Below are 65,710 nucleotides of genomic sequence, written 5' to 3'. Positions count from 1 at the left end.
GCATTCGGATCCAGCTGAAAAGCCCATGAGAGTATTTCAGGCATGGAAAGCAAAGAAACTCTGGCAAAAAAAAAAAAAGGACCTAAATGAGAGATCTCTGTGAGTGAGATCCCAGTGGAAAGAACAGATCTTCAGAGAAGGAGGTACCTTTCTCTGAAGGGAGGAGAAAACTTCCACTTTGACCATGGCCTTGTCTAAATATCATCAGAGTTGGTGAACTCAGGGGGCTTCCATAGCTTTGGAAACTCATGACTGGAGCATAGGGAGATTACTGATGCCATAAACAGGAGTGTCAATTTGTAAAGTCAACAACAGGAATCACTGTGCACTTACTCCTCATGTAGGATCTCTCTCTTTAATGTGCTGTACATTGTGATTTAATGCTATAACGAGTACTCAAACAGTATATTTCACTTTGTGTTTCTATGTGGGTGCAAACTGTAGAAATCTTACTGAATTTATACTAAACTGATCTTCTGTATATAAAGAAAGTTGAAAATGAATCTTGATAAGAATGGAAGGGGAGAGAGAGTGGGAAAGGGGAGGGTTGCGGGTGGGAGGGAAGTCATCGGGGGGAGGGAAGCCAATGTAATCCATAAGCTGTACTTTGGAAATCTATATTCATCAAATAAGTTTTAAAAAAAACCAGCTATAATGAAACTCAACCTATATCTCACAAGTTTCAGAAAATTTAACTATTAAGCTGATTTATAAACTTGAATGATAATAGGCAAAATTAAATTTTCTGGGAAGAAACAAAAAATATTCATCGATTTGGGCAAGGCAACCCCTTTCCAGACATAACTGCAAAAACATGATACATAGGAAAAAAAGTAAGTACACTTTTCTTTCCTGTTATTTTGGGGGCTTATAAAAATGTTGCATACAGCAGTCATGTTGGAAGGCCGGAGAAGAAATATCTGAGAAGATAATTTTGAAGTTTTATTGGAAAAATGCCTGGAGTCAGTGTAGAGAAGATGGGCAGTGGAAAGCTTTCTAAAAGAAGCTCTTTTTTTTATTTTAAGTAGTTTCAGATAATAGAAAGAGAACACTACACATTAACACTTCTGTAACAAAATTGCAGTGACACTAGATAATCCAAAAAAGGAAAAATATAATATTTTTACAAGTTTGGTTCAAATTAAAATGTCAAACAAATGTTGATTACATTAGGTCAACATCAGAATTTTGGTATTATACACTATAGTTACAGATTAAAAGAAAAGAAGTTGATTATGTTAAAGCATGCATAAAATATTTCTAGAAAGTCAACAATAATTTAAAGTATTGTAAGACTGTGAGTGGAGTGAAAGTATTTTGACTTGAAAACTCTTTGCTAATATTTCAGAAAGAGTATAAATTCTGGAAAAATAAAGTATTTTCCTTTCAGCATTATACTGATGATTACATCTAAAGCAATAAGAGAATAATTAAGGGAACAAGGGAATTGGTTTGAAAGGGATCATGAATTGAAAGAGAACAAAGGACACCTTGTCAATTCTCTGTAGAACAATTGGGGTATTCAAGTCATGAAAGAAACGATATGTAGTTTTAAACAATTTGCCACATATACAATAAACATACAAAAACCTGTAAGGTTTTCTACACGAGGATTAATCTACTAAAATGTAGTGCAAAAGAGGTTTCTCATTATAATAGTAACACAATTTGATACCTGCTATTAAATTAGATTTAAAAAGGAAACAATCCTATTGAGAAATCAGCACAAATAAGAACAGGAATTTTACCAAAGTAGAAAGAGATTGGTTAATATAATTTGAATTATTGCAAATCTATTATGAACTAAGGCAATGCTGTATCAAAAGATGAAAATTTTTATATCCAAATAGCAAAAAAAATTCTCATACAATCCTGTATTGCCAAGATCAAGCAGAAGTATGTTGTGTAATAGATAATAGTGATTATCTTTGCCAAGAGAAAAATAGTTGTGTGTAGAAAATTGCTTAGGTTTTTTATTATTTCTATTAGTCCACTTGTATAGTAAAAGATAATGTGAAATAAATGCAGCAAACTGTGGGGAAATTCATAAAGTTATGTGTTTGTCACTATCTACATTTAACCCTGTAATTGAGGTCATTCATAAGAATAAGAGAGAGAGAGAGAGAGAGATCTTCTGTCTGCTGGTTCATGCCCAAATGGCTTCAACAGCAAGAGCTGGACCAGGCATAAGGCCCTGAAGTATAAATTTAGTCTAAAATATGCTATACATCTATGGAAAGGAATACATCTTCAAGGGACCTTTCAGGTTCAGGGACCTTTCAACTCTAGTTATAGCATACATATTTCTTGGAGAGCAGTAAAGGAAACATTTTGAACAGAAAAGTTTAATCCTTCAAAAAAACTACACATGTCATTGAAATACAATGATGGAACACAATGTTTTATAATTTTAATGTACAACATGATTATTTTTAAAAATCAACAAATCAGACAAATTAATGCCACTTATTCTGACATGTTACATTTGTGGGTTTTGCATAAAACCCTTCATCTTCACTGTTGTCAAAAGATCTGCCTGGAACTGATGTGTCGGTTCCTCAGTCGGCTCATGGCTGCTTTCATTTCCTGATTCCTCAGAGTGTAAATAATGGGATTCAATAAAGGTGTGACAACTGAATAAAACACAGAAAGAAACTTATCAACTGACAAGCTACTAAAAGGCCAAGCATAAATGAAGATGCATGGCCCAAAGAATAAAGTGACCACCGTGATATGAGCAGACAGTGTGGACAGAGCCTTGGAGAGTCCCCCAGAGGATCGACGTCTCACAGTGACCAGAATGATAGTGTAGGATATGAGCAAGAGGATGAAGCAGATAAAAGCCAACAGTCCACTGTCAGCAATCACCAGCAACTCCAGCACGTAGGTCTCAGTGCAGGCAAGCTTCAGTACGAGAGGAAGGTCACAAAATACATCATCTATCACATTGGGGCCACAGAAGGGCAAGGTGACAGTGAAGACCATCTGGCTCATGGTGTGCACAAAGCCAACAGCCCATGACAACAGGACAGATCCCAGGAGCACTCGGCGGTTAATGATGGTTGTGTAGTGAAGAGGTTTGCATATTGCAGTGTACCGGTCAACAGCCATAGCTACGAGAAGAGTCATCTCAGTGCCACCTAATAAGTGCAGGAAGAACACTTGAGCCATACATCCCCACCAGGAGATCGTTTTATGCTCCCTGAGAAAGTCTGTGATCATTTTAGGGGTTGTGATTGTGGACACACACATATCAAGAAAGGAGAGGTTTCCAAGAAGGAAGTACATGGGTATTGAATGAAGGTGAGAGTCAAACGTAATACAGACCACAATGAGAAGGTTTCCTGCCATGATTGCTGCATAGGCCAACAAAAATATGAAAAAAAAGAAAATTGCAAGTTCCTTTGTGTTGGTGAGTCCTAACAAAACAAACTCAGATATCATTGAGGTATTGCTCATACCTATCTAATAGGAGTTCACAGCAAGCTTTAAAAGTGAAGATAGTCTGGACAAAGTGATTACTTAACCTGTGATATTTTGAGGACACGGACATACAGAAAGTGAGTATTTGATTCCTATAGAAGAAGAGAACATGTTTTAGCTGGTTTATAAAGCAACAATGACATTCCTACAATTTTTCAGCCAGAAAAGCACAAAATATGGAAATTTATTATAAAATTCTTCACATAAAATGTTCAGGCCTAGTTTGTGACTTCACAGGCATTGTTTTTTCCTATTGTGAGTTCATTCTTTCATGACCCATGGATTCAACCTGATCAGAGTAAAATGAGTCAAATGACCATCATGAAGTGATTTCATTCAAGTGGATAAAAGCATACTCATTTCAATTGTATTACCTTATATTTATTATTTTCCATTTCCCTCATTTAAAGCATTGCGATATATGTGTATGAATTAAACTATACACTCAACTAAGAAAATTACAGTAAGGAGCTTTCTATCAGTTATCTTATACTCTTAACACCATTTTCATTCCCTAAGGACAATCCACTAATTTCACTTATTCCTGATATTTTAAACTGATGACAGTTTGTCATATATTCTTACTGTCTTTGTCCAAAATGATTTCGAAATAAACTTACTAGGAAGTTTATGGATGATAACACAAGTGTTTATCAGTGTCCGGTTTTCTGTTTGTTTCTGTTTATTGGGGGAGGTGCAGTGCTCTGTATCGTACTTTGGGTACAGAACTCCTGACTTCTGTTGTCTAGTCATGTTATGACTTTCCTGAATCTCCTCCTGGAATTCTGGCTAGAGTTCTTGGGTTCATGTCTCTTTGTACATTGCATGCAGGAAGTCTCTGAACAAGCAGTTGTGTATTTCCTTGACTCCTAAATGCTGGTCTTCTCTGTACCCAGTGCTTTCCTCACATTTCCTAAGTGTGGAGACGGACCCTGAACCAGTACCCTGGGTCTTCCTTCCTTGACAGTTGTACTCTAGGTGTGTTGCCATGTTGAATCGATACTGTTGGTTCACTCTAGTGTCAGTTCCTACTTTAGATTTGGACCTTTTGTTCTGAACCTTCTGTTCCTTTTCTTCTCTTAACCTTAGAATTATTACTGATAACACACACAAACACCATATTCTAGGGTTGAAGCACCACTGCAGAGAGTGGAAAATCTACTCTGACCTAACATTTTGGCTTAATATTTTAGCAAGTAATCAGATGACATTGCTTAGCCCAATAACAATCTGAAGAGCAAGGTTAAAATTTTAATTCTGGCCTGCACATTGATGAAGAACATATGCTTTCAACTCTGTTGAACATATATTTGTGGGTTTTTTTTTTTAGGAAATTAAATGTCAACTTCTTAACCTCACAGATTATTAAGAAGCTTACTAATATATATTGAATATATTAATACATTTCATTTACTATACACAGGAGTTATATATGTGGATTAACAAGATTCTACTATTTAGAATTCTGTTCTTTAGAATTAATCTCATTTCCTAGTGATTCTAAAGACACCAGAATATACATTTTACTATGGAAGATTTGTAAAGATTATATTGATTAAAATTTTTGCTTTATTTATTATAATACATCACACTGCCTCATTATCTACTTTATAAATCATTATTGTCATTATCATGGTAACCTCAATCATATACAATAACTGAGTCTATATACTGGTTAGGAAAGTGGTTTTCAAGACTGCTGTACTCAATCTTAAAATACTAATAAAAGAAAATCTGTAACAGACTCACAAAAGTAATTTTTATGCTTTAACAGGTAAAATAAATTGGGGCAGCATACCTTTTTTATGTTTTAAAGATAGTATATGAGCATACTTATTTTTAAATAAATTCATCAAATTTTGTGGGTATATTTAAAAACCATATTGTAAGAGCTTATTTAAAAACCACCTTGTAAGAGCTTATAAGCATGTATACCTAAGTCTACTCATAGATGGATACAAATCTGTTATAATAATAGTCATTCATTATGACAACTTGTATGTATGATCAAAACAAATAAGATTTTTAAATATGCAGTTTCTTACTCAGGCAGAGCTAAAAATAGGTTAAGAAAATGAGTTCTTTATAACTCAGGCTGTGGTTAAACTTCAAATGGATTTTGAGAAGTAAATACTAAATAATTAACACTAAACTAAGAAGAAGTAAATATCATTTACTCAACATGGATCAGATAGTTTGTGGCTTATCTCTAACAAGCAATGCATCTAAAAATGGGACAAATGGTTTATGATGGTGGATGCACAGTTTTTCAAGGCCTTTTGTATGGTTAAAGATAAAAATTACTCCAGTACTTTCAATCGTGGTTGCTGCTTAGGGAAAACAATAAGTCAGATATCTAATACTGGTTATCTATATCCAATAACCAATACATTTCCACAGAAACACTTCACTAGTCTTAGCATAGTTCATGTATGTAGAAATGTGTAACTGTTCTTTTTATAAGGATAAGGACTACACAGTGTCTGTTGACTGGGTTTTCATCGTGTTTCCTTTTTATGAAAGTGTTATGCCATAAATAAACGTGACAATTCAGGAGTAATGTTTATTTATCACCAAAGAAATTTTGATAGGTTCCAAGATAAGTACTATAAATATTTTCCTAATTTAAATAATACACTTGTAAATTTAAAAGAAAAGAGTCAGGGCCGGCTCAGTTTCACAGTAGGTTAATACTCTGCCTGTGGCGCCAGCATCCCATGTAGGCACTGGTTCTAGACCCAGCTGCTCCACTTCCAATCCAGCTCTCTGCTGTGACCTGGGAAAGCAGTAGAAGATGGCCAAGGTCCCTGGGTCCCTGCACCTTCATGGGAGACCGGGAGGAAGCACCTGGCTTCTGGCTTCAGATCAGCAAGACTCCGGCTGTTGCGGCCACTTGGGGAGTGAACCAGTGGACAGAAGACCTTTCTCTTTGTCTCTCCCTCTCACTGTCTGTAACTCTACCTCTCAAATAAATAAATAAAATCTTTTAAAAAAATATAAAGCTTTGTTCCTCTATATTGATAAAATTAATAAAATTAGAAGGTAATTGTTTTTGATGTGGGTAGAACAGTACTGAGTTTACAGGAAGTGGTTAGTCCTTGAGTTAAACAGTTATCAGAAATTAATATATTAGCACAATTAGACAATTGTATTGACTAAAATATTGCAGAACTTTGGTCAAGAAAATAAGTATAGAGTTAAAGGGAGATTTTAATTAATCAGTTATCTCTATAATTCCATAAATGTTTTCTGAATTAAACTACTCAGTATAGGAGAGGAAACTTAGATACAAAAATTAATATTAAAAAATAAATAATTCTTCCCCTTCCCTTGATCTTTTATTAGATTAAATGTCAGACTAATCACAGATGCTATCTTATCTAAGATTGACTCAAATTCCCTTCATTTTGCCATCTTATAAATTATTTTATATATTGGTTCCCTATCGATTAAACTACCTCTTTCGATCAAGAATGTGTATGGTATTTACTTGTTAGTCAAACAATGGCTAACAAAAATTCTGCTTGTTATTGTAACTAGTTACTCAGCTCCAAATTCTAGCTAATCAAAATTCTTGACCTCTTGTCTCATCTTCAGAATAATATGGCTTTAATTCAGTAGCACGTTTTACATGAAACATCTCATCTTTAATTAATAAATAAGCCATCATATTATGTTGCAAGCACTCCTATTGAACCTACCAGGTTTGATTGAGGAGTAGTCTCTTCAAAGACATGTAGACACAGTGAGATTCTGAATATATAATGGTGATCTATTTTAACCTCCAGGATAATACCTGGTGGTCATTTGTAGGAGGAAAAAAAGAGGAAGATAGAAAACATATACATAAAATGCAGACTGGTTGTTCACCCCAGGGGAATCATTAAAATAAACATGTTGGCTCTCCCTTGAGTCCAGGAAAAGAACCTACTCTCTCATTATTTAAGTGGATCAAGAATTCACCGGGTGTATCAGCTATGTGAACTTTGTCTAGAATGTGCTTGCTCTGGAAAGCACTGCTGGAAGGAGTTTACTTGATGGGCCTTTTACAGGAAATAAACACATCATAGATGGTGGAAAGAGGAATTATACTTTTCTTAATTTTATTTCAAGAATATGAATGCTTGTAACTGCTGCACTTATTGACTATTTTGTTCAAGTAAAGTTAAAATAAATATTTTCTACATTAAGAATAGTTTATCAGAGAATTCATAGAAAATAAATCAGTTTTTAAAAATGTTTTTAAACTTTATGATTATTTATTATATTTGTGGTGACATTTTAAATTTACATTATAGTGAAAGGCTTAGTGCTTCACAGGAAGATAGGCAAAAGCTCTGAACAATGATCAAATGAAAAAATGTTCAACTTCACTCATATAAAGCAAATTTTATAGTAATCACAAAATCATTAAAACTGTAGCGGTATATAATTCCTTTCAAATTGTCTGACAAAGATTTCAAATGAAGTTTGACAAAACACTGTACTTGCAGCAAAACTGATACACATGGACATTTCTAACTAACTCTTTTTTTGATTTTTAAAATAATTTTAATTCCCACATATAATGGGGAACATGGAGTATTTGTCTTTTTGTGTCTGGTTTATTTTGTTCAACATGTTGTCCTCCAGTTCCAAAGTTCCAACCAGCTTGCTGCAAATGTAGAATTGCATTATTTTAAAAGCTGAATAATATTCCTCTCACTATATGTGTATGTGTGTGTTTATCAATCACATTTTCTTTTTCCTTTCATATGATCATGGACACCTTGGTTGATTCCATATGTTGGTTATTGTAAATAGTGCTGCTATGAACATGGTATCTCTTTGATACAATGTGTTCATGTCTTTTGGATATATACCCAGTGGGATTGTTGCATCTTATGGCCAGTCTATTTCTAGTTCAAAGAAATCTCCTGTTTTCCACAGTTGTGCACAAATTTACATTCCCTCAAATAGTGTACAAAAGTTTCCCTTTCTCTAAATGCTTACCAGCATTTGTTGCTTTGACTTTTGCAAAATAGCCATTATGACTGAGATGAAGTGATATCTCTTTGGAGGTTTGATTTGCATTTCCCTGTTTCCTAGTGATGTTGATGAATTTTTTTCGTATTTCTGGGTATTTGTATTTCTTATTTTGAGAACTGCTGATCGAAATACTTTGTCCATTTAAAAAAATTTATTTAAGTTATACAAGTTTCATGCATTTCATATATACAGATATAGGAATGTGGTGACACTTCCCCCCCACCTGTACCCTACTCTTCCTCCTCCTCCCTCTCACTTTCCCACTTTTAATTTTTACAAAGATCTATTTTCAGTTAACTCAATGATCATAGTTAACCCCACTCTAAGTAAAAGAGTTCAACAAATTGTTGAAAGAAAAAAAAAACACTATTCCTGAATGGAAGAGACAAAGCCATAAATAATCATCAAATCTCAAAATGTCTATTTCGCTCCAATACATTACATTTCAGGTATTCTATTAGTTAATGTGGATCAGGGAAAATATGTGAAATATGTAGTTTTTGGACTGCTTATTTTACTAAGTATAATGTTTTCCAGTTGTGTCCATCTTGTTGCCAAAAAAAAAAAAAGACGCAAGATTTCATTTTTTGTTTTTACAGCTGAGAAGTACTCCATAGTGTATAAATTGTGTTTTAATTAAAGAGTTCAAACAATGCAACTAAGTAGAACAAGAAAATACTAAAAATAATAAAATAGTAAGCTATTCCTCAACACTCAGGACAAAGGCTGATCAAGTCATTGTTTCTCTTAGTGTCAGTTTCACTTCTACAGGTTTCCTTTTAGGTGCTCAGTTAGTTACACCAATCAGGGAGAACGTATGATATTTGTCCCTTTGGGACTGGCTTATTTCAATCAGCATGTTGTTTTCCAGATTCCTCCATTTTGCTTCAAATGACCAGATTTCATTTTTTTTACCACTGTATTCTATATAGTACATATCCCATAATTTCTTTATCCAGTCTACTGTTGATAGCCATTTGGGTTGATTCCACGTCTTAGCTATTGTGAATTGAGCTGCAATAAACATTGAAGTGCAGACAGATTTTTTTTTTTTGCCAATTAAATTTCCTTTGGGTAAGTTCCAAGGAGTGGGATGGCTTGGTTTTATGGTAGAGCTATATTCAGGTTTCTGAGGAATCTACAGACTGACTTCCATAGTGACTTTACCAGTTTGCATTCCCACCAACAGTGGGTTAGTGTCCCTTTTTCCCCACATCCTTACCAGCATCTGCTGTTGGTAGATTTCTGTATTTGAGCCATTCTAACTGGGGTGAGGTGAAACCTCATTGTGGTTTTGATTTGCATTTCCCTGATGGCTAGAGATCCTGAACATTTTTTCATGTGTCTGTTGGCCGTTTGGATTTCCTCTTTTGAAAAATGTCTATTGAAGTCCTTGGCCCACCTCTTAAGTGGGTTGTTTGTTTTGATGTTGTGGAGTTTCTTGATCTCTTTGTAGACCCTGGTTGTTAATCCTTTATCTGTTGCACAGTTTGCAAATATTTTTCCCCGTTCTGTCGGTTGCCTCTTCACTTTCCTGTTTGTTTTGGAGAACAGAAACTTCCTAATTTTATGTAATCCCAATTGTTAATTCTGGCTTTGACTGCCTGTGCCTCCAGGGTCTTTTCCAAGAAGTCTTTGCCAGTGCCATTATCTTGCAGGTTTTCTCCAATGCTCTCTAATAATTTGATGGTGTTGGGTCATAGATTGAGATCTTTAATCCATGTTGAGTGGATTTTTGTGTAAGGTGAGAGGTAGGGGTCTTGTTTCATGCTTCTCGTGTGAAAATCCAGTTTTCCCAGCACCATTTATTGAATAGACTGTCCTTGCTCCTGGAATTGGTTTTAACTCCTTGATCAAATATAAGCTGGTTGTAGATGTTCAGATTGATATCTGGTTTTTCTATTCTGTTCCATTGTTCTATCCATCAGTTTCTGTACCAGTGCCAAGCTGTTTTGATTACAACTGCCCTGTAGTGTGTCTTGAAATCTGGTATTGTGATGCCTCCGACTATGTTTTAGTTGTACAAGATTGCTTTAGCTATTTGAGGTCTCCTGTGTCTCCATATGAATTTCAGCATCATTTTTTCTAGATCTGAAAGAATGTATTTGGTATATTGATTGGTATTGCATTGAATCTATAAATTGCTTTTGGGAGAATGGACACTCTGATGATATTGATTCTTCCAATCCATGACCATGGAAGATTTTCCATTTTTTTGGTATCCTCTTCTATTTCTTTCTTTAAGGTTTTATAATTCTCATTGTAGAGTTTGAAAGTTGGTTAAGTGTATTCCAAGGTATTTCATTGCTTTGTAGCTATTGTGAATTGGATTGATCTTGGGAGTTCTTTCTCAGCTGTGGCATTGCCTGTGTATACAAAGGCTGTTGATTTTTGTGCATTGATTTTATATCCTGCTACTTTGCCAAACTCTTCTATGAGTTCCAATCGTGTCTTAGTTGAGTTCTTTGGATGCCCTAAATAAAGAATCATATCATCGGCAAAGAGGGATAGTTTGATTTCTGCCTTACCAACTTGAATCCTTTTAATTTCTTTTCTTGCCTAATGGCTGTGGCTAAAACTTTCAGGACTATATTGAATAGCAGTGGTGAGAGTGGGCATCCCTGTCTGGTAGCAGATCTCAGTGGAAATGCTTCCAACTTTTCCCCATTCAATAAGATGCTGGCTGTGGGTTTTCATAAATTGCTTTGATTGTATTGAGGAATGTTCCTTCCATACCCAGTTTGCTTAGAGTTTTCATCATGAAAGGGTATTGTATTTTATTGAATGCTTTCTCTGCATCTATTGAGATAATCATACGGTTTTTCCTCTGCAGTCTGTTAATGTGGTGTATCACATTGATTGCTTTGCGCACATTGAACCATCCCTGCATACCAGGGATAAATCCCACTTGGTCTGGGTGGATGATCTTTCTGATGTGTTGCTGCATTCTATTAGAAGAATTTTATTGAGGATTTTTGTGTCTATGTTCATCAGGGGTATTGGTCTGCAATTTTCTTTCAATGCTGCATCTTTCTCTGGCTTAGGGGTTAAGGTGATGCTGGCTTCATAGAAAGAATTTGGGAGGATTCCCTCTCTTTCAATTGTTGTGAATAGTTTGAGAAGAATTGGAGTTAGTTCTTGATTTCTCTTTTGATTTCTTCTATGACCCAGTGATCATTCAGGAGCATGTTGTTCATTCTCCACGTGTTTGCATATGCTCTAGAGATTCCTGAGTTGCTAATTTCCAGCTTCATTCCACTGTGGTCTGAGAAGATGCATGGTATGATTTCAATTCTTTTGAATTTGCTGAGACTTGCTTTATGGCCTAGTGTGTGGTCAGTCCTAGGGAAAGTTCCATGCACTGCTGAGAAGATTGTTTATTCTTCAAGTGTAGGATGAAAAGTTCTGTAGATATCTGTTAGATCCATTTGGTCTATAGTGTTGATTAAATCTGCTGTTTCCTTGTTGATCTCTGTCTGGTTGATCTGTCTATTGCTGAGAGTGGAGTATTGAAGTCCCCCAATACTATTGTATTGGAGTCTAAGTCTCCCTTTAAGTTCCTGAACATATATCTTTTAAATAAACCGGTGCCCTGTAATTAGGTGCATATACATTTGTAATCTTTACATCTTCCTGTTGAATTGATCCTTTCATCATTATATAGTGCCCCTCTTTGTCTGAACAGCTTTTGTGTTAAACTTTATTTTGTCTGATATTAAGATGGCAACACCAGCTCCTTTTTGGTTTCTGTTGGCATGGAATATCTTTTTCCAACCTTTCACTTTCAGTCTGCATGCATCTTTGTTGGAAAGATGTGCTTCTTGTAAGCAGCAAATAGATGGGTTTTGTTTTTTAATCCATTCAGCCAGTCTGTGCCTTTTAACTGCAGAGTTGAGGCCATGAATATTCAATGTGACTATTGATAAGTAGTAACTTTGCCCTGCCATTTTCCCAAAGATATTTCTAATATATGCTTTGTACTTCCTGTGATCTTTTACTGAGAGATTTACTGTCCTGTAGATTTCCAACAATATTTTTTAGATTTTTAATTTCCTCTTCTTTTCTTTTGTTTGATTGTATACTTTCTGGTGCTCTGTCTTCTATGTCTGATATTCTCTCTTCTGTCTCACTGAATCTGTTTTTAAGGCTATCAAATGTGTTTGTCATTTGATCTATTGAATTCTTCATTTCATTTTGATTTCTCTTCAATATCAGAATTTCATGTTCTATTAGATTCCTTATTTCATTTTGATTCCTCCTTAAGATTTCATTTTCATGCAAGAGATTTTCTTTCCTGTCCAGTAAGGATTTCTGTGGTTCATGAATTTGTTTTTGAGAACTTCTAAAATTCTTATCATAAATTTTTTGAAATCTGTATCTTGCATGTCTTCTATGTCATCATCTTCATAATCTTGTATTGGAGTGTCATATTCATTTGGGGGCATCATGATGTTTTCCTTGTTCTTGTTTCCTCAGTTTCAGTTTGTTGCTTTGCATTGTTGAGATATTCTTTAGTTTCTTCTTTTTTTTCCTCACTGTGGTGACTTTTCTCATTATACTATGATTCTAGATTAAGTGGACTGTCTGCTTTTGGTGAATCTCTAGAGGCTTTTTGTGAGTGTGGCCAGAGAGCTCTATTCAGTTCTTCAGGGTTAAGGGTGTGCCAAAGGTGACACACCCAGTTTTGGTGTGGTAAATCCTTTCTCTCTCTCTTTCTCTCTGTCTCTCTCTCTTTTATTCAGATGGGAAGTAATTCCGCACAGCTGAGCTCTTCTCCTTGATGGTAATCAGTGCCTGAGCACTGGCCCCTGTGAGTATAATATTCATCTGCTCTGTCTCAAGGACCACACAAAGGATCTGTGCAGTCCTCCATGTAAGCTCAGAATCCCCTGCAATCTCCCACTGGGTTGCCAAGGTTACCGAGTTTCTGGTGTCTCCCACTGAGTACTCACATCTCAGGCACTCCATGTGTTCTCTCACACACCCTCAGTTTTTTTTTTTTTTTCAAAGTCCCAGTTCATAAGCTCCTCACATTCACTAGGTCTTAACCTCCTGTTATTTCTCCCCACCAGAGTCAGGTTTTTCTTTTTGGCTGAGGGCGGGTGGAGCCCTGATGTGGCACAGCTGTTACGTATGTCCAAAATGGCTCCTGCTCTTTTTCTTTTTCGCCTTTGTGAGGTGAGTGAAGAGAGAGAATCATGTCCGTACTGTCCCTTTTATTTATGTGTTTTCTCTAGTTAGCCTGGTGAACTTTCCCCCACAGGGCTTCAAGCCTTGTTCCCTCTAGGCTTTTCCTGCCACTTCCCCACCAGTGTCTCGGGCTACTGAGGTTTCGTCTCACCTCCCTTTCCAGCACTGGTGTATAGACTTGGTGGCTGGGCTCCTGAGATGTGGGCACCAATGCCCTCCATATAGGTCCAGGGTGTCCCACTAGTTCCGGAAGAGTTTCCTCTGCAGTTTTTCTCCTAACTCTTCCCTAAAACTACAGTATCTTCACTTTTATTAAACTATCTTTTCCCAGACTATCTGTGCACGCCCTCCCTATTCTGCCATCTTGGATTCGCCAAACAGTAACTTTTTTATGTACCAATATTGAACTCATGAAAAGAGAAATCAGGAGTGAAATCCAATACACAACAGCCAAAAAAATCAAATATTTAGGAATAAATGTACTCAAAGAAGTGAAAGATCTCTACAAAAATAAATTTGAAAAAGTGAAATACAAAACATTGATGAAAGAAATCCTAAAGGTCATAAAAAGGAAAGATATTCCTTGGTTATGCATACGCATTGGAAGAATTAATATTGAAATAGTTATACTACTTAAAGCAATATACAGATTCAACACAATCCCTATCAAAATACTAATGAAATTCTCAACAGAATTGGAAAAAAATCCTAATATTCATATGGACTCACTAAAGACCCAGAATAGTGAAAACAAACCTGAGGTGGAGAAAAAACCATCAAGTTTGAGGAATCATGTGACCTGAATTCAAAGCATACTACCAAAATACAGTATTAAGAAGAGCATGATACTGCTATTGCCTGTGAATTGTAGATTATTTAGCCTGTAGCATCTCCTCAATTGCAACAATGAAAAATGTCTCCATACAGTACAAATGCAGCCTGAAGGAGAATTTTTCACCAGTGAGAAACAGAGTTAAAGAGATTTACTTCTACTACATTGATCTTGAAGTGAGATGGATGAATCTTCCCTGGAGAAAGTAACATTAACTGGAGCCTATATAATTAATAGCTTTTAATTTAAGAATTCACCATTTAATAATAAATTGCTATAATAAAAAACATTGATCAGAGAAGACAAATAGAAATTAATTCATGTACCTACAGACAAAATTCAGAAATTTTCATCCAGAATGATTTTATGTATCTTTAAATCTTCTTTACAACCCCAACACAAAGTTTTATCATCTTCATTAATTTGTTGAATACCATTTAGCATGTTTTCTATTTATTAAAATGTTACAAGATATCTTATTATTGCTTGTACAGTTAACCTCCGTTTAACTACCAAAACAGACGCATAATTGAGACAGAAATTGAATCAGTATTAAAGGCCCTCAAAACAAAGAAAAGCACAGGACCAGATGGATTCACTGCTGAATTCTACCAGACAATTCTACAAGAACTAACTCCAATTCTTCTCAAACTATTCACAACAATTGAAAGAGAGGGAATCCTCCCAAATTCTTTCTATGAACCCAGCATCACCTTAATCGCTAAACCTGAAAAAGATGCAGCATGGAAAGAAAATTACATACTAGTTTCCCTGATGAACATAGACACAAAAATCCTCAATAAAATTCTGGCCAATAGAATGCAAAAACACATCAGAAAGATAATCCATCCAGACCAAGTGGGATTTATGCTTGTTATGCAGGGATGGTTAAACGTTCTCAAAGCAATCAATGTGATACACCGGATTAAGAAAGTGCAGAAGAAAAACCAGGCACTGGCAAAGACTTCTTGGAAAAGACCCTGGAGGCACAGGCAGTCAAAGCCAGAATTAACAATTGGGATTACATAAAATTAGGAAGTTTCTGTTCTCCAAAACAAACAGGAAAGTGAAGAGGCAACCGACAGAACGGGGAAAAATATTTGCAAACTGTGCAACAGATAAAGGATTAACAACCAGGGTCTACAAAGAGATCAAGAAACTCCACAACATCAAAACAAACAACCCACTTAAGAGGTGGGCCAAGGACTTCAATAGACATTTTTCAAAAGAGGAAATCCAAACGGCCAACAGACACATGAAAAAATGTTCAGGATCTCTAGCCATCAGGGAAATGCAAATCAAAACCACAATGAGGTTTCACCTCACCCCAGTTAGAATGGCTCAAATACAGAAATCTACCAACAGCAGATGCTGGTAAGGATGTGGGGAAAAAGGGACACTAACCCACTGTTGGTGGGAATGCAAACTGGTAAAGTCACTATGGAAGTCAGTCTGGAGATTCCTCAGAAACCTGAATATAGCTCTACCATAAAACCAAGCCATCCCACTCCTTGGAACTTACCCAAAGGAAATTTAATTGGCAAAAAAAAAAAAAATCTGTCTGCACTTCAATGTTTATTGCAGCTCAATTCACAATAGCTAAGACGTGGAATCAACCCAAATGGCTATCAACAGTAGACTGGATAAAGAAATTATGGGATATGTACTATATAGAATACAGTGGTAAAAAAAATGAAATCTGGTCATTTGAAGCAAAATGGAGGAATCTGGAAAACAACATGCTGATTGAAATAAGCCAGTCCCAAAGGGACAAATATCATACGTTCTCCCTGATTGGTGTAACTAACTGAGCACCTAAAAGGAAACCTGTAGAAGTGAAACTGACACTAAGAGAAACAATGACTTGATCAGCCTTTGTCCTGAGTGTTGAGGAATAGCTTACTATTTTATTATTTTTAGTATTTTCTTGTTCTACTTAGTTGCATTGTTTGAACTCTTTAATTAAAACACAATTATTCTTACATGTTTATATTTAACAGAAAATTGATCCCTTTTAAAAATAAGAGTGGAATAAGAGAGGGAGGAAATGTACAGTTCAGCATACACTCACTCAGACTTACCCGTAATGGTAGAGCTAGAAACTTTTCATGGGATTCCAAATCCCATTAAGTTGGCATGTACCAATGCCATCTTACTAGTTAAAGTGATCAGTTTAAATGCATAATTGATTATAAAGATAGGATTACTTTTCAAAGGGATCACAGAAGCAAGATGAGTGTCTGGCAACATGGGAAGTGGGATACACAGCAGACTCATAGAATGTCAGATGCCCTAAACAGCACTCTGGCCTCAGAATCAGCCCTTAAGACATTCAGATCTGGCTAAAAAGCCTATGAGAGTCTCTCGGGCATAGAACACCAAGACACTGTGGCAAAAAAATGACCTCAATGAAAAATCTCTGTGAGTGAGATCCCAGTGGAAAGAATGGACCATCAAAGAAGGAGGTAGCTTTCTCTGAAGGGAGGAGAGAACTTCCACTTTGATTATGGCCTTGTCTAAATAAGGTCATAGTTTGAGAACTCAAGAGGCCTCCATAGCCTTGGCAGCTCATGACAAGAGCCCCGGGTGATTACTGACATCATAAGTAAGAGTGTCAATTGTTAAATCAACAACAGGAGTCACTGTGCACTTACTCCCCATGAAGGATCTCTGTCTGTAATGTGTTGTGGTATGCAAATTAACAGTAAAAGTAGTATTCAAACAGTACTTAATACTTTGTGTGTCTGTGAGGATGCAAATGGTTGAAATCTTTACTTAGGTTATACTAAGTTGATCTTCTATGTATAAAGATAATTAAAAATGAATCTTAATGAAGAATCAGATGGGAGAGGGAGTAGGAGATGGGATGGTTTGCAGGTGGGAGGGTGATTATGGGGGAAAAACCTCTATAATCCAAAAGTTGTACTTTTGAAATTTATATTTATTAAATAAAAGCTTATTAAAAGATACAGTAATAAGAACAGTATGATACTGCTATTGCCTGTGAATTGTAGATTATTTAGCCCATAGCATCTCTTCAGTTGTAACAATGAAAAATGTCTCCATACAGTACAAATGCATCCTGAAGGGGAACGTTTCACCAGTGAGAAACAGAGTTAAAGAGATTTACTTCTACTACATTGATCTTGGAGTGAGATGGATGAACCTTCCCTGGAGAAAGTAACATTAACTGGAGCCTATATAATTAACATCTCTTTAAGTGTTCAAAAAACAGTTCACAACATGGTAGTTTCCACTTTTTAAAAAATAGCTATTTTTTATTTGAAAGGCAGAGTAACAGGAGTTAGAGAGAGTGAGAGAAAGAGATAGAGTTGGAGAAAGAGAAAGGTGGTCCATCAGCTGGTTCAATCTCCAGGTGGCTGCAGCAGCCGGAGCTATGCCTATTTGAAGCCAGGAGCCAGGAGCTTCTTCGTGGTCACTCGCGTGGCTGCAGTGGCCCAAGGACTTTGGCCATCTTCTGTTGCTTTCCCAGGCCACAGCAGAGAGCTGGATCAAAAGTGGAGCAGCTGGGACTTGAACCAGCGCCCATATGGGATGCTGGCACTTCAAGTGGCAGCTTTAGCCACTACGCCACAGTGCTGGCCCTGATATTTTCCACTTAATGTTATTCATAGCCTTCAGTAATGATACCCATAAGTCCTTCATTCAGAATCTGGAGAATTGCTTTTTAAGTCAGATCGAAGACACCAGTTATTCTCTTGCCTAATGTCTTTCAGTGTTGTCTTTTTGAAACTTGAATACACTGAACTGCTTGCCATTGCCAAAAATAGACTTTTCCCTTGCCAACCTCTCCACCTTCAGTTTCTGTCACACATTCATTAACTCCAACACAGAGACTCTGTTCTTCCTTATGGTCTTCCCATGTACCAGCATATAATACCTTTGGGTCCTTGTTCAAATCAGCCTGTCTGCCTGGATTTTTGTCCTTGTAATTGCACGGGTCTTTCCAATCATCTTGGCATCTGCTGAACATCCCTCAACATGACTTCACTTGATGACCAGTTGCTATCTAGCATATGACTATTTTTTGACTGGTTTTAGAATACTTGGATGTTTAAAATTTAATAATTAACTTGTTTTTACTCACTTGAGTGTAATCCTAGGAGAGAGAGAGTCTTACCATCTCCTTCATATGCTTATAATAGTGCCCGAACATGAGAAAGGCTTAATAAATACAGTGAGTGATTGTCAAATGTCTGATTCAGTATGAATGAAAAACTGATTTAATGAATTGCAACAAGGCGTTCCTTTCCCTTGCTTTACTGATTTGCTTTGTACTTTCAGAAAATTATGTGCTGACTCAGCAACTTTCTCATGGACGCTTTCACTTCATGATTACGAAGCGTATAAATTAAAGGGTTCATCAAAGGAAAGATGACTGTGTGGAAGAGAGACACCACTTTGTCAGCTGCCAAAGCCTGGAAGGGGCGAGTGTAGATAAAAATGGCAGGTCCAAACATGAGAAACACGATGATGATATGTGTGGTACAGATGGAGATAGCCTTGTTTTTCCCTTCAGAAGAATGGTTCCTCACATGGCATAGGATGACTGCATAGGAAGCCAGAAGCCCCAAGAAGCATAGGAGGCTGAGCATGCCACTGTTGGATACCATCAGTAGCTCCACTATAAAAGTATCTGTGCAAGCCAGCTTGATGACCTGAGGTACATCACAGAAGAAGTTATCCAACTGGTTTGGGCCACAGAAGGGCAAATGAAGGATAAGAGCCACTTGTACAATGGAATGTGCAAAGCCCCCAAGCCAAAGAGCCAATAACAGTGCATAGCAAACTTTAGGCTTCATGAGAGTTGCATAGTGTAAAGGTCGGCATATGGCAATGTAGCGGTCAAAGGCCATCACAACAAGAAGAAACATCTCTCCTGCTCCAAGGAAGTGCAAGAAGAAGAGCTGGGTGATACAACATCCATAGGAGATGAGCTTCTTCTCAGAGAAGAAGTCCACCAGCATCCTGGGAGCCACGATGAAGGAGTAGGAGGCATCCATGAAGGCCAGGTTGCCCAGGAAGAAGTAGAGGGGGGCTGAGAGCCCGGGGTCTGATCTGATGGTGAGGATGATGAGGAAATTTCCAGGAAGGATGATGAGGTAGAAAATTAAGACTAACACAAAGACCAGGAGTTGAGCAGTGTGAGATTGGGTCAGACCAAGGAGGATGAACTCTGTCACCATTGTGCTGTTGTCAGTCTCCATCACTTTTCTATTTATAGATAAAAAAAAACAAAAGCTTGTGTTTTATAATGACCTTTTCACCTTTTCCTTAGCTCCACCTTGTGGTGAAATGAGAATGAATTGCCAAGATGGCGCTGGCAAGCAAGCGTCAGTTACTCAGGAATGGCTTCGCAACCCACCTGGCAAAGAAGCCTGCCTGGCAACAGGCAGTGATTGGTTACAGCATAAACTTCCCCTTGACCAGATTGGCTGCCTCGGTTATATAAGCTGCTATACCAACTGAAATAATCGAGTCTGCGAGCTGCTTGCCTCTAGCATGCTTTCACTGGACTCCTGGTGTCTGTGCTGTGACTCTGCGCCTCTTGCCCCCACTGTGCTCCTCCTCTCAGAATGAATTCCCAGCAATACCACCTCATATAAAAGGAGTATTTGCTGCAACCAGCATTCACTAATCACAAATAACTTGTAATCCAACTCTTCTGTATGCTGATTTAACTCTTCTGTCATTCTCTTTTTTCCTCACCAAGGCCCTGTTCCTCTAGCCACATTTTAATTTAACTATATGCTTCTCTATAACTATGTAAATTTTATAGTTTCTGTAGGACTTTAGACTACTTTACTTGCGATCTATTAGACATTTTCTGATTATTCAAACCTTAACCATTATTGAGATTGATTTTTTTTTTTATTTTTGTTCCTGTGAGTCATGGTTCACTCTTTCCAATTGTTTGATTCCTGGTTGTGTTTTTGTTCCAGCTCTTCATCTTTACAGAAATAAATAGCTTCTACAGTGGCCTCTCTCCTTTGGTTCTTTTGTAATCCCTAGTTCCTGGCTGTTACCTGTTTGTTAATGTGCCCATTGTCAGTTACCATCACATTCTTCTGCGTTGCTGCCCTTGTGCCTTTTCACTCCAACCCAGGCACTAAAATCTTAAGCAAGATCTACACATCACATTTGACTTACAGCTGTTCCCCAAGTTACATCCCTGGCTGAGTCACAATATTATATCTACTCTGTGCCCTGTTCTAAAATTCAAATTAATACCCGGGATCATTTCTCATCATAAATCCTTAACCTACTTGTTCCCCAGATCACAGAATTTTAGCCAAATGTTACTGTTTCCACTAATAATTTTGTGTAAGATAAAACCTACCAGAACATATACAAAATTTTGACTGTCTATACTCCAAAATAAAGCATGGTAGAGCTCACATTGGATGAATAGAACATATGTTCTGCTATATTCATTTGAGAAGTGAGAAAAGTAAGATGGTTATAGGTAACTTTTAAATTTGTAATGAGTGTTCTTCTTGGTTCTTAATAGCTAGTGATAGAGAAAGGAGGTATGTATTTCTCCATTTAAGACGGTTAGGAAATTATTAATTAGTGTCTTATCAATTGGAGTTATTTAGGCACTCTAATAACTACTCATGATGACTTTTATCCAAATATTTACCTTCTTCTGGATAGCACTTTTTTATGTAAGAGTTATTTCCATGTTGAAGAAAACTAGAATTAAGGGTTAGTCTGTATACTAGTCTCCAAAGTAGGCTGTGCTTACTCCAAGCTCACCCGAGGGAGTGCACATGTGGATAATCTATTAAGATGCCTAAAAATAGTTGTTCTTCTGTATATGATTATGAACAATGTTTTTAAAATTATTTTTGTTGTCAAATTTTATGCTAATATAATTTTACAAAAGTTTTCCAAATACATACTCATATTGTAAGATCGTGTTTGTTTCAGTGTTGGAGTGGATAATTTAAAAGATGAGGGACTTCTAACTAGAATAAGTTATTAAAATGTGATTACACAAATATTACCCTTGTTTTTTTGGTCACATTAATTTCTTACTTATTTTTCAAGTGTTGTATACAGTGAAGTTCAATTTGGCAGTATAAAATAATGAAGTATTGATACCTGCGATAACAGGAATGAAACTCAAAATACTTTGATATGTGAAAGAGGCCAGTCACAAAACACTACATGCAGCATGATTAAATTTGTGTGAAATGTCCAGAGAAGGCTAATATTCAGAGATGGAAAGAACAGTAGTGATTGTCTAGGGCTACAAGTGGGCTGGAGGTTGGTATGTGTATGAGATTCATTTTAACTTGATGAAAATCTCTACTTATATCATGTCGATTGTTACAACCTCTGTAGGTACCTGTAAGTCCCTTGAATGGTCCACGTTAAGTGGTGAGTTCTATTATACAGTGATTCCATCTATATCTACATCTAAACTGTATCTGCATTTTAAACCATTCTGTTCTGGCTATGGGAACTTGCTCTTAGGGAAGTCAGACTCCTGTGTTGTGTATTCTGGGTACTCACCTGCAGTTAATTATCTGATGGTCTTTAGGTTAGCAATTTCAAGACACAGGGAGCACCTGAGAACTACAATCCCTTTCACTCTCCTTTCCTTTCATTTTCTGCTGTCCATCTCTATTCTCTGTTGTCCAACAGATGGAGTCCCATTCCAGTTTCAGTCTCATCCTCTTTCTTTTCTCTCCTATTCTGCATTTTCTGAACAGTGGTGCTCACATTGTGTTCAGCATAGATTAAAGACAGGTGGCATCAGATGGGCATTCCCCTGCACAAATAAGCTCCTGTGAAAACAGAAAGCCCCCTACTGTGGATATCACTGTAGCTATTACAAGGAGAAGAGGTTGACCCATCAGATAAGACAAAGAAATATTATTTGTGTAGGCCAAGCTAGAAGCCCAGATGCTTTCCATTTCTAACTTTCCTTACTTTTTAAAGTGATACAAGTCTGATGTGGCACTGAAGATGCCAAGGGTACCCCTATCCCTCCTATTTCTCGGCACCTGAGAAGCGTTTATAAGCTCCTGCAGTCAGTGTGCGTGTGTAGAGTCCAGGGTACTATCAGACACTCTGGAAGCCTGTGTCCTGCAGATTTGGCTATCCTAGCAGCTCACTTGCTCATCTTTCCCTACTCATTTTCTTTGGTTTCTTTTTGTTTCTAATCTTGAATTCTCTTTCTGCTAATTCTATATTCATGCATTTATTTCCTTAATTATTCTTTGTGTTTTCTTTTTTAAAAAAGGTCTTTGTTTCTCATTAATAGTCTTTAATTTTTTTCTTGCAGTTTCTCTTCCTAATTCTTTGCCCCACCCTTTTGTTATATTATTGTTCTCTTTCCTCTTCCTCTCATTTGCCAACATTCTGGCAGTTTAAGTATTTTTTACCTTGCTGAATTCATATAAAGTATTTCATTACACTCAGTACTGTCTTCCTAGTAATTCTGAGAGAATGAATCAACTGACTCATTTCAAGGCAGAGTGAGAGCAGTGGGTACTTACCAGCTGTTCTCTTCCCATGTGTATTCTTATATATTGAAAATGCTTTCCTCAACATGCATTGTTAAGCATTCCTTCCTGAATATTATTTAAAAATTTACTCTCTGAACCATTCATTAATTACTTCACATTCTGTTGCATACTTTGTTTATTTCCAACTCATCTTGATAAAATGAAGTGACTTGTCTTTGTACTCTGATTTGGTAATTATTATACCTTTTTAAATTACTGTATTATATCTGCAGTTAAATCACTACATAAACTTAAACAAATAATTCAATCACTTAAATATGTATTTTTCATCTATTGAAGAGAAACAACACATCTACTGTTGATAATTCATGTTATTGAGGTAATATGAAAATCAAATGCTATGATTAATAACTAATCCACTCCAATCTAAACTGAGCATTTACTCAAAAATGGTATATGGACACTGACTCACTGCTTGGTTGTCTATCCTAGGGGAGATGAAACTGTTTAGGTTTGGAGGAAAGGACTTGTAGAAATTTTTGGAAGACTCTGTGCAAAGATTTATATATATACATAATTCAGACAGAGTTTGAGGATAAATTTTTCCATATTTCAGGATTACTAACTCTGGATCTTACATTGCTGCATGCAAGGATCACCTGCAAGAGAAGACACTCATGCCAGTTGAGTGTGCAATTCAGATCTGCAAGCCTGAGCAGTCAGTAGACTTTGTCTGAAACCCAGCCCTCACTTTGTGACTTATAATTTCTGATTTCTTCCTCCCTTTTGTCATTGGCTTAGGATTGGGAGAAAAATCGGTCATCTGTATAAGGCTCAAATTAAAATCCAGACGATCGATCTCCTGAAACAATTAGTGTTTTCACTTTAAAACTAATAGCGGAATTAAAGTTTTAGCATTAAAAACACAATGCTAGGCATCAGACCTGGTAGGGGATTTATTTGAGGGACAGGATTGAAAGTGCTATGCATCACATCTGGATGCAGAACTCACCTTCCTTCTTTCTCTGAAACATCATTATCTGTTCTCATGAATTCTGAGGCACCAGATGTCCCAATGAATATTGTGATTTCTATTTTGTCTCTTCTTTCTCTATATTTCTTTTGAATATGAAGAATGACCAAAAATTTCACCTCCTCAAAAGTCCAATGCTACTCTTAAGCAAGTGGCTATTTACTTCTGTCTGATGACAATAGCCAGTCATTCTAGAATTGCACCTCAAATATATGGTCTCAAGTTGAAACATCATGTATTATGAAATATCTATTAATTAGTGATTCAATAGTGAATGTGCTTTGGGATTCTGCAAGCACATTAAAACTTTTTAGTAATACCAGTGGGAATTAGTACAATGTGCCTTAGACAAAGAAAAAGACAAGAATGGCTTAGAGGTTAAATTATCAACATATATGAGCCAAGGTCACACTGAGTCATATTAGAGTTGTTATTTGACAAGTTATCAGTGACATTTGAGTGGAATTTAGGTTTACTGGGCATAATGAAAGTGGAAAGTGTGGGGAGGTTATTTTATATCCTGTTAGATTATTAATACAAATGAAGAGGAGTTATTGATATTTAATAGGACATTAAATAGTGTGACTAAGTCAGTAGTAAGTATAGTAGTACTGGATATGTTGGCATATATATAGGGAATATGGTATTCTCAGATTTTTCTTGGAAGTCTTCATTAATTAAAGAACTTCATAATATCTTTTGAAGCTTTTTATCTATTTATTTTATTAGTATAAAGAGAACAGATATCATGCATTCCATAGGTATAGTCCCATGGGCCGATCCGAAGCCAGGAGCCAGGTGCTTCTTCCTGGTCTCCCATATGGGTGCAGGGGCCCAAGCACTGGAGCCATCTTCTACTGCTTTCCCAGGCCATAAGCAGAGAGCTGGATCGGAAGAGGAGCAACCAGGACATGAACTGGCCCCCATATGAGATTCTGGAGCCACAGGCAGAGGCTTAGCCTACTACCCCACAATGCCTGCCCCACAAAGACATACTTTTAATCCCTCCATATTCACAGGCATGATATCTTATAGACTAATTACATTAGATGTTTGTCCTCCCAAAAGAGATGAAGTACTCTGTTGCGAGCTTAGTTTATAGTTTATAGAGAAAAAGAGAGAGAGAGAGAAAGGAGAGAGAGAGAGAGAGAGAGATCTTCCATCTGCTGGTTCACTCCCCAAATGGCCACAAAGGCCAGAGCTGCGCCGATCCGAAGCCAGGAGCCAGGAGCCTCTTCTGGGTCTCCCACACAGATCAAGAGGCCCAGGGACTTGGGCCATCTTCCACTGCTTTCCCAGGCCTTAGCAGAGAGCTGGATCGGAAGTGGAGCAGCTGGATCTCGAACCGGCGCTCATATGGGATGCTGGCACTTCAGGCCAGGGTGTTAACCTGCTGCGCCACAGCGCCAGCCCCACATTCATCTTTTCTTCTTCATTTATTTCAAATGAAAGATAACATCATATGTTGTTATTATGTACATTAGTTTTGAAGTATATACACATTGTGGAATGTTTAAATCTAGCTAATTAACACATACATTACCTCACATAGTTATCAATTTTGAAGTTAGGGAAAATAACATCCACTGTCTTTAGAGTTTTTACAGCATTCAATGTGACATCATCAACTGTATTCACCTTCTGTATAAGATTTCTTGGGGGTTGGGAGTGACAGGGGCTGTCATTGTGGCACAGTACATCCAGCCACCATTTGCTGCATTGCCTTCCGATATTGGTATGTGTGTTCAAGTCCTAGCTCCTTGTTCCTACCCAGTTTCTTGCTAATGTTTGTGGGACAATAGGAGAAGAAATACTTTGGCCAAAGTGGCATTCCTTACTTCTAGATTCAACCTGCTTCAGACCTGGCTGTCGCAGCCATAGTCAGAGTGAATTAGCAAATGGAAAATGTCTTTCTTTCTCTTTCTCCTCCCACTCTTTCTGTCACTCAGCCTTACAAATAAATAAATTTTATAAAAAGTGTGATTTTCAAATATTTCCTCCAAATCTGTAGGCTATCTCTTCACTATCTTACTTTTGCTGTGTATAAATTTTTTTGTTTGATATGCCATTTGTCCATTTTTGCTTTTGTTGTTTGTGCTTTTGAAGTCTTACCCCCAAAATTCTTGCCCAATTAAATATTATGAAATGTTTCCTCCGTATTTTCCTCTAGTAGATGCATCAATTAAAGAAAGAAGGATAAAAACCATAGGGTCATTGCAGTAGGTCCAGAAAAAATATTTTTTCCACTTTAAAACACACACTTGAAGTCTATCTTAAGTAACATACTACACATTACTTTTTTACTTACAATGTATACTGAAAAATTTTTCATATTAGCATTTAAAACATTTCTGCCTCCTTATATTCATGTTTACTATTTGATTTATGAAAGCATCAGAGTTAAAAATATTATCCAAATGAGGAACATTACATTCTTTTTTATTTTATTTATTTTTTTGACAGGCAGAGTGGACAGTGAGAGAGAGAGACAGAGAGAAAGGTCTTCCTTTTGCCGTTGGTACACCCTCCAATAGCCGCCGCGGCCGGCGTGCTGTGGCCGGTGCACCGCGCTGATTCGATGGCAGGAGCCAGGTGCTTCTCCTGGTCTCCCATGCGGGTGCAGGGCCCAAGCACTTGGGCCATCCTCCACTGCACTCCCTGGCCACAGCAGAGGGCTGGCCTGGAAGAGGGGCAACCGGGACAGAATCCGGTGCCCTGACCGGGACTACATTACATTCTATAATTTTTTGATATTTCAACCTGTTCTATAATAATTAAACCTAAAAATCTGCAAGTTTGTATGAAGGGTGCATTACCAGAAAGTAAGCAAACGGTCCATGTTAGTGTGTAGGCCAGCATGTACATGGTATTTCTCCTAACCTTTACTGATTTATCATTTGTATACAATAAAATTTACAAACCTCAAGTAAATACCAAACTAATCTTTTTAAAGCATGTGAATATCAGAATATATAATATCAGAATATATAATGTTTACATCTCATCATAACATTCTCTGGAAACCCTTTCAGCCAATTACATCTCTAGAAATAATCACTGTTCTGATCTCTCCACATGAGAACAACCCATCATATCATGGTTTAGAAATGGGAAGAAGAGGGTCCCCTTAAAGTGTAACTCAGTAGTTCTTTCTTTATATTTAATTTTGCAAAAATTCAATCAAAATGGTTATGATAAGGAAAACCTTCAAAATTGCATTTTAAAAATTTCTGCACTCAAACGTAAAAACCAAATTATACAAATGCTAGAGATTTTAAATTTCTTTTAATTTTCAAAATTATGGCAGCACTACCACAATAAAAGGACATTATTCCTGAGATAATGAGAAGAAAGAGAAAAAGCAACAGATAAATGACCTCAAGAATGTACATACAGTTGACACCACCAGTGTTTATCAACGTTTGTGAGCTTTACAAATTGTGACTCTGACATTCCTAACAAGAATTGCTCCCTATTAAAGCTGAAGTGCCTTTGCCAACTATGATGAGTGCTCTGTCTCTGGCAGTTTTTTTTTTTTTTTTCATTTATTTCACTGCGCTGATCCGAAGGCAGGAGCCAGGTGCTTCTCCTGGTCTCCCATGCGAGTGCAGGGCCCAAGGACTTGGGCCAACCTCCACTTCACTCCCGGGCCACTCGTGCAGATTTTAAAGCTATCTATTAACAATGATTTTTCAAATTTATGGGTAATAGTGGGACGTTTGAAAACATGTATAGGTATATGCTGATCAAAACAGGGTGATCTGGGGCTGGCGCTGTGGCGCAGTGGGTTAACGCCCTGGCCTGAGCACATCCCATATATGCACTGGCTGCTCCACTTCCGATCCAGCTCTCTGCTGTGGCCTGGGAAAGCAGTATAGGATGGCCCAAGTGCTTGGGCCCCTCCACCCACATGAGAGAACCAGAAGAATCTCCTGGCTCCTGGCTTCTGATCGCCACAGCTCCGGCCGTTGTGGCCAACTGGGGAGTGAGCCATTGGATGGAAGATCTCTCTCTCTCTCTCTGCCCCTCTCTCTCTCTCTGCCTCTCCACTCTGTGTAACTCTGACTTTCAAATAAATAAATAAATAAATAAATCTTTTAAAAAAGGAAGCCAGGGTGATCAGTATTTCCCTTGACATTACTTCATGATTGGAGCCCTGGAGCTATTTTCTTTAAAGTGTTCATAAAATGCATCATAGGTTACTATGTGCTGTTGTCACCTTATTGTGCTGTTTAGCACAAGGAACGTATTTCTTCAACCTAACTCTGATTTTGTACCCATTTTCCAAACTACTCCTTACAGTACCTCTGATGCACTTGAGATGGCTGTCTCAAAGAAAGCTGTGGCTGTGACTGGGAAGTCACAGCCCTGATTCTCTCTCTTGTTCAGAGCCGTAATCTTTCATAGTATTTTGCTACAATTTCCACCACCAGATCTGTAGCCAAGACAACAGGGACTGCCTGAGCTTCTTCCACCAAAGCTGACTATTTTCATGGGTCCACAATTTTATTGCTGCCATCCATTGTAATCCCATAAATTGTATAATTACCATTACCACAATAATTCTCACAACCAAATTATCTTCTTTGTCGTAACTGCCATAATCTCATTGACCACCTTGGATTTTGTACCCTGTTCCTTCCCCAGTGTATTTTTCAGCTTTATTTATGTAAATGAAAGTCAAAATTACAGAGAGAGAGGAAGAGACAGAGAGCGAGACAGAGCTTCCAGGACCACTGCCATCGTTGCCACCACCATCTCCATCACCATACTCTCAGCTTTCACCAAAGTTTTTACCATGGCTAAAATTACCTCTGACACCTCTGGAGTTTCTTTCATGGCCCACAAAGCTGACTAATCTACCTCCAGGCTCCTTTGATCCAGTGACCTGCATCTCATTTACAAAGGACATTTTTCAATATATAATTATGCACATTAACAGTATTTCTAAATAATAATTTTGTCGACTGTATCAAGATCACCAAAAGTTATGAGGGTAAATCCTCTCCCTTTTCCACTCTTCCTGTCTTCCATATATTCTATGATTTCAATCTTGCTGCATTTTTTCAAATTATATTCTTCTGTATGTTCGTTAATACCATCAATATAAATTTTCTCTGCAGTTAGATGGGCACCCGGCTTCATAAAAATCATCTCTAGAAACAGCTCTTTTTGGTTTCACCGCATGCTCATCAGCCTTGTATAGCTGATAACATATTGCTGTACCCACCTCTGCATGTTTTGGTTGGTTTGGGTTTTTCCTTTCCATATGCTCTTTGAATGTATCCTATTTCTCAATACATTTCCCTAAACTGCTGTGTATGATTTCAAAGCTCAAATCATTTTTTTTTTTGACAGGCAGAGTTAGACAGTGAGAGAGAGAGATAGAGAGAAAGGTCTTCCTTCGGTTGGTTCGTCCCCTAAATGGCCGCTAAGGCCGGCGCTCTGCGCCAATCTGAAGCCAGGGGCCAGGTGCTTCCTCCTGGTTTCCCATGCGGGTGCAGGGCCCAAGCACATATTTTTAATATGTATAAGAGAAACTATTTTGGTTTAAGAAACAGTATTTCTAGTTCATTTTAAAAATAAATTATCTCCATGTCTGTGTTATACAATAACAAACAGTTTGTCTTGCTCAGCACAGCAAATAAGGCGTGAATAGGTAGCACAGATTCTAACATCTTATGCAAGTCAGAGAGCTCTTGGTGGTGCAACAGAGTGTTCGACACAAAATCTTATTTTATTTAACAGTAAATTGCTGATATTAAAACCAGATGATAATCAGCACTTTGGAAGAAAAAAGAAGAAACTGGGGCCGGCGCTGTGGCACAGCAGGTTAATGACCTGGCCTGAAGCATCAGCGTCCCATATGGGTGCTGGTTCTAGTCCTGGTTGCTCCTCTTCCGATCCAGCTCTCTGCTGTGGCCTGGGATGACAGTGGAGGATGGCCCAAGTGCTTGGGCCTCTGTACCCTGATGGGAGACCAGGAAGAAGCTCCTGGCTCCTGGCTTTGGATTAGTGTAGCTCCGGCCGTTGCGGCCATCTGGGGAGTGAACCATCAGATGGAAGGCTCTCTCTCTGTCTCTACCTCTCTCTGTAATTCGGTCTTTCAAATAAATTAAATAAATCTTTAAAAAAAAAAAGGAAAAAAAGAATAAACTAGAAAGTCTTAAAGTCCCATGACAAAATTGAAAGGAAAAATGGCACAGTTCAATTTCTTCAATTTTATTTTTTCATTTTCTGTGTTAATTTGAACGTAGCCATACTTCATGACTTTAAAATTATCTGAGTCCAATGCTGTGGTGCAGTCAGTTAAACCACAGCCTGTGACGCTGATATCCCATATGAAAATTGCTGGGGCTGGCGCCGTGGCTCACTAGGCCAATCCTCCGCCTTGTGGCGCCGGCACACTGGGTTCTAGTCCCGGTCGGGGTGCCGGATTCTGTCCGGTTGCCCCTCTTCCAGGCCAGCTATCTGCTGTGGCCAGGGAGTGCAGTGGAGGATGGCCCAAGTGCTTGGGCCCTGCACCCCATGGGAGACCAGGATAAATACCTGGCTCCTGCCTTCGGATAGGCGCGGTGTGCCGGTCACAGCGTGCCGGCCGCGGCAGCCATTGGAAGGTGAACCAACAGCAAAAGGAAGACCTTTCTCTCTGTCTCTCTCTCTCACTGTCCACTCTGCCTGTCAAAAAAAAAAAAATTGCTAGTTTGAGTCCCAGCTTCTCTGCTTCTCATACACCTCCCTGCTAATGAACCTGGGAAAGCAGCAACAGATGGACTACATATTTGGGGCCTTGCTGCTCATTTGGGAGAGTAGATGGAGTTCCAGGCTCCTGGCTTTGGCAAGGTTCAGCCTAGACCATTACGGGTGAACCAACACATGGAAGATGTCTTTCTCTGTGTGTTCTATGTCACTCTGTCTTTCAAATAAAATAAAGCTTTAAAAAATAAAATTGGGCCTTGCAATGGGATACAGTAGATTAAGCTGCCAACTGTCATGCCAGCATCCTATATGAGCATCAGTTTGAGTCCCAGCTGCTCCACTTCTCACCCAGCTCCCTGCTAATGTGCCTATGATGGTAACAGAGAATGTCCCAAGTACTTGGTCCCCTGCCGCCATTATGGGAGACCCAGATTGAGTTCTAATCTCTTGTCTTTGGAATGGCCCAGCTCTTGCTGTTGGAGCCATTTGGAAAGTGAATCATAGGATAGAAGATCTCTCTCTCCCTCTCTCTCTCTCTCTCTGTCCCCCCCACACCTGTTTCTCTCCCTCTCTGTCTATAACTCTACCTTTCAAATAAATTAATATTTTTTTTGTAAAATGATCTGTTTCTTTAGACCAAGCTGAACATTTTAAATAAAATACCCTTCAGGGAGTAAGGTGCTGCCTATAATGCAGGCATCCCATGTCGGAGTATGAGTTTGAGTCCTGGCTGCTCTGCTTCTGATCCACCTTCCTGCTAATGTACCTGTAAAGGCAGCAGAATATGGTCCAAGTTCTTGGGTCCATATCCCCTATGTGGGATACCGGGATGTAGTTCCATGCTCATGGCTTCAGCCTGGCCCAGGCCTGGTTGTGGCTATTCGGGGAGTAAACCAGTGGATGGAAGATTTCTCTCTCATTTTCTCTCCTTCTTTATTTCTGTCACTCTGTCTTTCAAATAAATAAATAAATTTCTAAAAAAGAAAATAAATCTGAAGTAGCATTACGTGGTTGTTTGAAGATCATTTTAGGCCATATCTTTCGTAGTGATTTAAATCCTAGTTACATGAAACATAGGGTGAAAAATAACAAATATGATTTTGAGGTAACAAAGTATAATCTGCAAAATAGCATCCTTCATTTATTAGCTGTATGTATATGCATCTTTCTCTAACTTTGTTTCAGGTTTTCTTGTTCTTGTAGATGAATGTTTGATTATACAGGGAAATCTTTTGTTTAATAATTTTTAGGTAAAAACAACTGTGTTAACGATCCAGTAATCATAACTCAGAATCAGCCTTCAAGTTCTTAAAACAGAAATCACCTTTTTATCAAGGGAGGGAGCAGAATATCAGTACATTGTTCAATATAAAAACAGAACCATGTCTACCACCATTTCACATTGGTGAAATTAGTTTACGTATGATGTATAAAGCTTTAATATTTAGGATATCGTTAGATGATTGGAAACTGAATCTTTCAGTTTTCTCTTCATTTTTATTTGTAATGATGTTGTAGAAAAATTGGTTTTCTGCAAAAGTTAGCCATACTGCCTTGTCAAAAAAGACTATAGCTCTATACAGTCCTATGAGAGCAATTCTCTCTTTGATGAATACATTCCTTAGTTTGGGAAAGTTGATACATATAGATAGATAAAGACAAGTGTTTACACCATGTTCTAAATTATAAAATGGTCATTTATTGAAATCTTAGTGACAGGAAAGAAAAAAGGATTAGGTGATAGGTAATTTATTGGTGGATTATGATTTATTTTGTTAAAAACAGTAAATGCAAAACACCATAATTACAGTGCATTTTAGTTTAATTTTAAAATATTCAAAATTAAAGATAAAGTACATAAAAATTTAAAACAGAGAAGAGTACTAAAAACAAAGAAATAAATAACAAGATATTAATTAAGCCCAACCAACCTATAATTCTTTCCCCCTTGCCTTCTTTGATCTTGGAGAATATAATTAAACAGTGGCTATAAGAATTTCTAGCTGATATGAAACTCCCCTTGAGAATAACAGAAGAGATGTTGGGTAAAGAAACAGAGATTCTGCTGTTTACTAACTAGTATAACTTCAACAAAGTGCTGATTATTCGTCTTTTATTGCCAGAATTGTTGAAATTATACTGCTCTTAATATTATTTTACACTGGTATATTTGTTTTTCTTATTTTTTACCAAGCTGATTTTAACTCTTTTTATAAAGTGAGAAATAATTTGCAGATTGTAAAATACACAAATCTTAAATGTGTAGGTTAAAGTTACTTTGTTTTCCTATGCATGCATCTGTGACATCATTATACTTAAAGTACAAAATATCTTCTCTCAAATAATAAAATTTCTTGAACTCCTTTGCAGTAACTACCATAACAGATAATAATTATTCTCATTTCTATCATTAAATATTAGTTTTATCACTGTTTAAATGCATCCCCCCCCCCCCTTCTGAAGCCTAGTTCTCAGATGACTCAACCTAACACAAACTATACTTAGAGTGGTCTGAGAAAACAGGTGACAAGGGGATTTGTGGCTGAGTGGGAAAATTCTGAGTGGTAGATGGGACACAGCACGAGATAAGTGCCCAACTGCTAAAAACCTCACTGGTGGTTTTCTGGGAAAATAAACTGTTGGATGAGAACATCATCAAGGTGAGTGATTCAGGCATTTGAATGATAAGAGGAAGAACAATTCCTACAATTTCTATAATGGGGTTGTCTGCTTTTTGCTCATTTGCTCATATTGTTCCTGTGTGGGAACAATAATAAGTAAACGATTGCTAAAAAGTAGTTAAATGTTTAGTATAAGAGCTTACCCGGGCTTCCGGCAAGATGGCGGAATAGGAAGGGAGCACACTGATAGTCTGGGGAGAGATAGTTTAATAAAAGTGGAGATACTGCAGGTTCAAGGAAGAGTAGGGGAGGAAACAGCAGAAGAAACTCTTCCGGAACGCGTGACTCACAGCGGACCTGCGTGGAGAGCGTGGGAGCCCACAGTTCGGGACATCAGCGGCAGACTCAACACACCAGCGCTGGAACGCGAGGTGAGCCGAACCTCAATAGCCCGAGACACCGGCAGGCAAGCGGAGAGAGGAGACTAGAGGGAACGACCCCCGGGGGGGGAAGTTCACAAGGCTAACTGGAAGAGAGAGAGAGAGAGAGAAAAAAAAAAAAGGGTGACTAGTACGGACACGGGTTTCTCTCTCTCCGCTCACCTCTCAAGGGCGAGCAAGACAAAGAGCAGGCGCCATCTTGGACATACGTCATAAGCAGAGCGACCTCAGGTCTGCACCGGCCCTGAGCCTAGCAGAAAAACCTGACTCTGGGCGGGGCGAATTAACAGGAGATTAGGAGCTAGTAAATTTGTGGTGCTACTGAACTGAGACTGTGAAAAAAGAGACGGTGGGGGAGAGAACTCACGGAATTCACGTGAGCACTCTCCAGAGACGCTACAATTCCGTAACTTTGGCAACCCAGTGGGAGGCTGAAGGAGAATTTGAGCCCACTCTGAGGGCTGAACAGATTCCCTGTGGGGATCTTGGGAAAGAGCTTCCGATCTCTGGCTCCTGTGGGTATATCATTTGCCTGCTAACTACCTCCAACTTCGTTCAGCTGTGCGGAATTACTTCCCTTTTGAATCAAAAAAAAAAAAAAAAAAAGAGAGAGAGAGAGAGAGATTTACCACGCCTAACCTGGGAGTGTCACCTTTGGCACAACAAACAGAGCTCTCAGGCCACACCCATCTCAAGCCCTAAGGCTCCATCAAAAACAGATAGTCCACTTAATCTAGAGTCATAGTATAACAAGAAAAAGCACCACAGTGAAGAAACCAAATATCTCCAATATGCCAAATAACAAACGCAAAAACCGAGGTAATAAAAACAAGGAAGTCACCATGACGCCCTCAAATGAAAAAGACACCCCAATTCAAGATTATGAAGATGATGACATAGAAGTAATGCAAGAAGCAGATCTCAAAAAATTGATAAGAACATTAAGAAGTTCTCAAAAACAAATTCTGGAACTACACAAATCCTTAATGGACAAGATAGAAAATCTCTCTCGTGAAAATGAAATATTAAGGAGGAATCAAAATGAAACAAAACAACTAGTACAACAGGAAACTGTGATAGTGACTGAAGTGAAGAATTCAATAGATCAAATGAAAAACACAATAGAGAGCCTTACAAACAGAATGGGTGAAGCAGAAGAGAGAATATCGGACTTAGAAGACAGAGAACAGGAAAGGATACAGTCAGACCAAAGAAAAGAAGAGGAAATTAGAAATCTGAAACATATTGTCGGGAATCTTCAGGATACTATTAAAAAACCCAACATTCGGGTTCTAGGAGTTCCTGAAGGCATGGAGAGGGAGAAAGGATTAGAAGGCCTTTTTAGTGAGATATTAGCAGAAAATTTCCCAGGTTTGGAGAAGGACAGAGAAATCCTAGTACAGGAAGCCCACAGAACCCCTAATAAACACGACCAAAAGAGATCCTCACCACGACACGTTGTAATTAAACTCTCCACAGTGAAACATAAAGAAAAGATCCTAAAATGTGCAAGAGAGAAACGTCAGATTACTCTCAGAGGATCTCCAATCAGACTCACAGCTGACTTCTCATCAGAAACTCTAAAAGCTAGGAGGGAATGGCGAGATATAGCCCAGGTACTAAGAGAGAACAACTGCCAGCCCAGAATATTATATCCTGCAAAGCTCTCATTTGTGAATGAAGGTGAAATAAAGACTTTTCATTGCAAACAGAAATTGAAAGAATTTGTTGCCACTCGTCCAGCCCTGCAAAAGATGCTTAAAGATGTGTTACACACAGAAACACAGAAACACGGTCATCAATATGAAAGAAGGTAAAGGAAGGAAACCAAGGAAGGAAACCTCACAGCAAAAGATCACAGGGAATTCAAAGCATATATTAGAACTTATCTTTGGCAAATGGCAGGGCAAAGTTACCACTTATCATTAGTCACATTGAACGTGAATGGCCTGAACTGTCCAGTTAAAAGACACCGATTGGCTGATTGGGTTAAGGAACAAAACCCATCTATTTGCTGCTTACAAGAAACACATCTTTCCAACAAAGATCCATACAGACTGAAAGTGAAAGGCTGGAAAAAGATATACCATGCCAACAGAAATGAAAAAAGAGCGGGCGTAGCCATCTTAATATCGGACAACATAAACTTTACCACAAAAACTGTTAAGAGAGACAAAGAGGGACACTATATCATGATTAAGGGATCAATTCAACAGGAAGATATAACAATTATCAATGTATATGCACCTAACTACAGGGCACCAGTTTATCTAAAAGATTTATTAACGGACTTAAAGGGAGACTTAGACCCCAATACAGTAGTACTGGGGGACTTCAATACTCCACTCTCAGAAATAGACAGATCATCCGGACAGAAGATCAACAAGGATACAGTAGATTTAAACGACACTATAGCCCAAATGGATCTAACAGATATATACAGAACTTTCAATCCTACAGCTAAAGATTTTACATTCTTCTCAGCAGTACATGGAAGCTTCTCTAGGATTGACCACATACTAGGCCATAAAGCAAGTCTCAGCAAATTCAAAAGAATTAGAATCATACCATGCAGCTTCTCAGACCATAAAGGAATGAAGTTGGAAATTAGTAACTCAGGAATCCCTAGAGCACACGCAAACACATGGAGATTGAACAACATGCTCCTGAATGAACAATGGGTCATAGAAGAAATTAAACGAGAAATCAAAAACTTTCTGGAAGTAAATGAGGATAACAGCACAACATACCAAAACTTATGGGACACAGCAAAAGCAGTGTTAAGAGGAAAATTTATATCAATAGGTGCCTACATCAAGAAATTGGAAAGACACCAAATAGATGAGCTTTCAATTCACCTCAAGGATCTAGAAAACCTACAGCAAATCAGACCCAAATCTAGTAGGAGAAGAGAAATAATTAAAATCAGAGAAGAAATCAACAGGATTGAATCAAGAAAAACATTACAAAAAATCAGCCAAACGAAGAGCTGGTTTTTTGAAAAAATAAACAAAATTGACACCCCATTGGCCCAACTAACTAAAAAAAGAAGAGAAAAGACCCAAATCAATAAAATCAGAGATGAAAAAGGAAATGTAACAACAGACACCACAGAAATAAAAAGAATCATCAGAAATTACTACAAGGACTTGTATGCCAGCAAAAAGGGAAATCTATCACAAATGGATAGATTCCTGGACACATGCAACCTGCCTAAATTGAACCAGGAAGACATCGAAAACCTAAACAGACCCATAACTGAGACAGAAATTGAAACAGTAATAAAGGCCCTCCCAACAAAGAAAAGCCCAGGACCAGATGGATTCACTGCTGAATTCTACCAGACGTTTAAAGAAGAACTAACTCCAATTCTTCTCAAACTATTCAGAACAATCGAAGAAGAGGGAGTCCTCCCAAATTCTTTCTATGAAGCCAGCATCACCTTAATTCCTAAGCCGGAAAAAGATGCAGCACTGAAAGAGAATTACAGACCAATATCCCTGATGAACATAGATGCAAAAATCCTCAATAAAATTCTGGCCAATAGAATGCAACAACACATCAGAAAGATCATCCACCCAGACCAAGTGGGATTTATCCCTGGTATGCAGGGATGGTTCAATGTGCGCAAGACAATCAATGTGATACACCACATTAACAGACTGCAGAAGAAAAACCATATGATTATCTCAATAGATGCCGAGAAAGCATTTGATAAAATACAACACCCGTTCATGATGAAAACTCTAAGCAAACTGGGTTTGGAAGGAACATTCCTCAATACAATCAAAGCAATCTATGAAAAACCCACAGCCAACATCCTATTGAATGGGGAAAAGTTGGAAGCATTTCCACTGAGATCTGGAACTAGACAGGGATGTCCACTCTCACCACTGCTATTCAATATAGTTCTGGAGGTTCTAGCCAGAGCTATTAGGCAAGAAAAAGAAATTAAAGGGATACAAATTGGCCGGCGCCGCGGCTCACTAGGCTAATCCTCCGCCTAGCGGCGCCGGCACACCGGGTTCTAGTCCCGGTCGGGGCGCCGGATTCTGTCCCGGTTGCCCCTCTTCCAGGCCAGCCCTCTGCTGTGGCCAGGGAGTGCAGTGGAGGATGGCCCAGGTGCTTGGGCCCTGCAACCCATGGGAGACCAGGAAAAGCACCTGGCTCCTGGCTCCTGCCATCCGATCAGCGCGGTGTGCCGGCCGCAACGCGCCGCCCGCGGCGGCCATTGGAGGGTGAACCAACGGCAAAGGAAGACCTTTCTCTCTGTCACTCTCTCTCACTGTCCACTCTGCCTGTCAAAAAAAAAAAAAAAAAAAAAGAAATTAAAGGGATACAAATTGGGAAGGAAGAACTCAAACTATCCCTCTTTGCAGATGACATGATTCTGTATTTAGGGGACCCAAAGAACTCCACTAAGAGACTATTGGAACTCATAGAAGAGTTTGGCAAAGTAGCAGGGTATAAAATCAATGCACAAAAATCAACAGCCTTTGTATACACAGACAATGCCATGGCTGAGGAAGAACTTCTAAGATCAATCCCATTCACAATAGCTACAAAAACAATCAAATACCTTGGAATAAACTTAACCAAAGACGTTAAAGATCTCTACGATGAAAATTACAAAACCTTAAAGAAAGAAATAGAAGAGGATACCAAGAAATGGAAAAATCTTCCATGCTCATGGATTGGAAGAATCAATATCATCAAAATGTCCATTCTCCCAAAAGCAATTTACAGATTCAATGCAATCCCAATCAAGATACCGAAGACCTTCTTCTCAGATCTGGAAAAAATGGTGCTGAAATTTATATGGAGGCACAAGAGACCTCGAATAGCTAAAGCAATCTTGTACAACAAAAACAAAGCCGGAGGCATCACAATACCAGATTTCAGGACATACTACAGGGCAGTTGTAATTAAAACAGCATGGTACTGGTACAGAAACAGATGGATAGACCAATGGAACAGAATTGAAACACCAGAAATCAACCCAAACATCTACAGCCAACTTATATTTGATCAAGGATCTAAAACTAATTCCTGGAGCAAGGACGGTCTATTCAATAAATGGTGCTGGGAAAATTGGATTTCCACGTGCAGAATCATGAAGCAAGACCCCTACCTTACACCTTACACAAAAATCCACTCCACATGGATTAAAGACCTAAATCTACGACCTGACACCATCAAGTTACTAGAGAACATTGGAGAAACCCTTCAAGATATTGGCACAGGCAAAGAATTTCTGGAAAAGACCCGGGAGGCACAGGCAGTCAAAGCCAAAATCAACTATTGGGATTGCATCAAATTGAGAAGTTTCTGTACTGCAAAAGAAACAGTCAGGAGAGTGAAGAGACAACCGACAGAATGGGAAAAAATATTTGCAAACTATGCAACAGATAAAGGGTTAATAACCAGAATCTACAAAGAGATCAAGAAACTCCACAAAAACAAAACCAACAACCCACTTAAGAGATGGGCCAAGGACCTCAATAGACATTTTTCAAAAGAGGAAATCCAAATGGCCAACAGGCACATGAAAAAATGTTCAAGGTCATTGGCAATCAGGGAAATGCAAATCAAAACCACAATGAGGTTGCACCTCACCCCGGTTAGAATGGCTCACATGCAGAAATCTTCCAACAACAGATGCTGGCGAGGATGTGGGGAAAAAGGGACACTAACCCACTGTTGGTGGGAATGCAAACTGGTCAAGCCACTATGGAAGTCAGTCTGGAGATTCCTCAGAAACCTGAAGATAACCCTACCGTTCGACCCAGCCATCCCACTCCTTGGAATTTACCCAAAGGAATTTAAATTGGCAAACAAAAAAGAGGTCTGCACCCTAATGTTTATTGCAGCTCAATTCACAATAGCTAAGACCTGGAACCAACCTAAATGCCCATCAACGATAGACTGGATAAAGAAATTATGGGATATGTACTCTTTAGAATACTATACCGCAGTAAGAAACAACGAAATCCAGTCATTTGCAACAAAATGGAGGAATCTGGAACACATCATGCTGAGTGAAGTAAGCCAGTCCCAAAGGGACAAATACCATATGTTCTCCCTGATCGGTGACGACTGACTGAACACCAAGAGGGAAACCTGTTGGAGTGAGGTGGACACTATGGGAAATGGTGGCTTGATCAGCATGGCCCTGAATGTTAATGAACAATTTAATACATTATCCCTCTTAGTAGTTTTTTTATCTGTTCTACTTAATATGACTGGTTTAGATCTGTAATTGATGCACAGTTATTCTTAAGTGTTGAAAATTAACTGAAATGTGATCCCTGTTGAACATGGTGGTGGGAATGGGAGAGGGAAGAGATGTATAATTTGGGACATGCTCAGGCTGACTTGCCCCAAGTGGTGGAGTTGGAAGCATACCAGGGGATTCCAATTCAATCCCATCGAGGTGGCATGTACCAATGCCATCTCACTGTTCCAGGTGATCAGTTTCAGTTCACAGTTGGTCATGGTGAAGGGACTGGGAGTCTAAGGGAGCACATAGACAAGTCTAGTACCTCCTAATGCTAACTGATGGAGTAAATAAAGGGGAGAGTGATCCAACATGGGAAGTGAGATACTCAGCAGACTCATAGAATGGCAGATGTCCTAAATAGCACTCTGGCCTCAGAATCAGCCCTAAAGGCATTCAGAGCTGGCTGAAGAGCTCATGAGAGTATTTCAGGCATGGAAAGCCAAGACACTCTGGCAAAAGATCTCTGCGAGTGAGATCCCAGTGGAAATAACAGGTCATCAAAGAAGGAGGTACCTTTCTCTGAAGGGAGGAGAGAACCTCCACTTTGACTATGACCTTGTCTTGTCTAAACAAGATAAGAGTCGGAGAACTCAGAGGGCTTCCATAGCCTTGGAAACTCATGACTGGAGCATAGGGAGATTACTGATGCCATAGACAGGAGTGTCAATTGGTAAAGTCAACAACAGGAGTCACTGTGCACTTACTCCTCATGTAGGATCTCTATCCTTAATGTGCTGTGCATTGAGATTTAATGCTATAACGAGTACTCAAACAATATATTTCACTTTGTGTTTCTATGGGGGTGCAAACTGTTGAAATCTTTACTTAATGCATACTAAACTGATCTTCTGTAAAAAAAAAAAAAAAAGAAAAGAAAAAAAGAAATTATCAATTCCCAACTTGACTCTCACTGGGATTAAACATGACAATAGGTCTGCTCTGATTTCATCATCATTTAAAAAAAAATCATCTATTATTTTTCACTTTATGTTTCTGTGTGGGAGCAAACTGTTGAAATCCATACTTAATGTATACTAAGCTGATCTTCTGTATATTAAGATAATCGAAAATGAATCTTGATGCGAATGGAAGGGGAGAGGGAGTGGGAAAGGGGAGGGTTGTGGGTGGGAGGGACGGTATGGGGGAGAAGCCATTGTAATCCATAAGTCGTACTTTGGAAAATTATATACATTAAATAAAAGTTTAAAAAAAAAAAAAAAAAAGAGCTTACCCGGTGGAAATACTATGTGAGAGATCAAATTTTGCAGGTCCAGAGGGATAATGAAATTGCCTTAGCTTATGACGCACTCTTTCTATAAATATCCCTGTTGAACTGCCTTTTGTCCTTCAGTGTTTACCTATGACTACATGGTGGGGGTCTTTAGTATGAATGAAGTAATAATTACAAGCCTGTACTTGAATATGCAAGTAAATTCTCTTGCTAGTAAATTAGGAGTAGCAATTAGAATCAACTAGAAGCAAAAGTTTGCAATGTAACAGTACCAATTAAGAGAAATTTCATGGTCTAGTATTAGTTAAGGTTATTATTTTATGGTGTGGTCTTGAAGTTCAGAATATCTTGAAGTTCAAAGATATTATGTCACTGGGAAACAAGGGAAGCAGTACATTTGATTATTCACCTTGGCTAGAAGAAAAACTGGACCCATGCTGATTCTTGAACAGTTTCTAATATTGTGGTTACATGGTCAGAATTTAAAACAAGTAGCATTGTAGGACTGATGACAATCAGGAGACAGAAGAATGCTTTTGATAGACCTCTTAGAAAGGTTACAGGTTGTGGAAATATAGGCGTCTCATTTGAACACCCACCAGAGTCATCACTGCAGAGGCTGCTCTAATAATCAAGTAGAGAAAGGACAAGCTATGTTATGTTGGTGTCTATTCCCAGACACCCAACTATTTCATCAATGGAGTACTATACAGAATGACTAGAGTTGGCAGTCATGTGTCGCTAAACATTGTGGAATTCTTTACAAAGCTTAATTTTGGCTGCTGGTACTGATAGACCTCTTTAATTCCAATCCACTGATACGACTCAGTGTCCTGTGTGAGTCTCTTAGCTTCTTAGTAGCAGGTTGAATATAATAGAATCCTTCCATTATGCAGAACGCAAAAAAAAAAAAAAAAACCATGAAAATGGACATGTATTCTGGACATATTTTTCCTTACCATATCTCCAGTTTATACAGCTCTCTATGAATTTAAACAATACTTTGTTCATTTTTATGATGTTCTGTCCAAAACTGATTATTTAGAGGAATTTATTGCATGACAAAACAAATGAGGCAATGAATTGATGAAAATGGAAGTCATGAGGGAGCAGCAAGATGGCGGAATAGGAAGGGAGCACACTGATAGTCCGTGGAGATACTGCAGGTTCAAGGAAGAGTAGGGGAAGAAACAACAGAGGAAACTCTTCCGGAACTAGTGATTCACAGTGGACCTGCGTGGAGAGCGTGGGAGTCCACAGTTCGGGACACCAGCGGCAGACTCAACACACCAGTGCTGGAACACAAGGTGAGTGGAACCTCAATAGCCCGAGACACCGGCACGCAAGCGGAAAGAGGAGACTAGAGGGAACAACCCGGTGGGGAAAAGTTCACTAGGCTAACTAGAAGAGAGAGAGATAAAAAAAAAAAGTGACCAATACAGACATGAGTTTCTCTCTCTCTGCTCACCTCTCAAAGGTGAGCAAGACAAAGAGCAGGCGCCATCTTGGACATATGTCATAAGCATGGCAACCTCAGGTCTGCACCAGCCCTGAGCCTAGCAGAAAAACCTAACTCTGGTGGGGGTGGGGTGGGGTGAATTAACAGGAGATTAGGACCTAGTGAATGTGTAGTGCTACTGAACTGAGACTGTTAAAAAAGAGATGGTGGGGGAGAGAACTCACGTAATTCACGTGCGTATTCTCCAGAGATGCTACAATTTGGTAAGCTTGGCAACCCAGTGGGAGACTGCAGGAGAATTTGAGCCCACACTGAGGGCAGGACAGATTCCCTGTGTGGTCCTTGGGAAAGAGCTTCTGATCTCTGGCTCCTGTGGGTATATCATTTGCCTGCTAACTACCTCCAATTCCGTTCAGCTGTGCAGAATTATTTCCCTTTTGAATCAAAAAAAGAAAGACAGAAAGAGAGAGAGATTTACCACGCCAAACCTGGGAGTGTCACCTTTGGCACACCGTTAACCCTGAGGAACCAAACAGAGCTCTCAGGCCACAGCCATCTCAAGCCTCCAAGGCTCCATCAAATACAGACAATACACTTGATCTGGAGTCAAAATATAACAAGAAAAAACACCACAGTGAAGAAACCAAAGAATATCTCCAATATGCCAAACAACAAATGAAAAACCGTGTAATAAGAATAAGGAAGACACTATGACGATCCCAAATGAAAAAGACACCCCAATTCAAGGTTATGAAGATGACAAGATAGAAGAAATGCAAGAAGAGGATCTGAAAAACTTGAAAAGAACATTAAGAAGTTCTCAAAAACAAATTCTTGAACTACAGAAATCCTTAATGGACAAGATAGAAAATCTCTCTCGTGAAAATGAAATATTAAGGAGAAATCAAAATGAAATGAAACAACTAGTAGAACATGAAACTGTGATAGTGACAAGAAATCATAATGAAATGAAGAATTCAATAGATCAAATGACGAACACATTAGAGAGCCTTACAAACAGAATGGGTGAAGCAGAAGAGAGTATATCAGACTTAGAAGAGAGAGAACAGGAAAGGATACAGTCAAACCAAAGAAAAGAAGAGGAAATTAAAAATCTAAAAAATATTGTTGGGAATCTACAGGATACTATTAAAAAAACCAACATTCGGGTTCTAGGAGTTCCTGAAGGCATGGAGAGGGAGAAAGGATTAGAATGCCTTTTTAGTGAGATAATACCAGACAACTTCCCGGGTTTGGAGAAGGACAGAGACATCCTAGTAGAGGAAGCTCATAGAACCCCTAGTAAATATGACCAAAAGAGATCCTCTCCATGACACATTGCAATCAAACTCACCACAGTGAAACAGAAAGAAAAGATCCTAAAATGTGCAAGAGAGAAACGTCAGATTACTCTCAGAGGATCTCCAATTAGACTCACAGCTGACTTCTCATCAGAAACCCTACAAGCTAGAAGGGAATGGTGAGACATAGCCCAGGTACTAAGAGAGAACAACTGCCAGCCCAGAATATTATATCCTGCAAAGCTCTCATTTGTGAATGAAGGTGAAATAAAGACCTTTCATAGCAAACAGAAATTGAAAGAATTTGTCACCACTCGTCCAGCCCTGCAAAAGATGCTTAAAAAGGTGTTGCACACAGAAACACAGAAACATGGTCATCAATATGAAAGAAGGTAAAGGAAGGAAACCTCACAGCAAAAGATCACAGGAAATTCAAAACATATATTAGAAAATGTCTTTGGAAAATGGCAAGGCAAAGCTACCATCTATCAATAGTCACATTGAACGTTAATGGCCTGAACTGTCCAGTTAAAAGACACAGATTGGCTGATTGGCTTAAGGGACAAAACCCATCTATTTGCTGCTTACAAGAAACACATCTTTCCAACAAAGATCCATACAGACTGAAAGTGAAAGGCTGGAAAAAGATATACCATGCCAACAGAAATGAAAAAAGAGCGGGCGTGACCATCTTAATATCGGACAACATAAACTTTACCACAAAAACTGTTAAGAGAGACAAAGAGGGGCACTATATAATGATTAAGGGATCAATTCAACAGGAAGATATAACAATTATCAATGTATATGCACCTAATTACAGGGCACCGGTTTATTTAAAGGATTTATTAAGGGACTTAAAGGGAGACTTAGACCCCAATACAATAGTACTGGGAGACTTCAATATTCCACTCTCAGAAATAGACAGAGCAACAGGACAGAAGATCAACAAGGAGACAGTAGATTTAAATGACAATATAGCCCAAATGGATCTAACAGATATATACAGAACTTTCAATCCTACAGCTAAAGATTTTACATTCTTCTCAGCAGTACATGGAACCTTCTCTAGGATTGACCACATACTAGGCCATAAAGCAAGTCTCAACAAATTCAAAAGAATTAGAATCATACCATGCAGCTTCTCAGACCATAAAGGAATGAAGTTGGAAATTAGCAACTCAGGAATCCCTAGAGCATACACAAACACATGGAGATTGAACAACATGCTCCTGAATGAACAATGGGTCATAGAAGAAATTAAAAGAGAAATCAAAAATTTTCTGGAAGTAAATGAGGATAATAACACAACATACCAAAACTTATGGGACGCAGCAAAAGCAGTGTTAAGAGGAAAGTTTATATCAATAGGTGCCTACATCAAGAAATTGGAAAGGCACCAAATACATGAGCTTTCAGTGCATCTCAAGGATCTAGAAAATCTGCAGCAAACCAGCTCAAATCTAGTAGAAGAAGAGAAATAATTAAAATCAGAGAAGAAATCAACAGGATTGATTCAAAAAAAAATTACAAAAAATCAGTCAAATGAGGAGCTGGTTTTTTTGAAAAATAAACAAAATGGACACCCCATTGGCCCAACTAACTAAAAAAAGAAGAGAAAAGACCCAAATCAGTAAAATCAGAGATGAAAAAGGAAGCGTAACAACAGACACCACAGAAATAAAAGGAATCATCAAATTACTACAAGGACTTGTATGCCAGCAATCAGGGAAACATATCAGAAATGGATAGATTCCTGGACACATGCAACCTACCTAAATTGAACCAGGAAGACATAGAAAACCTAAACAGACCCATAACTGAGACAGAAATTGAAACAGTAATAAAGGTCCTCCCAACAAAGAAATGCCCAGGACCAGATGGATTCACTGCTGAATTCTACCTGACATTTAAAGAAGAACTAATTCCATTTCTTCTCAAACTATTCACAACAATTGAAAAAGAGGGAATCCTCCCAAATTCTTTCTATGAAGCCAGCATCACCTTAATTCCTAAGCCGGAAAAGCATGCAGCACTGAAAGAGAATTACAGACCAATATCCCTGATGAACTTAGATGCAAAAATCCTCAATAAAATTCTCGCCAATAGAATGCAACAACACATCAGAAAGATCATCCACCCAGACCAAGTGGGATTTATCCCTGGTATGCAGGGATGGTTCAATGTGCACAAAACAATCAACGTGATACACCACATTAACAGACTGCAGAAGGAAAGCCATATGATTATCTCAATAGATGCAGAGAAAGCATTCAATAAAATACAACACCCTTTCATGATGAAAACTCTAAGCAAACTGGGTATGGAAGGAACAATACAATGAAAGCAATTTATGAAAAACCCACGGCCAACATCCTATTGAATGGGGGAAAAGTTGAAAGCATTTCCGCTGAGATCTGGTACCAGACAGGGATGCCCACTCTCACCACTGCTATTCAATACTGTTCTGGAAGTTTTAGCCAGAGCTATTAGGCAAGAAAAAGAAATTATAGGGATACAAATTGAGAAGGAAGAAATCAAACTATCCCTCTTTGCAGATGATATGATTCTTTATTTAGGGGATCCAAAGAACTCTACTAAGAGACTAATGGAACTCATAGAGGAGTTTGGCAAAGTGGCAGGATATAAAATCAATGCACAAAAATCAACAGCCTTTGTATACACAAGCAATGCCACAGCTGAGGAAGAACTTCTAAGATCAATCCCATTCACAATAGCTACAAAAACAATCAAATACCTTGGAATAAACTTAACCAAAGACGTTAAAGATCTCTACGATGAAAATTACAAAACCTTAAAGAAAGAAATAGAAGAGGATACCAAAAAATGGAAAAATCTTCCATGCTCATGGATTGGAAGAATTAATATCATCAAAATGTTCATTCTCCCAAAAGCAATTTACAGATTCAATGCAATACCAATCAAGATACTGAAGACCTTCTTCTCAGATCTGGAAAAAATGATGCTGAAATTCATATGGAGACACAGGAGACCTCGAATAGCTAAAGCAATCTTGTACAACAACAACAAAAAAGCCGGAGGCATCACAATACCAGATTTCAGGACATACTCCAGGGCAGTTGTAATTAAAACAGCATGGTACTGGTACAGAAACAGATGGATAGACCAATGGAACAGAATTGAAACACCAGAAATCAACCCAAACATCTACAGCCAACTTATATTTGATCAAGGATCTAAAACTAATTCCTGGAGCAAGGACGGTCTATTCAATAAATGGTGCTGGGAAAATTGGATTTCCACGTGCAGAATCATGAAGCAAGACCCCTACCTTACACCTTACACAAAAATCCACTCAACATGTATGAAAGACTTAAATCTACGACCCGACACCATCAAATTATTAGAGAGCATTGGAGAAACTCTGCAAGATATAGGTACTGGTAAATACTTCTTGGAAAATACCCCAGAAGCACAGGCATTCAAAGCCAAAATTAACATTTGGGATTGCATCAAATTGAGAAGTTTCTATACTTCAAAAGAAACAGTCAGGAAAGTGAAGAGGCAACCAACAGAATGGGAAAAAATATTCGCAAACTATGCAACAGATAAAGGGTTGATAACCAGAATCTACAAAGAAATCAAGAAACTCCACAACATCAAAACAAACAACCCACTTAAGAGATGGGCCAAGGACTTCAATAGACATTTTTCAAAAGAGGAAATCCAAATGGCCAACAAACACATGAAAAAATGTTCAAGATCACTAGCAATCAGGGAAATGCAAATCAAAACCACAATAGGTTTTACCTCATCCCAGTTAGAATGGCTCACATTCAGAAATCTACCAACAATAGATGCTGGAGAGGATGTGGGGAAAAGGGACACTAACCCACTGTTGGTGGGAATGCAAATTGGTTAAGCCACTATGGAAGTCAGTCTGGAGATTCCTCAGAAACCTGAATATAACCCTACCGTTCGACCCAGCCATCCCACTCCTTGGAATTTACTCAAAGGAAATTAAATTGGCAAACAAACCTGCTGTCTGCACCTTAATGTTTATTGCAGCTCAATTCACAATAGTTAAAACCTGGAACCAACCCAAATGCCCATCAACAGTAGACTGGATAAAGAAATTATGGGACATGTACTCTATGGAATACTATACAACAGTCAAAAACAACGAAACCCGGTCATTTGCAACAAGATGGAGGAATCTGGAAAACATCATGCTGAGTGAACTAAGCCAGTCCCAAAGGGACAAATATCATATGTTCTCCCTGATCAGCAACAACTAACTGAGCACCAAAGCGGAAACTTGTTGAAGTGAAATGGGCACTATTAGAAACAGTGCCTTGATCAGCTCTTGTCCTGACTGTTGAAGTACAATGTAATACTTTATCCATTTTAGCATTTTCTCTTTGTTTTGTTCTAGTACTATTGGTTGAACTCTGTGACTAACACACACTTATTCTTAGGTTTTTAAATTTTAACTGAAAAGTGATCCCTGTTAAATGTAAGAGTGGGAATAAGAGAGGAAGGAGATGTACAATTTGGGACATGCTCAATAGGACTTGCCCCAAATGGTGGAGTTAGAATCACGGCAGCCATTGGAGGGTGAAACAACGGCAAAGAAAGACCTTTCTCTCTGTCCCTCTCTCTCTCTCTCTGTCCACTCTGCCTGTCAAAAAAAAAAAAAAAAAAAGAACTTAGGTGATTACTGATGCCATAAACAAGAGTGTCAAATTGTTAAGTCAACAACAGGAGTCACTGTGTACTTACTTCTCATGTGGGATCTGTCCTTAGTGTGTTGTCCAATGTGAAGTAATGCTATAACTAGTACTGAAACAGTATTTTACACATTGTGTTTCTTTGTGGGTGCAAACTGATGAAATCTTTACTTAATATGTACTGAATCGATCTTCTGTATATAAAGACAATTCAAAATGAATCTTGATGTGAATGGAATGGGAGAGGGAGCGGGAGATGGGAGGGGTTTGAGTGGGAGGGAAATTATGGGGGGGGGCAAGCCATTGTAATCCATTAACTGTACTTTGGAAATTCATATTTACTAAATAAAAAATAAATTTAAAAAAAGAAAAAGAAAATGGAAGTGACCAATCTGAACACGTACACGATCACCCATCGATATATGTCCTAATTTGATGAAGTAGTAGCATAGAGAATACTTTTTTATGTCTTGCATGGAAGACAAGACCTTCTTTTTGGATATTTGAGAATGGAGATATGAGAGAGAGAATAGCCTCTTCCACTATTACACTTAATTATACATGTACAAAATTTTTGCTTCCCATTTCCTCATCTTTGAGTACTTGTTGGATTGGAAATTTTGATTCCTAAAATAATATTTGTATTGAATTTAAATTAAGACTGGCTGTTGGACAATAGGATTTTGTCTATGGAATGTGAATATGAGTCCTCTGGATTAGTGTCTGTAAAGATGATTCTATTGCAACCAGTGAAAATCAAGGCGAATCTGCCTCTGAGATTGATACATAGATACTGAACTTGGATAGCACAACAATAAGTGACTAAAATGCTTGAGATGAGAATATTTACTACTTATAGATTGTTGTGAAAGTTCAACTATAGGACAATGTAAATGGTGGTTTTTATTCTTATGCCCTTTTTACAAAATATCTAGGATATCTGTGTAAATAGTATTCAACACAGATTTACCTTCTCAATATATACATAGATTTATAAAGATATTCAGAATCCTGAGTAGAAAAATATTACTTAACACACATTATGATTGCAATAAAGTGGTTGAATGGGTTTGCACAGGAGGATGAAATGAGTCTACAGACTAAGGTAGGACAACCAATTATTGATTAATAGTTTTTCAATACTATCTTTGTGAGTCATGCATTTATGTTGTTTACAATTTAGATTGCATTATCATAACTTTTTCCAAATGAAATTTGGAGAAAATTCAAGAGAAATTCTTTATGATACCACACACCAGGATGGTTGTTGAAAAAAATTTAGATTTTCTTTAACACAGTTACAGACTAAGGAAAAGAGATTGTATCGATTTATTATAAACACATATCACTGGATTTGGAGCTTAGAGAACCAATTTATAATATTCTACTAACTAATTAATAAGTAAAGAAGCTCCTGGCTCCTGGCTTCAGATTAGCATGGTATTATGTTAACCTTATTCTTGTATCTAGATACAGGAATATCTAATCTAATCTAAACACTCTGAAACTTACCCCTTTTTACAAGGTCCATGTATTGATAAATCGCTCATGGAATTTCTGAACATTATTTCCTTTGGAATCATAGTTTCTAAATCTCTTCATAGCACTTTTCATCTCTTTATTTCTCAGGGTATAGATGGCTGGATTTAGGAGAGGTGTAATAACTGAGTAAAACACAGAGAGAAACTTGTCCACCCAGGTGATGCTGAGTGGCCACACATAGATGAAGATGCACGGCCCAAAGAAGAGCACCACCACTGTGATGTGGGCAGTGCAGGTAGAGAGGGCCTTCGATGCTCCAGTTTTAGAATTTTGGCGGACAGTGAGAAGAATATACGTGTAGGATATCAGCAGTAGAATAAAACATGTTACAGCAACAACCCCACTGTCAGCATTCATTAATATTTCCAAGTTAGAGGACTCCATGCAGGCCAGCCTGACCACCAGCGGTATGTCACAGAAGAAGCTGTCTATCTCCCTGGGGCCACAGAAAGGCAGCTGCACAATCACAGCCATCTGACTCACAGCATGAACAAAGCCAGCAATCCAGGAAGCCAGCACCAGCCCAGTGCACTTTTGCAGACTCATAATAGAGGAGTAGTGGAGTGGCTTGCAGATGGCCACATAGCGATCATAGGCCATTACCACAAGTAGCACCATCTCACCTCCTGCAATGAAGTGGACAAAGAGGATCTGGCACATGCAGCCTCCAAAGGAAATCGTCTTGCTCTCCCTGAGGAAGTCTGTGATCATCTTAGGAGTGGTGACTGAGGAAAGCCACATGTCCACAAAGGACAGATTGGCCAACAAGAAGTACATGGGGGAATGGAGATGTGAGTCAGTGATGATTAAGACCACGATAACAGTGTTTCCAGATACAATGATCAGGTAAACCATCAAAAATACCATGAAGAGTAAGACCTGAACATTCCATGATTGGCAAAGCCCAAGAAGCACAAATTCTGACACTATGGACTGATTTCCTCCATCCATTTTAGTCAGTGTGTTCTGTAAAATAACCTAGATAGAAGAATGCAGTATCAATTAGTGGTATGAGAAAGCATACTTAAGTTTTAGAATTTAGTGTTCATATTCAAATTTTGTATCTATGTATTCTCTAAGATAAAAGTAAATAACATATATCTGTAAAGTATATCCTTGACTATTGATTCCGAGTAACCATGAAGTTAATGATCCAATAATAGGGGCTGGTGCTGTGGTGTAGCAGATAAAACCACCGCCTGCAGTGCCAGCATCCCATATGGGCGCAGGTTCAAATCCCGGCTGCTCCACTTCCAATGCAGCTCTCTGCTATGGCCTGGGAAAGCAGTAGAAGATGGTCCAAGTCCTTTGGTCCCTTTACCCACATGGGAAAGCTGAAAGAAGCTCCTGGCTCCTGGCTTCCGATCATCGTATCGCCGGCTGTTTTGTCCATCTAGGGAGTGAACTAATGGATGGAAGACCTTTCTCTCTCTCTCTGCCTCTGTAATTCTGCCTTTCACATAAAATAAATAAATCTTTTTTCTAAAAAAAGAGATTCAGTAATAGCCAGTGATTCACCTGTAAATAACTGGGTCCCTAAGTAAATCGACAATGCATCTCAGACTGGATGGAGGAAAAATAATTGCCCATTTACTTTCCCCCTTCATTAATTCTGTCTTGGCATTTATACAATTTGTGTGTCTCATCTTTTGCCTCTCAAAATCTCCAAAGTTTCCTTGGGGTCACGGTGAGCAAATTAACCATGGAAACCATTACCTCATGAGGAGCAGTATTTTCCCCTTCTCTTTTACTAAGGACTCGGAATCATAGATCACAGATGGATAGAAAGAAAATTCTCCTAAACAGAGTAGATAACACAAATATTTCATTATGAATGATATATGGCATTAGTCTCATAACTTTAAGTATATCTTCTGTAATAGAGAAATGTCTGGTGCTGAAAAACCAGTAAGTATTCAACTTCTAAAAAAAACCTCTAATAATATACCTGACAGATTTATGTGTCCTGCAAAGCTTAACAACTTAAACTTTTTTTTGCAATGTAATTTCTCATTGACACAAACTTTTTCAGGATACATTCTGAAAATGTAGTTCTTGCTGAATTAAGTAACAGAGATGACAGTTAATGGTACAATCAGGATTTCAGATGTGTTTGAGATATAGTTTTGTTAAAAGATGACTACGTATTTTCCTAGTACACAATGGACCAACAAGTAACCATGTAACATTTAAAAATCAGTTTTAGGCTGGCGCCATGGCTCAACAGGCTAATCCTCCGCCTAGCGGCGCCAGCACACCGGGTTCTAGTTCCAGTCGGGGCGCCGGATTCTGTCCCGGTTGCCCCTCTTCCAGGCCAGCTCTCTGCTGTGGCCAGGGAGTGCAGTGGAGGATGGCCCAAGTGCTTGGGCCCTGCACTCCATGGGAGACCAGGAGAAGCACCTGGCTCCTGCCTTCAGATCAGCGCGGTGCGCTGGCCGCAGCGCGCCAGCTGCAGAGGCCATTGGAGGGTGAACCAACGGCAAAGGAAGACCTTTCTCTCTGTCTCTGTCTCTCTCACTATCCACTCTGCTTGTCAAAAAAAATCAGTTTTATAAGTGTTAATATTCAAAATATTGGTGAATTAACTGTGCTTTTCTATAAATATTAACCAATATTTAGGAGAATTAGTAGACTATAGATTTTCAAATTAGAATGATTGAAATCTCAGTCCATGATTTGTTGACCTTCTAGCCCTTAAACTTATCTATTTATTACAGAGAGAGAGAGAGAGAGAGAGAGAGAGAGAATGTCCCACCACCTGGTGGTTCACTCCTCAAACGCTTCCAACAGCACTGGGAACTCACTCTGGATCTCCCACATACATGGCAGGGACTTAGCTACTTGAGCCCTCATCTGCTGCCTCCCAGGGTACTGGTAGCTGGGTCTTCAGGGCAGGCGCTCTAATGTATGATGAGGGCATCCCCAGCAGCCTATTAACTGCTAGGCCAAATGCCCACCCCATCTTGTGGCCTTGAACTAAATCCATTTTTGTTTCTGTTTCCTCATCTGTAAAATGAGGAGACTCAACCTAACATACATGTTGTGAAGACTCAAATGAAAATACACTGGAAACACTTAAACTTTTCTTGTACCTTAAGCATTTTAATAAATTTTAGTAATTTCTTTTCTCCAGTTTTCATGTTGGATCTTGAAATTGGATTCTTTCCAGGGTCAACAATTTTGTGGTTCGACTGAACAATGTCTGTCAGTAACATGTATAAAAACCCATTTTTTCAAAATATCTGTTACATTTTCTCCATGTTAACATATACTTACTCAATAACTGTAACATGTGCAGCTGCAAAGTATGTTTTAACATGCTGCTAACTTAGGATGTAACAACTTTTACACCTTCCCCTTCTCTTGCTCATGGTGGGTCATTAATCTTTTAGAGGGTCTGAGGCTTAATGGGACATTCTATTAAAGCATGTTTCTAATTATTACCTTTAACTCAGAGAGGCTTCTCATTAAAAAGGGGAGAGGTTAATGATAACTCTCGAATTGAAAAAGTTAGAAAAAAGACAACTTGAGCTACTCTTATCATACAGCAACAAAGCACTCATTCCTTACTAGATTTATTATAAAGTACTTTAAAACTCTGTGATATTTTCATTATTTGTATCTCTTCAAAGAGCGTGTAGAACTCAGAGAATTGAATAAATTTCCTGAGGTATATACACTGATGGGTACACAAGGGAAGGGTTCTGTTTCCTTTCCTAGCTCACGATGCCTTCTTGTTGTCATGCTGTGTGAATGTTAATCTTTCTGCAATAACTATGTTTCATATCATTTCTCATTGGATATTAAACTGTTTCACTTCTACATCTATGTTTGTGGTTATCTTAGTATATGAGGACTCTTCAACAATTTCATGGTAAAATGGAATAGCAAAATAAGTTTATTTTGTTGCCAAAGAAGTTTCAAATCCATACCTTTTTTGTCATAATATGCATTTCCGTGAACTTTTTAATAATATCCTCATACTTGACACTCTGGTTTAGTTTTTATTCTCTTAAAACAAGGACCACTTGAACAAAGATAGCTGGAAGCTGCTCTTATGGAGTAGCTGATAAAGAACTGTGATTGCAACATTGTGAAAGAACTCATTAGATAAGAAAATGTGACGTACAAATGGGGTGGGCATTCAGCCTGTAAGTTACTGCCTGGGACACTAGCATCTCATTTGGAGTGCCTGGTCCAAGTCCCAGCTCTCCTGCTTCCCATCTAAGTTCCTGCTAATACACATCTTGCAAGCCAGGGTATGATGGCTTAAGTGTGTAGGCAGAGACACAAATAAGAGAGGAGAGGAAAACCCATGGATTGTCTTCTATGTTGGAAGATAAAGAAGTCATTCTCAGCTCTAAGCATAGAGAGAAACCTTGTAACAAACACGGAAATATTTAAGAACTAACGAAGAGAACCAGAGAGGAGAGCTGACTTACCAAACAAAAGTGATCTCTAAGATCTGTGAGTTGGCTGTAGTGTGCTTGAGATGACATCAATGGTTGGGTGGGGAAAATATCTTTAGAAATGTCTTCCCTCATTCTGGGTTATATTCACTGCCTAACATTGTCCCTGGGGTGAACTTTTCCTGTTCTCTTGTCTAAATGGAACAAGAACCACAGAGACAATTTGCCACAGACATCTCTTGGGGACTTCTTTGTTAGCAGTGACACCAAGTCGTTCTAAAAAGAACAGGGAGAAGAGTGAAACGTATATAAACCAGTACAACATTAGAACTTTGTAATGTTTTCTCCTCCCAGGCCAGCTAGGTAATGAAAATCAGTAGGGTGCCTTCCCTAAGGAGGTTCACAGCTCCCTCAGGATGTCTCTTCTGATACTCCGTGTGAAGGGCGGGCCTCTGACCTGGCCAGGCCCTAATGCCCACCTGTTGATGATCAAGCCTCCTTTTGTCGGTTTCTGTTTGCCTCTCAATGGGAAAACGTCCTCCTGGTTTAGACAGCACCTTCCTTAGGCCCTGTAACAATGACTCTGCCTTGTTTTAGACCCTGTGAGTTTAATCTACTTGTTAGATTTGTTTTTTTTCAGACTTGAAACAGTGAAATTCTAGATGGCCATGCATGTGAAACCTTGGATGGAAGCAATTTCTTCAAGCTGTACTGTGTCCCCCTGAGAGGCCACCTCCTGCTGAAAACCCATGTGAACTGCTTTTCCCTGCTAAAGAAGCCAGAGGGATGGTAGTCCCGTATCCCTAACTGAAGTTAGAGTCCATTCTTCTGGGGAGGGAATGTGAGGAGTCAGATGGGTTCATAGGCAGGAGGGTGGTCCTGGTGGAAGCTGAGGGTGTGCGGTGCTTGCTTCCCCCAAAAGTTACCTTTGGAAGAATGCCTGCCCCATTCCTTAGGAATGTCCAATCTTACCATGAGAATAGCAAGGGAGTGATGATTCCATCCTGAGCACCCAATTTACTATGAAGCAAATTTGGTATCCTATCCTTTTTTTTAAAGATTTATTTTATTTGAAAGGCAGAGTTACAGAGAGGCACAGAGAAAGAGAATTCTTCCATCCACTAGTTCATTCCCCAGATGGTCGCAGTGGCCAGAGCTGAGCCAATCCAAAGCCAAGAGCCAGGAGCTTCTTCCAGGTGTCCTTTAAATTTGTTATTCTGGTTATCACTTTATTTTTATTGAGTTATTTCTGTATATGCTGAAGTTTGCTGAGCTTCCTTGAAACAATTATGAGTACTTTTAGTTTGTGAGGTAGCTTGTTGTTCTTTGGAGTCAGTTGCCGGGGAATTATTGTGTTCTTTTGGTGACGGCAAATCTTTTTTCATATTCTTTGTTGTCTTAAATAGATTCCTAGGTTTTGTCACAGTGGTCAACTCTTCCAGACTCTCCAGGCTGGTTTCAGCTGGAAAAGACCCCGTTTGGGTGTATGAAGGCCTTTGCTGAGTGGGAAGCAGCCTGTTCTGGTTATTGTGAGGATGCTGTATGTAGACTCCCTGCAGCTCCGAGTGGTGTGGGAAGAAGATTTTAGGGATCTTTGGTGTTAGTGATATGAATGTTTTCGGTGGTGTAGAAGGTTGTTGGAGTATTCAATGGTGATGCCTGCAAAGGTGCTTCCGGTCCCTGTTGCTCCCGTTGGATACGTTGTGACTGAGATAATCCTTCTTGGAACTGGGTCTGATTGACAAACTGCTCATGATAGTGGCATGAGTGTTTTCTGAATGGTGCCCTTGGAGAAAGAATGCTGCTGACAAAAGAATCAAGTGCAAGTAATACATATTTGTGATCTAGGACAGTAACCGGAGTGGTACCTTGGTTCAGGACACCTTGCTGTCCAATTGGTAATGATAAGTGAGATGCAGCACCCAGGGAGCCAGAGATGGGAGCATAGTTAAATGCTGAGCTACAATGGCTCTGCAGTCAAGACAGGGACTTGGTGTTTGTGGTGGCTGAAATGATGTTTGGCCCATGGGCACACACAGAAAGATCTTGTCTCCCAACACAGCATTTGTATTTCTGAAAACTTATTTTGGAGTTGGATGCATAGTTCTTTGAAACTGAAATATTTGGTAGGAAGAATATGTATGTATATCTAATAATATTATTAGTCTTACAGGTACCTATTTTTATTTTTGAGCCAGCAAAAAATGAGTTTACTTTGCGCAGATAGATACTTAGAATTACTGGTTTCTTAGGAACTACTAAATATGAGTCCTACTCAGACATTAATATTATTGAGAAGACAGAGAATCAGTTTTGGACCCACAATAGTGTTGAATCATTCAATCTATACATAAAAATGTGACAGCTGTTCTGAGGATTCACTTTATTTCCCTTTCTTCCAAAGCAATTGTAATGCCTTGATAAAATAAATATACATCTACTAAACTCCTTTGAAGTACAAGAAAATCTTTTATTAATACTTTTTATAGCTCAGTTTTACAAGTTTTTGTTTAAAGGCATTTTATTTTGAATTATTTAAGATTTTTTAAAAAGATTTTATTTATTTATTTGAGAGGTAGAGTTACAGACAGAGAGAGGAAGAGACAGAGAGAAAGGTCTTCCATCTGCTGGTTCACTCCCCAAATGACCACAGCAGCTGGAGCTGGGTCGCTCCAAAGCCAGGAGCTAGGAGCTTCTTCCAGGTCTCCCCATGAGTGCAAGGGTCAAAGGACATGGGCCATCTTCCACTGCTTTCCCAGGCCTGGCAGAGAGCTGGATCAGAAGAAGAGCAGCTGGGACATGAACCAGTGCTCATGTGGAATTCAAGTGCTATAGACAGAGGCTTAGCCCACTACACCACAGTGCTGGCCCCTAAGAAGTTCTTTAATATTAGGCCTCCATAATCTTGATGGATTTTACTCGACTTCATTTGTGTTGATACAATAATTATTTTGAAAATTATCCTGTTTCTCTGCAGTTACATTTTAAACCTAAGTATTGCTTCTAGAATTCACAAAGGCTCCCCATAGTTTCCTCATGGCTGTCTTCATTTCTTTGTTTCGCAGAGTGTAAATAATAGGATTCAAGATAGGGGTGATGATAGTATAAAATATAGCAAGGAATTTATCTACAGAGTGGTTGCTGGAAGGCCAGATATAAATGGTGATGCATGGGCCAAAGAAGAGAATCACTACTGTGATATGAGCAGTCAAAGTTGAACGGGCTTTTGATTGTCCAGTAGAAGAGTGATTCCTAATGGTTATGAAGATTAGACTATAAGAAATAAGCAAAAGAAAGAAACAGCTCAGGGATATCACTCCACTGTTTGCAACAATGACTATCTGTACAATATAGGTGTCTATGCAGGCAAGCTTAGAAACAAGAGGGAGATCACAGAAAATGCTGTCCACCACATTGGGACCACAGAAGGGCAAGTGCACAACAAAAGGTATCTGAAGGCCTGAGTGAAGGAAACCTAAGAGCCATGAAACCAGTACAAGCAACACACACACCTTCTTGTTCATGATGGTTGTGTAGTGTAGAGGCTTACAAATAGCCACATATCTGTCGTAAGCCATGGAAACCAACAGTATCATTTCAACCCCACCCAGTAGGTGAAGAAGAAATATCTGAGTAAAGCAGCCAGCAAAAGAAATGGCCTTGTGGTTTTTGATCAGGTTCACAATCATCTTGGGAGTGGCAAAGGAAGCAAGGGTCATATCCACAAAGGAGAGATTTCCAAGGAGAAAATACATGGGAGTGTTCAGACTTTGGGTACAAGCCACTGTGACCACAATGAGAAGGTTACCAAAAATTGTGGCCACATAGATAACTAAGAAGAGTGCAAAGAGTAAAAACTGAGTATCTCGGGAGTTGGTCAATCCCAGCAAAATAAATTCTGATACTTGAGACTGATTTAATACTTCTGTGGACTCCATCAGATGTCTGTTTTCAGATCCCTGTAGAAAGAATAAAGAGACCGTTCACAGCACAGATATTGGCAAGATTTTCCATCCCTTTGGGACTTTCAATAATTTTCCTTGGCTTTGAAATTTAGTGTTATTCCCCATTACCTCTAAGAAGGACTACACATAGGTTAAAGAGTCTACTTCTAACCCTAGTTTATAAGTAAGGGCCTATTCATGTCACTAGGTTCTCCTAAGCAAGACATGAGCTCAGAAGAGGCATTTGCTTCATCTTCACAGGTCAAAGGAGACATAGCCAGCTTTAGGAGGTCTGTTTTTATGGACTTCAAGGTGACTTAGTTTGCATTCCTTGGAGTTAAAAGATGTTGGCATAAACTCTTTAAATTTGAATCTAGAAGTGCAGATACAGAGCTGCACTTTAATAAGTGAGTGAGTGAGCATTAGAGTGAATAAACTGCTCCGCTCGCCCCAGAGTGGGTATCTCACCTCTTTCCTGTCTCGGAAAGCCATTCTGGCAGAGATTACTTTTCCAGATGTGACTGTCGATACCAATTGCCTTCTGTGGCTGAGGCCACATTACTACAGAAGTCTCATGAGGTCTTTGAGATGTAGTCAGTGGAGATGTGATGGGCCACATGGAGCACCTGCATCCCGTACTAGTGTCTGAGTCTGAGTCCTGCCTTTGTTTCTGATTCCAGCTTTCTGCTAATGAGCACACTAGAAGACAGTAGAGGACGGCTGAAGTACTTGGGTCCTAGCTACCACATGGGAGACCAAGATTGAATACTGGGTTCTTGGTTTAAGCCTGGCTCAGCCCTGGCTATTGCAGGCTATTTCGGTGGAAATTCTCTCTCTGCTTTTCAAATAAATGAAAATAAATACATTTTTGAAACTATAAAAACTCTAGATCAGCCAAGGTTAAATAGCAGGAAGGGATATTCTTGGTGGCACATGTTGTAGAGGGAAAAAGATATTATGAACTTGAGTGACACTGCTTGTATTATCTGCATTTATAGAATTATATGCGATGAATATACCATATTTTACAGTTCATAATGTTGGTTATAGTCTTCACTGGACCTCCATTCACATCCCTTCAAAGCACACAGGCCTGTGTTTGATACAGGTCAGCCCACACACAGGATCTTCCAAGCTGAGGATGTCATTCTAATTACATACAAAATAGTAGACCATTATGATATATTCAGGGGAATAATGCAGTGTGTGTGTGTGTGTGTGTGTGTGTTAGAGAGAGAGAGAGAGGGAGAGAGAGACAGAGAGAGCATTCAAAAACTCTGAATCATTCACAAGAAAAACCAGTCAGGTTGGAAACCATGAGTTTTGTGCCTCTGTTAATAGTAAGAGGTGAGAAGAGTGAGCATGATGTTTGGAAACACCATTGAAATAAAGATGGGAGCCTGAAAATAAGAATCAGTCTTGCTGACAACAATGGGCTTATCTTCCCCTCTGGCTCTCATGTTCTTGGTTGGTAAGACAACGTGGTGAGACTCCATATCCTAAGTTCCTTTCCAAGCTCCAAACTTCCTGTGCATACTAAATATTAATCTGTTATTATCCTCCTAACTACGTTATTATAGCCCTATTTCAAGATTGTATTACTTATTTTCTACTTTGGTTTTAACCTTTGATTCAAATACAAATTATCAGATACAAATTTATGATAAATTGCTATCTTAAAAGATTCCCTGTAACTTATCTTAGGCAATATTTTCCTTCTTTTTGTGACAGTGTCTTTGCTCTAGGCCCCTGTGATACTGTTTTGCTTCCAATGCTCATAATATTTGGTTGTCCACCTGTACTGATCCTTTCCTAAAGTTATCTTGGGCTCTAATATGTTTACCCATTGTCTGTGCTTCCAAAATTTTAAAATATGTAGAACCTTTGAGACAGATCTTCCATTTTTGAGAATTTATCCTAAGAACAGGACTATATATATACTGTAAAATAATCATAGTAATAGTACTGTGTATATAGAAACTTGAAATGAATCTAAGTGTTGTACAATTGAGACTTACTTTCTCAAACACATAATAGAAAATCATAGAGTATAATATTGCACCTTCCATGACATAATGTTTGAGAAATGGTGTTTAAGAATATAGAGAGGCCGGCGCCGTGGCTCACTAGGCTAATCCTCTGCCTTGCGGCGCCCGCATACCGGGTTCTAGTCCCGGTTGGGGCGCCGGATTCTGTCCCGGTTGCCCTTCTTCCAGGTCAGCTCTCTGCTGTGGCCAGGGAGTGCAGTGGAGGATGGCCCTAGTGCTTGGGCCCTGCACCCCATGGGAGACCAGGATAAGTACCTGGCTCCTGCCATCGGATCAGCACGGTGCGCCGGCCACAGCGCACCAGCCGTGGCGGCCATTGGAGGGTGAACCAACGGCAAAGGAAGACCTTTCTCTCTCTCACTGTTCACTCTGCCTGTCAAAAAAAAAAAAAAAAAAAAAAAAAAAAAAAAAAAAAGAATATGGAGAGGAGAGGGCAGTGGGGTTAACCTGCTGCCTGCATGCCAGCATCCCATATCAGAGCCAGTTGGAGTCTCAGCTACTCCACTTCTGATAGAGCTTTCCATTACAGTGTCTGGGTAGGCAGTGAGGGGTGGCCCAAGTGTTTGTACCCCTGCTACCCACTTAGAAGACCTGGAGGGAGTTCTAGTCTCCTGAGGAAGGCCTTGCCTAACTCTGGCCATTGTGGCCATTTGGGGAGTGAACCAGCAGAGGGAAAACCTCTCTTTCTAACTCTAATTCTTTCAATAAATAAATAAGTAAATATAAAAGAAAATAACAAAATATTCACGTTATTTTTGAATGGAAGAAGAAGATTATGACGCTGCCTGTGCAATGATCCCATTTTGTACACAATAACTACATATATAAATATGCACATATAAAATTCACAGATTTTTAAAAATATTAGACAAAGCATTAGGTCAATGTGATATGAATGGTAACTAAAGGACTTCAAACTGAAAATATATATCCCTTCAGGGATTCCCACAACCTGAAAATAGTCATGATCATATTTATATATTTATATTTTTGGTATAGTAGAGTATACAGAAGATGCCTAGAAGTGAGAGCTAATAAGCCAAAAAGACAACTTTGGTTTTTTTAAACATTTCTTCACCTAGTTTAGTTTCAAGTTGTTATAGTTTCTCATTATTTGGGGAATATCTGACCAAGAGCATGCAAGTAAGTTCAGTGAACAGTCATATACTATCATAATTATAATGTACTCTCCTTTCCACACTTATGATCTTTGCTTTGAATTCCAATTTATGTGATATACATATATCCACATAAATTTTTTGTTTTTATATTTGTGTATATTTAATTTTTTAACTTTCCAAATATTTTTGATTGGGTATATGTGTCTCTTAAATATAATACACATTTAGGTTTGCTACATGAACCTTTCTGAAAACCATTTTGTTTTACTATTCACTTTTATTTTAAAAAAGAAATAAAAAAATGAACCAGTAACAGCTTTTGCAACTGAGAATCTATGTACATGAACTAATTAATTAATTAAAAAATGGTAGTTTGGAGCATCAGAATCTCTTAGCATGATTGTGGATTGTTTAGGAAGATTCACTATATATACATATATATAAAATTCACTATATTCACTATATATATATTCATTATATATATATATATAATTTTCATTACCCCTATCCTATTGTATCTCTAAAGCCAAGCATCCTGTAATGCAAACATAGAAATTATAATTAGGAATAAATTTTAAAGATGTATTTATTTGAAAGTCAGAATTACAACAAGGAAAAGGCAGAGGCAGAGTGACAGCTAGAGTGAGAGCAATAGAAATGGAGAGACACAGAGAGAGAGAGAGAGATCATCCAACTGCTCGTTAACTCTCCAAATGGCTGCAATGGCCTGAGCTGGGCCAGGCTGAAGCCAGGAGCCAGGCAGTTCTTACAGGTTTCCCTCATGGGTTCAGGAGCCTCAGGACTTTTTCTATCCTCTGCTATTTTCCCTGGCACATTAGAAGGAGCTGAATTGGAAGTGGAGCAGTTGGATTTGAACTGGAGCCCATATGTGATGCCAGTGTGGCAAGCTGTGGTTTTACCCACCATGCCACAATGTTGGCCTCTTAGAATGATGTTTTAAAACAGACAGTTATGAAATATGGTACTTAAAGTTGTGACAGGTGTAAACTGGAACTGGCTCTGTCTGTGGTCAGTCGGTATGATCCCTTGGTTACCATTAACTCCCACTTTGTTCTAATGCATCACTTCACTGAATGAGAAGTTAGGAAACCAAATCAATGTGTGAGAGAGAAATTAAGACAGTGATTGAGACAATCATTTTAAGAAGCTTCAGGACAAAAGGAGAAAAAAGATAACACGGTGGACACAGCAGGAATAGGACTAAGAATCTTCTGAAAATGAAGATGTAAGCACATGAATATGTTGATGTAAAGTAGCCACAATATCAGAAAATATTAAAATGAAACAGTTCTTTTCAATAAGTCATGATGAAAAATTTCAAAATGTGAAAAAAAGTTCAGTCTATATCTTATAACTTCTAAATAATTATCTACAACCTGATCATGATCATAAATTTTCTAGTGAAACTAAATTTTCTAGTGAAAAATCATGGAAAAATCAGCTTGAATTTGGGGTAGGTGAGTACTTTTCATACACAACTCCAAAAGCATAATCCATGGGGAAAAAAAGACATAATATGTAATTGTCTGCATTCTTCTTTCATTTCTACTATATTATCAGACTGAGAGAGACCTAAAGTCTTTCCCTGCCTCTAACCTGAGACTACCAATTTTTTATAATACCTATCAAAACTATGTGTCATTTGTAGACTAGCCATTCACTTTACAGTAGTTTATTGCAACAGATGCAGTGCTGTTAGACCCAAACTGCACCAAGTCTGAAAGTTTTCAAGTTCAGGATTTATAACTTCTAAATGATGCTTCTAGTGTACTTATGTGCTTGTTAAGCAAGTTTGAACACATGTATTTGTGCACAAATGGGCTTAGGGAATTATATTTACATATCTAAGTTGTTTGTAAATAGAGAATTCTCTATCAGCTATGAAAAATATTTCTACAATATTTTCCTTTTTCTGCTCTACAATTGGCCATAAATTACTATTCAATAACAATTAGTGCAGAAACATAAAGAATAAAGGAATTACAGGAAAGCCATGATATCCTAATCTTTTAAGTTCATGCTATCTGGAGGATTTAATGTTAGACAATAAGAAGGGAGCTGGACCCAGGTTTTTTGTACTGATAATTATTTACTAAGTATAACTATTATAATTACTTATAGTTATACTATAAAAATTAACAATTAAGGATTATGACCAGACTGAGTATTTTAATTGCAATATTGTGTAAAAATACTTAACACAGCATTCAGCATAAGGTAGGCACATGGTAAATTTAGTTAGTAATGACCTTACTGCTGTCTTGCTAAAGTACATACAGGTGAAGCACTGACATTCACGCTCAGGACTTCGAGATACCTGTGTTGCGTGGCTAAGTGCTCATCAACCTGGGGCTAAGCCTTACCTTCAGCATGGTCCTGCACACCACTATAAGTTTTTAAATCCTATTAGTTTTGATAATCAGATTACTAGAATGAATAGGTAAACACCTCTTACGACAGAAAGATTGAGTAGCTGACTAAGTTGCACTGTTGTCACACTCACACCCTGAGTCACCCTTTGGCACTGTTTCTGAGGAACTGCTTGCTATCCTAACCAGTTCTTAGATGACTTAGTTGACAAGTGATCTTTCTTTGACATGAGATTAGTATCATGCTATATTCCTGTCCCCTCTACTCACAACAAGTTATACTCTACTCTGAGGTACAGTGGTGTGGCCATCACTATGGCCAACTGAATCAAAAACTCAATTTTTAACATTCAATTAATTTGATGGTTTACCAGAGTAACATTGAGAACACATATCATGTCTAGGGAACTTTTGCATAATGGAAACTTAATAATATTTTCATCATTCTTTTATGGGACTCATATTTTTGCCATGATTTTAGAAATTTGCATACATTTTTATTCTATCTGAAATCATTTAAAATTCAGGGGAACTCTCAGAGTTAGGATGTTGCTTACACTTCTCACATATTTCTCATGCCAGAACAAGGAAGTCACCTACATTCTCCTGCAATACCACAGCAGAAACAGAAGTGCATTTCATGTAGTTCATGGAAGATACTTATTATGAAAAAAAACTGTGTAGCTTTCAAAGTTTTTGGAACGAAGTGAATTTATTTAAAGTCCTGTTTGCAATGAAATTTTTAAAAAGACCATTCATAATCACTTTTTAATATCTGAAATTTATTTCCTGATAAGCATCAGTTGCTATTATCTCATGCCAATTAAATCTCTAACTTGTATAACACAAGTTAGAATTAAAATGATAATTTGAGCAGACATTGAAATAAGTTTCTATTACAGTCCAAAGCTGAATTTCAAATAATTTTTATTAACAATAATTGTACATATTTTGGGCAAGTGTGTGACCATTTCAATTCATGTATTCAATGTGTTTTGATAAATAAATAAATATATAAAAAGAAAAAAAGCAGGGTAATCAGCATTTCCTCTCCTTTGGAATTACTTTGTGGTTAGATGCTTGGAGATTCTTTATTCTCTTTGCTTATACAGTATATACTTCTTTTCTTCAAATTTTTGCAGTGAAATGCTTCCAATTTTCTTTATAATCAAAGGCTTAACCCTCCACTAAATAGAGAATTCAAGAAGTAATAAGTAGATCATTTTTAGTTTTAAAATGTTTGATTAACATGGAAAACTAGTATATTTTTATTACCCACAGTGCAATATTTCAACACATATAGTATAAATCTATCAAACCAAGGAAATAACCTTTCCGCTTTCTTATCTTCTCATTTGGATGGAACCTAGGAGCTCCTGAAACTGTGGTGTAGATATACAAAGGAATATTTTTCAGGCTTAGGAAGAATAAAATCCTGATATTAGT

General features: G+C 38.4%; 4 protein-coding genes across 4 annotated transcripts; all 4 read right to left on the bottom strand.

Moving 5' to 3' along the window:
• Positions 1–2,523: 2,523 nt before the first annotated feature.
• On the bottom strand, positions 2,524–3,459 carry LOC100341034 (olfactory receptor 4K13-like). The gene has a single exon (XM_002717833.6). It carries the CDS (start codon positions 3,457–3,459, stop codon positions 2,524–2,526), a length of 936 nt encoding a protein of 311 aa, XP_002717879.4.
• Positions 3,460–18,834: 15,375 nt separating this feature from the next.
• LOC138844830 (olfactory receptor 4N5) lies at positions 18,835–21,438 on the bottom strand. The gene has a single exon (XM_070054869.2). It carries the CDS (start codon positions 19,759–19,761, stop codon positions 18,835–18,837), a length of 927 nt encoding a protein of 308 aa, XP_069910970.2. The 5' UTR covers positions 19,762–21,438.
• Positions 21,439–50,328: 28,890 nt separating this feature from the next.
• Positions 50,329–51,306, bottom strand: LOC100341550 (olfactory receptor 4K14-like). The gene has a single exon (XM_008269591.5). The coding sequence runs from the start codon at positions 51,301–51,303 to the stop codon at positions 50,329–50,331; it is 975 nt and encodes a 324-aa protein (XP_008267813.4). The 5' UTR covers positions 51,304–51,306.
• A 6,445-nt stretch (positions 51,307–57,751) lies between these two features.
• Positions 57,752–58,735, bottom strand: LOC100346907 (olfactory receptor 4K17). The gene has a single exon (XM_002718025.3). It carries the CDS (start codon positions 58,697–58,699, stop codon positions 57,752–57,754), a length of 948 nt encoding a protein of 315 aa, XP_002718071.1. The 5' UTR covers positions 58,700–58,735.
• Positions 58,736–65,710: the final 6,975 nt, after the last annotated feature.

Source organism: Oryctolagus cuniculus, chromosome 12 (genome assembly GCF_051225735.1).
Source record: "Oryctolagus cuniculus isolate XC-2025 breed Fujian yellow rabbit chromosome 12, ASM5122573v1, whole genome shotgun sequence".
Classification (NCBI taxonomy): domain Eukaryota; kingdom Metazoa; phylum Chordata; class Mammalia; order Lagomorpha; family Leporidae; genus Oryctolagus; species Oryctolagus cuniculus.
The sequence above is the reverse complement of the archived record's forward strand: the minus strand, read 5'-3'. Positions and strand labels throughout refer to the sequence as shown.

Bases quoted from the DNA above. Each gene is read 5' to 3' on its own strand.
- LOC100341550 (XM_008269591.5), bottom strand. From the start codon at position 51,303: ATGGATGGAGGAAATCAGTCCATAGTGTCAGAATTTGTGCTTCTTGGG.
- LOC138844830 (XM_070054869.2), bottom strand. From the start codon at position 19,761: ATGGAGACTGACAACAGCACAATGGTGACAGAGTTCATCCTCCTTGGT.
- LOC100341034 (XM_002717833.6), bottom strand. From the start codon at position 3,459: ATGAGCAATACCTCAATGATATCTGAGTTTGTTTTGTTAGGACTCACC.
- LOC100346907 (XM_002718025.3), bottom strand. From the start codon at position 58,699: ATGGAGTCCACAGAAGTATTAAATCAGTCTCAAGTATCAGAATTTATT.